The sequence below is a fragment of the Arachis hypogaea genome, chromosome 15, assembly GCF_003086295.3.
Source record: "Arachis hypogaea cultivar Tifrunner chromosome 15, arahy.Tifrunner.gnm2.J5K5, whole genome shotgun sequence".
Classification (NCBI taxonomy): domain Eukaryota; kingdom Viridiplantae; phylum Streptophyta; class Magnoliopsida; order Fabales; family Fabaceae; genus Arachis; species Arachis hypogaea.
This window is the reverse complement of record NC_092050.1, coordinates 35430056-35502144: the sequence shown is the minus strand read 5'-3', so window position 1 is coordinate 35502144 and position 72089 is coordinate 35430056. Positions and strand designations below refer to the sequence as shown.

The following is a 72089-nucleotide window of genomic DNA, read 5'->3' as shown; positions in this document are numbered from 1 at the left end:
TGTGATGTGTTTGATCTTGTTGATGTAGCCAGTAGCTATTAGGCCTTGTTTCTTTATTGTCTTCAATTGATTCTTAAATTACTTAATCCAAAATTTTGTAGATTTGGCAAAGTAATCTTGAATATTTGTCCAAATTTCATGAGCAAATGCACAAGAAACCATCTTGGGTTTGAATTCTGAATTCATGGAGGCAAACATCCATGATATTCGATTTTGATAATCTTGACACCATTGCTTGTAAGTAGTTATGTTTGTGGAGGATCCTTGTGTTGCTGTTGATGAATTTTGGGATGGAACTCGATCTACATACAGATGTTCTTTTAAATATTATTCTCTAATAGCAACTAGAGCTTGCTTCAACCAGGTTTTATGATTGTTTTCACCCAACTTATTAGAAATTGGTGTGAAGGGTCATTGATTGATGAAAAATGGTTATTGAGAAGAATATCTAGCATTGTTGCCTTGAAGATCATTGTTGATTGAGGAGATTTCATCTACGAAACCCATGGTCAAGAGAGAAGAAAAGAAATTCTAGGCTCTATATACTGTAATAGGAATCTGAAATATTCTGAAGTAATTGTTTTGTGTAACACCCTCACCACCAGAGTGCCACGCTTTCGACTGCGCCACTCTGATAACGAGAATATTATAATGACTTTTATATATAACCATACATAGTAGGAGCTTTTACTTGAAATCCTTATTGACTTTTCTTTGAAGAATTGAAAATATTTTTCTTTTATATGTACAAACATGCATACATATATATATACAGATGTATCTCATCACACTTTATAGTCACAGAATGACTTATTCAAGAATAATTACACAAGTAATATACAAATATATATCATAAAATAACAATTCCTATCCCTCTTTACAAAAATACAAATAATGATAACAAGGCAAGAAAATATCTAAGATAATAAACAAATAAAGTACAACCAAATACTTAGTAAAATATTCATAGGCTTTCCATCCATTTTCTGAAAAAGATAGGGTTGTAGGGGGTGAGAACCTAACCACATGGTCTCAGTAGAGAGGTTTCAGAATTGTTATAAAAGGATGTATATATAAAGCAAATTCATTTAACACTAGTGATTATTGCTCGTCCTATCGTCATATGGGTCTTGTCTCTAATCATTTGTCTCATTCTTAACCCCATCTAGTTCTTTAATCATTAATTCACCAAGCAATAATATTTTCCCTAATACTATGCAACATACTAATCAAACATACGACCTAGCAATAGGCCACCTAAGTTCCCACATGTCAAACCAACCACAATATCCACCCCCAAATTCAATCATGGGCATTTCTCATACAAGCTCCAATTTCATCAATCATATTATAACACATTAATACATATCAATTTTCACCAAACTTACCAAGGGGTGTAACTCACCAATCATGGCCTCTGTCCCAAAATACACCACAACACATCAAGAGATATAACTCAATCAATTACGGCATCCGGCCCAAAACTTCATCCAGCATTCAAACCATCATAAAGTCAATCTCTTACAAGCCACCACACTCCACCATAATCCAAACCAACAAATCACAACCACAAGTAGTCAAAAGACAATCAAACAATCACACATAGAAAATAATTATGACAAGTAGTACAATTAGCAGTTAATAGAATATCAATTAGGCAAACTAAGTAATTATGCAGACCCAAACAATTTCAAACAAATTTAATATGATACATGTCTGTCCTACTGACCATGAACTCATGTGTCAGTTATACTACCAGACTCGACACATCCAGTACCTAACCCATATATCGTCTCTCTGTTGCGTATCCCAAGAGGAAAAATATCTGGGCTTATCCCAAGTCAGTCTTAAAAGGAGAACGCCCTGTCACTGGAGGTATCATTCTGTCTCAGAGAGAGAGTTCTCTGTCACCTGTCTCAGAGGGAGAGTTCCCTATCACCTTACAATCAGAGAAAAACGTGGGCAGAACAACCCACCAAATCCCCAAAAGGAACTTTCCAAGCTTATCACAAGCTGGTTTTAGAGGCAGAGTGCCCTGTCACGTGTCTCAGAGGGAGAGTGCACTGTCATTTGTCTTAGAGGGAGAATGTTCTGTCACTTGTCTTAGAGGTAGAGTGCCCTGTCACTTGTCTCAATCACAATTATGCAAGCGAGACAAAACCCACGTTCTTGCCAATCAATAATAACAATTATAATCGTATTCAATCATGATTCACAATCTTAACCAATTTAGTAATTTATAAATCCTCAATCTATAAGCGGGACTAAGTCACCGTCCTCACTGTAAGCGGGACGAACTACCATCCCACAACATTAATCATAATCATTATCATCTTCAGCAAATTCATCATTATCATAATCATGATCATCATTAATTTTATCATCAATAGCCAACCTCAAAATTCTTCTCATTTAATCTCATATGTCATTCTTTAATTAATTATTTTGAGGGTTAACTAAACCCAACTTTCAAGCTTTTCATCTCAGAATTCTTGGAAAATCACAACATAATCACAAAAGCCTCAATTATCTCTTTTTCCTTCAACTCCTATTTTTAGCTCCATTACATTAAATTCATTAAAGAAATTTTCAAAGCGTAATCCCTTTAATTAGAATTAATCAAATAAAACTCATTTTGTTTAACCAAGTTCCCAAAACTAATTTCAACTTATTTTTCAAGCTCAACTTTTTCTCAAGGACTCAAAATCATTTTTATTTCCCAATCATAATCTTAATTGAAACAAACATCATTTATTCCTAAATAATCATTTTTGTTACTTTAAATTCCGCTAAAGCGCCCCAAAAATATAATTCTTTTCATAATTAATCAAACCAAAATAAGTTAATTCTTCAATCCACTTTTATTACTTTAGATTCACTAAAATCCTGGAAAACATAATTCTTTAGTTTGAAGTAATCAAGTTCAACATCAAAATAGAGTCTCTACTCTTTATGAAAATAGTACCAGTTTCCATTATTCTTAACAATTAATTTCATTGAATCTCTTATAAAATTTTTGGTAGAGCTTTTCATAAAACTCAAACTTTCCCACCATTCAAAAGTTCCATTAAACTTTCATTAACTACTACCACAATGATGAGCGGATAATTTATACGCTTTTTGGCATTGTTTTTAGGTAGTTTTTAATATGTTTTACTATGAGTTTGTGTATTTTTTTGTAATTTCAGGTATTTTCTAGCTGAAATTGAGGGAGCTGAGCAAAAATCTGATTCAGGCTGAAAAAGGACTGCAGATGCTGTTGGATTCTGACCTCCCTGCACTCGGAATGGATTTTCTGGAGTTACAGGAGTTCAAATGGCGCGCTATCAATTGCGTTGGAAAGTAGACATCCAGGGCTTTCCAGCAATATATAATAGTGCATACTTTGCTCAAGGATAAACGACGTAAACTGGCGTTCAACGCCAGTTCCATGCTGCATTCTGGCGTTAAACGCCAGAAACAGGTTACAAGTTGGAGTTAAACGCCCAAAATAGGTTACAACCTGACGTTTAACTCCAGAAACAGCCTAGGCACGTGTAAACTCAAGTCTCAGCCCCAGCACATACCAAGTGGGCCCCATAAGTGGATTTCTGCACTATCTATCATAGCTTATTCATTTTCTGTAAACCTAGGTTACTAGTTTAGTATTTAAACAACTTTTAGAGATTTATTTGGCATCTCATGAAATTTTTAGATCTGAACTTTGTATTCCTTGACAGCATGAGTCTCTAAACTCCATTGTCGGGGATGAGGAGCTCTGCTGTGTCTCGATGAATTAATGCAATTATTTCTATTTTCTATTCAAACACGCTTGTTTCTATCTAAGATGTTCATTCGCACTTCAATATGATGGATGTGATGATCCGTGACACTCATCACCATTCTCAACCTATGAACGTGTGCCTGAAAACCACCTCCGTTCTACCTTCGATTGAATGAGTATCTCTTGGATTCCTTAATCAGAATATTCGTGGTATAAGCTAGAATCCATTGGCAGCATTCTTGAGAATCCAGAAAGTCTAAACCTTGTCTGTGGTGTTCCGAGTAGGATTCAGGGATTGAATGACTGTGACGAGCTTTAAACTCACAAGGGTTGGGCGTAGTGACAGACGCAAAAGGATCAATGGATCCTATTCCAGCATGAGTGAAAACCGACAGATGATTAGCCATGCGGTGACAGCGCACCTGGACCATTTTCACTTAGAGGATGGATGGTAGCCATTGATAACGGTGATCCACCAACACACAGCTTGCCATAGGAGGAACCTTGTGTGCGTGAAGAAGAAGACAGGGGGAAAGCAGAGATTCAGAAGACAAAGCATCTCTAAAACTCCAACATATTCTCCATTACTGCATAACAAGTATTTAATTCATGCTCTTTTATTTTTCGCAATCCAAACTGATAATTATAATTGATATCCTGACTAAAAATTACAAGATAACCATAGATTGCTTTAAGCCAACAATCTCCGTAGGATTCGACCCTTACTCACGTAAGGTATTACTTGGACGACCTAGTGCACTTGCTGGTTAGTGGTACGAGTTGTGAAAAGTGTGATTTACAATTCATGCACCAAGTTTTTGGTGCCGTTGCTGGGGGTTGTTCGAGTTTGGACAACTGACGGTTTATTTTGTTGCTTAGATTAGGAAAAAAATTTTCTTTTTGGTTTAGAGTCTTCTATTATTATTTTTGGTTGAAATTTCTTTTTTTTAAATCCTTATTTTTTCTTTTTTAAATTTTTCAAAAATTTTATAAACTGATAATTGAGTTTTTCTGTTTGAGTTTAGTTTCATATTTTAAGTTTGGTGTCAATTGCATTTTTTTATTTTCTTTTAAATTCTCGAATTTGTGTTCATTGTTCTTTCTTAATCTTCAAGTTGTTCTTGTTTATTTTCCTTGTTTGATCTTTGGTTTGTCTTGTTTTGTGTCTTTTCTTGTTTTTCTTATGCTTTTTCAAATTTTTAGTTTCAAAAAAAAATTTTATTTATTAAATACCTTGTTAAAACACGTTAAATTTATAGCTCAATTGGCTAGATCGTTGTGCTTATGTTCTTGGTAATTGACTATCTTCTTTTTAAAACTTTTTCAAAAATAATTTTTCTTTGAAAAAATCTTGTGCCAAACTTTAAGTTTGGTGTTCTCCTGTTAACTTTTCTTTAGTTTTCAAAAATTTTATTTTGGTTTTCTAAAAATTTTAAGTTTGGTGTTCTTTCTTCATGTTCTTGTTGTTCTTGTGAGTCTTCAAAGTGTTCTTGAGTTTTCCTTGTGTTTTGATCTTAAAATTTTTAAGTTTGGTGTTCCTTGGTGTTTTCCCTCCAAAATTTTCAAAAACAAGGAGCATTAGATCTAAAAATTTTAAGTTGTGTGTCTTTTGTGTGTTTTTCTTTTTCATCATAAAATTCAAAAATTAAAAAAAAAAGATCTTTTCTAACTATTTTTGAGCAAATATTTCGAAATTTTTTCAAAATAAATTTAGATTTTTATTTTAAAATTTCTATTTTATCTTATCTTATTTCAAATTTCAAATTTCAACTTCCAAAATTGCAAAATTCAAATTTCAAAATTTAAAAATTCAAAATTCAATTTTCAAATTTCAACTTTCAAATTTCAATTTTCAAAATTTCAAATTTCAAAACTTTTTAATTTAAATTCCTTATCTTCTCTTACCTAACTTATCTTATCTTTTCTAATCTCAAATCTTAAAATCAAATCTTTTTCATATCTTTTCTTTTTTTTTTATTTTATTTTCTTACAAGTATCTTTAATTTTAAAATATATCTTTTTCAAAACTTCCTAACCAATTTCTCTCTCTTCATTTTTTTCGAAAATCCTCACCCACATCTTTTTCAAATCTTTTTAATTAATTAATTTAGTTTTCAATTTTCTTTTATTTCTTTTTCTTCTAATTTTCGAAATTATAGTCAATTTCCATTTATTTTATTTTATTTTATTTTAATTTCAGTTTTAAAAAAAAAATAATAATATTTTATTTTCAATCCGCATCATCTCTCTTTCTCTATCATGGACCTAAGTGGAAATGAACAGTCCAGAAAGACTCTGGGATCATATGCTAATCCCACTACTGCTGCATATGGGAGTAGTATCTATATACCCTCCATCAAAGCAGGCAGTTTTGAGCTAAATCCTCAGCTTATTGTCATGGTGAAGTAAAACTGCCAGTATTCCGGTCTTCCACAGGAAGAACCTACTGAGTTTTTGGTACAATTCTTGCAAATTGCTGACACAGTGCGTGACAAGGAGGTAGATCAGGATGTATACAGGTTGTTACTGTTTCTGTTTGCTGTAAAAGATCAAGCTAAGAGGTGGTTAAATAACTAACCCACAGCAAGCATAAGGACATGGAAACAGTTATCAGACAAATTCCTGAATCAATATTTCCCTCCAAAAAAGATGACACAGCTAAAGCTGGATATCCAAGGCTTTAAACAAGAGGATGATGAATCCCTTTATAATGCCTGGGAGAGATACAGAGGGATGCTAAGGAAATGCCCCTCTGAAATGTTTTCAGAATGGGTGTAATTAGACATCTTCTACTATGGGCTTACAGAAGGAGCTCAGATGTCCCTAGATCACTCAGCTGGTGGATCTATACACATGAGGAAAACTATTGAAGAGGCTCAAGAGCTTATTGATATAGTTGCTAGAAACCAGCATCTGTACATAAGTAATGGATCCTCCAGAATAAGTTGCTGAACTCAATCAACAATTGTGCTTTCTAACAAAATAGCTAGCAGAATTCAAAGAGATGCTATAAGACACTAAAAATGCTAATAAAAATATAGAGGCATAATTGAATCAGACAAAACAGCAGTTATCAAAGCAGATAACAGAAGAGTGCCAGGCAGTTCAATTAAGAAGTGGAAAAATATTAAATACCTCACTTTAGAGCAGCAGAAAGCCAAGGAAAGAACAACTGACTGAGGATGAGCAAAATATCATCCAAAATCCCTCTGAGGACAGTAAGAGCCCAGAGAGGAACAATTCTGGCGTTCAAACGCCAGGAACAGACAAGGAGCTGGCGTCAAACACCCAATGGAAGCTCAGTTCTGGCGTTCAAACGCCAGAAACAGGTAGGAAGTTGGTGTCCAACGCCAATCAAGCTTCCAACCATGGCATTCAAACGCCAGTGAGGGATCAGACACACACAAGTGCTGATAACAATCCCTCTAAAAAGGCTTCTCCAACCACTTCTGTAGGAAATAAACCTGGAGCAACCAAGGTTGAGAAATACAAAGCCAAGATGCCTTATCCTCAAAAACTCCGCCAAAAGGAGCAGGATAAACAATTTGCTCGCTTTGCAGACTACCTCAGGACTCTTGAAATAAAGATTCCATTTGCAGAGGCACTTGAGCAAATACCCTCTTATGCCAAGTTCATGAAAGAGATCTTGAGTCATAAGAAGGATTGGAGAGAAACTGAAAGAGTTTTCCTCACTGAGGAATGCAATGCAGTCATTCTGAAAAGCTTCCCAGAAAAGCTTAAAGATCTCGGGAGCTTTATGATACCATGCATATTAGAGGGTGATTGCACCAAGACAGCTTTATGTGATCTTGGGGCAAGCATCAACCTAATACCTGCATCCACTATCAGAAAGCTTGGTTTAACTGAAGAAGTCAAACCAACTCGGATATGTCTCCAACTTGCTGATGGATCCATTAAATACCCATCAGGCGTGATTGAAGACATGATTGTCAGGGTTGGGCCATTCGCCTTTCCCACTGACTTTGTAGTGCTGGAAATGGAGGAGCACAAGAGTGCTACTCTCTTTCTAGGAAGACCTATCCTAGCAACTGGACGAACTCTCATTGATGTCCAAAAGGGGGAAGTAACCCTGAGAGTCAATGAGGATGAGTTTAAGTTGAATGCTGTCAAAGCCATGCAGCATCTAGACACACCAAAAGACTGCATAAAAGTTAATCTTATTGACTTTTTGGTAGAGGAGATCAACATGGCTAAGAGTCTCGAATCAGAGCTAGAAGACATCTTTAAAGATGATCAGCCTGATTTGGAGGATTCAGAGGAAATAAAAGAGCCTCTGAAAATTCCTCAAGAAGAGGAAAAACCTCCTAAACCTGAGCTCAAACAATTACCACCATCCCTGAAATATGTATTTCTGGGGGAAGGTAACACTTTTCCAGTGATCATAAGCTCTGCTTTAAATCCACAGGAAGAGGAAGCACTATTTCAAGTGCTAAGGACACATAAGACAGCTCTTGGGTGGTCCATAAGTGACCTTAAGGGCATAAGCCCAGCTAGATGCATGCACAAGATCCTATTGGAGGATGATACTAAGCCAGTGGTTCAACCACAGAGGCGACTAAATCCAGCCATGAAGGAGGTGGTGCAGAAAGAGGTCACCAAGTTACTGGAGACTGGGATTATTTATCCCATTTCTGACAGGCCCTGCGTGAGCCCTGTCCAAGTTATCCCCAAAAAGGGAGGCATGACAGTGGTTCATAATGAAAAAAATGAACTGGTTCCTACAAGAACAGTTACAGGGTGGCGCATGTGTATTGACTACAGAAGGCTCAATACAGCCACCAGAAAGGATCATTTTCCTTTACCATTCATAGACCATATGCTAGAAAGACTAGCAGGTCATGATTATTACTGCTTTTTGGATGGCTATTCAGGCTACAACCAAATTGCAGTAGATCCCCAGGATCAAGAGAAAACAGCATTCACATGTCCATTTGCTTACAGAAGGATGCCATTTGGGCTGTGTAATGCGCCTGCAACCTTTCAGAGATGCATGCTCTCTATTTTCTCTGATATGGTGGAAAAATTTTTGGAAGTCTTCATGCATGACTTCTCAGTATATGGAGACTCATTCAGCTCCTGTCTTGATCACCTGACACTGGTTCTAAAAAGATGCCAAGAGACTAACCTGGTTTTAAACTGGGAAAAATGTCACTTTATGGTGACTGAAGGGATTGTCCTTGGGCACAAGATTTCGAACAAGGGAATAGAGGTGGATCAAGCTAAGGTAGAGGTAATTGAAAAATTACCACCACCTGTCAATGTTAAGGCAATCAGAAGCTTTCTGGGGCATGCAGGATTCTATAGGAGGTTTATAAAGGATTTTTCAAAATTTGCAAAACCTCTGAGCAATCTGCTAGCTGCTGACACGCCATTTGTGTTTGACACAGAGTGTCTGCAGGCGTTTAAAACTCTGAAAGCTAAGCTGGTCACAACACCAGTTATTTCTGCACCAGACTGAACATTACCATTTGAACTAATGTCTGATGCCAGTGACCATGCCATTGGTGCAGTACTGGGACAGAGGCATAACAAGCTTCTACATGTCATTTATTATGCTAGTCGCATTTTAAATGATGCCCAAAAAAATTACACAACCACAGAAAAAGAATTGCTTGCAGTGGTTTATGCCATTGACAAGTTTAGATCATACTTAGTAGGATCAAAAGTGATTGTGTACACTGACCATGCTGCTCTTAAATATCTACTCACAAAGCAGGATTCAAAACCCAGGCTCATAAGATGGGTGTTGCTTCTGCAAGAGTTTGATATAGAAATAAGAGACAAAAAAGGAACAAAGAACCAAGTGGCTGATCATCTGTCCCGGATAGAGCCAGTAGAAGGGACGTCCTTCCCCTCTATTGAGATCTCTGAAACTTTTCCGGATGAGCAACTATTTGCCATCCAGGAAACACCATGGTTTGCAGACATTGCAAACTATAAAGCTGCAAGATTCATACCCAAGGAGTACAGCAAGCAACAAAAGAAAATATTAATTGTTGATGCAAAGTACTACCTGTGGGATGAACCATATCTCTTTAAGAGATGTGCAGACGGAATAATCTGTAGGTGTGTGCCTAGAGAAGAAGCACAGAAGATCCTATGGCATTGTCATGGATCACAATATGGAGGACATTTCGGAGGTGAGCGAACAGCCACAAAAGTCTTCCAATGTGGCTTCTACTGGCCCACTCTCTATAAAGACTCCCGAGAGTTTGTGCGTAACTGTGACAGCTGCCAGAGAGCTAGTAATCTGCCTCATAGTTATGCCATGCCTCAGCAAGGAATCTTAGAGATTGAGTTATTTGATGTATGGGGTATTGACTTCATGGAGCCTTTCCCACCATCATACTCAAATACTTATATTCTGGTGGCAGTCGACTATGTATCCAAATTAGTAGAGGCCATTGCCACACCCACTAATGATACTAAGACAGTGCTGAAGTTCCTCCAGAAACATATCTTCAGCAGGTTTGGTGTCCCTAGAGCACTAATTAGTGATTGGGGCACTCACTTCTGCAACAAACAGCTTTACTCTGCTATAGTCCGGTATGGAATTAGTCATAAGGTGGAAACTCCGTATCATCCATAGACAAATGGGCAAGCTGAAGTCTCTAATAGAGAAATAAAAAGAATCCTGGAATGGACTGTAAGTACCCGTAGAAAGGATTGGGCGAGAAGCTTGGATGATGCTCTGTGGGCTTACAGAACAGCATTCAAGACTCCTATAGGGACCTCTCCATACCAGCTTGTGTATGGTAAGGCCTGTCATCTTCCCGTGGAATTGGAGCATAAGGCCTACTGGGCAACCAGATTCCTAAACTTTGATGCCAATTTAGCTGGAGAAAAAAGATTGCTCCAGCTGAATGAGCTAGAGGAATTCAGACTCACTGCTTTCGAAAATGCCAAGCTTTACAAAGAGAAAGCAAAAAGGTGGCATGACAGAAAGCTGTCATCTAGAGTCTTTAAACCAGGACAGAAAGTTCTGTTTTTTAACTCTAGGCTCAGGCTATTCCCTGGGAAATTAAAATCCTGGTGGAGGGGACCATATGTGATTACAAGTGTGTCACCATATGGCTATGTGGAGCTTCAAGACATTGATTCTGATAAGAAGTTCATTGTTAATGGACAGAGAATCAAGCATTATCTTGAAGGCAATATTGAGCAAGAGTGCTCAAGGCTGAGGCTAGATTAAAAGCTCAGCAAGGTCCAGCTAAAGACAATAAAGAAGCGCTTATTGGGAGGCAACCCAATTTTTCCTTATCTATGTTAATTTTCTGTTTTCTATTTTTATTTTATGTTTTCTTTAGGATGATGATCATGTGAAGTCACAGAAATCAAAGCAAAGTCAAAAACAGCATTAAAACAGCTCACCCTAGAGGAAGAACTTACTGGCGTTTAAACGCCAGTAAGAAGCATCAGATTGGCGTTTAACGCCAGAAAGAAGCATCAAGCTGGCGTTAAACGCCAGAAACAAGCACCAAGTTGGCGTTCAACACCAAGAAAGGGGAAAAGTTGGCGTTTAACGCCAGAAACAAGCAGCAGTCTGGCGTTAAACGCCAGGATGGCACACTAAGGGCGTTTTGCTGCCTCAATGGAGCAGGGATGCTAAGTCCTTGACCCCTCGGGATCTGTGGACCCCACAGGATCTCCACCTACCTCACAATTCCAATCCAAACCATTCCCCTCCCAAACCCACCCATTCACACACCTTCTTCTCCTCCACTTCTCATTCTACTCCCTTCTATCTTCTTTTGCTCGAGGACGAGCAAACCTTTTAAGTTTGGTGTGAAAAAAAAAAGCGTTGCTTTTTGTTTTTCCATAACCATTTATGGCACCTAAGGCTGGAGAAACCTCTAGAAAGAGGAAAAGGAAGGCAGTTGCTTCCACCCCCGAGTAATGAGAGATGGGGAGGTTCATCTCAAGGGTCCATAGTTCAGTGGTAGAGCATTTGACTGCAGATCAAAGAGCCATGAGGGAGGAGCAATAAAGGCAAGAAAGAGACATAGAGGAGCTCAAGAGCACCATTGGCTCTTCAAGAGGAAGAAGATACCACCCTCACTAAGGTGGACCCGTTCCTTAATCTCCTTGTCTATTTATTTTTCTGTTTTTCGATTTACATGCTTTATGTTTTATCTATGTTTGTATCTTTATTACATGATCATTAGTGTCTAGTGTCTATGTCTTAAAGATATGAATGTCCTATGAATCCATCACCTTTCTTAAATGAAAAATATTTTTTGAAAAAGAAAAAGAAGTGCATGAATTTCGAATTTTAAAATAGTTTAATTATTTTGATGTGGTGGCAATACTTTTTGTTTTCTGAATGAATGCTTGAACAGTGCATATGTCTTTTGATATTGTGGTTTATGAATATTAAATATGTTGGCTCTTGAAGAATAAGGAAAAAGGAGAAATGTTATTTGATGATCTGAAAAATTATAAAAATGATTCTTGAAGCAAGAAAAAGCAGTGAATACAAAAGCTTACGGAAAAAAAGAGAGAAAAGAAAAATGGCGAAAAAACAACAAAAAAAAGAGAGAAAAAGAAAAAGCAAGCAGAAAAAGCCAAAATCTCTTTAAACCAAAAGGCAAGAGCAAAAGGCCAATAGCCCTTAAAACCAAAAGGCAAGGGTAATAAAAAGGATCCAAGGCTTTGAGCATCAGTGGATAGGAGGGCCTAAAGGAATAAAATCCTGGCCTAAGCTGCTAAACCAAGCTGTCCCTAACCATGTGCTTGTGGCGTGAAGGTGTCAAGTGAAAACTTGAGACTGAGTGGTTAAAGTCGAGGTCCAAAGCAAAAATAGAGTGTGCTTAAGAACCCTGGACACCTCTAATTGGGGACTTTAGCAAAGCTGAGTCACAATCTGAAAAGGTTCACCCAGTTATGTGTCTGTGGCATGTATGTATCTGGTGGTAATACTGGAAAACAGAGTGCTTAGGGCCACGGCCAAGACTCATAAAGTAGCTGTGTTCAAGAATCAACATACTGAACTAGGAGAATCAATAACACTATCTGAATTCTGAGTTCCTATGGATGCCAATCATTCTGAACTTCAAAGGATAAAGTGAGATGCCAAAACTGTTCAGAAGCAAAAAGCTAATAGCCCCGCTCATCTAATTAAGACTGATCTTCATAGATGTTTTTGGAATTCATTATATATTCTCTTCTTTTTATCCTATTTGATTTTCAGTTGCTTGGGGACAAGTAACAATTTAAGTTTGGTGTTGTGATGAGCGGATAATTTATACGCTTTTTGGCATTGTTTTTAGGTAGTTTTTAATATGTTTTAGTCACTTTTTATTATATTTTTATTAGTTTTTAAATAAAAGTCACATTTCTAGACTTTACTATGAGTTTGTATGTTTTTCTGTGATTTCAAGTATTTTCTGGCTGAAATTGAGGGAGCTGAGCAAAAATCTGATTCAAGCTGAAAAAGGACTGTAGATGTTGTTGGATTCTGACCTCCCTGCACTCGGAATGAATTTTCTGGAGCTACATGAGTCCACATGGCGTGCTATCAATTGCGTTGGAAAGTAGACATGCAGGGCTTTCCAGCAATATAGAATAGTCCATACTTTGCTCAAGGATAAATGACGTAAACTGGCGTTCAATGCCAGTTCCATGCTGCATTCTGGCTTTAAACGCCAGAAACAGGTTACAAGTTGGAGTTAAACGCCCAAAACAGGTTACAACCTGGCGTTTAACTCCACAAACAACCTAGGCACATGTAAAGCTCAAGTCTCAGCCCCAGCACACACCAAGTGGGCCCCAGAAGTGGATTTCTGCACTATCTATTATAGCTTATTCATTTTCTGTAAACCTAGGTTACTAGTTTAGTATTTAAACAACTTTTAGAGATTTATTTGGCATCTCATGACATTTTTAGATCTGAACTTTGTATTCCTTGACAGCATGAGTCTCTAAACTCCATTGTTGGGGTTGAGGAGCTCTGCTGTGTCTCGATGAATTAATGCAATTATTTCTGTTTTCTATTCAAACACGCTTGTTTCTATCTAAGATGTTCATTCGCACTTCAATATGATGGATATGATAATCCGTGATACTCATCACCATTCTCAACCTATGAACGTGTGCCTGACAACCACCTCTGTTCTACCTTCGATTGAATGAGTATCTCTTGGATTCCTTAATCAGAATCTTCGTGGTACAAGCTAGAATCCATTGGCAGCAATCTTGAGAATCCGAAAAGTCTAAACCTTGTCTGTGGTATTCCGAGTAGGATTCAGGGATTGAATGACTGTGACGAGCTTCAAACTCACAAGGGTTGGGCGTAGTGACAGACGCAAAAGGATCAATGGATCCTATTCCACCATGAGTGAGAATCGACAGATGATTAGCCGTGCGGTGACAGCGCACCTGGACCATTTTCACTGAGAGGACGGATGGTAGCCATTGACAATGGTGATCCACCAACACACAGCTTGCCATAGGAGGAACCTTGCATGCGTGAAGAAGAAGACAGGGGAAAGCAGAGATTCAGAAGACAAAGCATCTCTAAAACTCCAACATATTCTCCATTACTGCATAACAAGTATTTAATTCATGCTCTTTTATTTTTCGCAATCCAAACTGATAATTATAATTGATATCCTGACTAAGAATTACAAGATAACCATAGATTGCTTGAAGCTAACAATCTCCGTGGGATTCGACCTTTACTCACGTAAGGTATTACTTGGACGACCCAGTGCACTTGCTGGTTAGTGGTACGAGTTGTGAAAAGTGTGATTTACAATTCGTGCACCACACAACAACACCAACTCAACTAGAAAAAATAAAAAAAAATCCAGAATTCATCAATTAACCAATCATTCACAGTTCATAACCACGGACAATTCAACTTCACCAATTAATCACACAATGCACCACATTCTATTTAAGCATTTATTCAATCACATTTATCCAGCACAGTCCAATTTAGTCCATAAGACTCACACAATCACAAAAAAAAGTATATTTTTCACATTGATGTCGATTTACAACAATTTTTTGAAATAAAAATAGGTTTTAAGAAAAGCCCCTACCTCAATTTGCTGAAACTCGATAAATAAACACAACAAACCCTTTTATTCCTTATTTTGCAGCAACGACATCAATTCCGACTGTTCCCGCAGCTGCAACGGCCATAAATGCAGCATGCAAATACCATAACTTAACCCTAAGACATTAACATCGAAAAATCTTCAAAAATATATGACAGAACAATGACTATAAGGGTTCAGAACAAGAAGTCACTATATCAAAGGGGAACAAAAAGATGGAGCAGTAGCAATTCCAACGGCCCTTACCAACAAGGATAGAACCTAACAGAAACCATGACGGGCTAGGGTGAGGCAGAACAACAATGGTGACTGCTTCGCTTAGCACCTACGGTGGTGCAACGACTTGGAGACATTGTAATAGCTCAGCATCGGGCTCTAGTCGACGGCAGCACGATGACAGAGCACGATGACAGCAAGATGATGAGCGGATATTTTATATGCTTTTTGCCATCATTTTCATATAGTTTTTAGTATGTTTGTTTAAGCTTTATTAAGTTTTCATAGGTTTTAGTGTAAAATTCACATTCTTGGATTCTACTTTGAGTTTGTGTGTTTTTATGCAATTTCAGGTATTTTCTGGCTGAAATTGAGGAGCTGGAGCAAAAGTCTGATTCAGAGGCAGAGAAAGCACTGCAAATGCTGTCAGGATCTGACCTCCGTGCACTCGAAAGGGCTTATGGAGGTACAGAAGTCCAAATGGAGCATTCTCAACGACTATGGAAAGCTAACATCCAGAGCTTTCTAGCAATGTATAATACTCCATAGTTTGCTTCAGAATTAAAGGCCAAAAACTGGTGTTCAACGCCAGCCATCTGCCCTATTCTAGCATCCAACGCCCAAAGGAGAAGAGACCAGCGTCCAACGCCCAAAAAGGACCCCCTAGCCAGTGTTCAACGCCCTAGAGGCCTCCTAGCACGTGGATCTCAATCAAGCTCAGCCCAAATACTCACCAAGTGGTCCCCGGAAGTTGATTTTAGCATTAAAAGACTATTTTATCAATCTTAGGTAATCCTTAGTCATTAGTCTAGTATTTATTTGAGAACTTTTACACTTTTCAAGAGACCTAAAGACTCTTTACAGGTTTCCATTGTATTTTCTATAAACCCCTAGGTTGAGGGGAGGAGCTCTGCTGAGTTTTATGGATCAATAAAGAATTACTGTTTTATCTTAAATCCGAGTTTGATTCTCTATTCTAAGATGTATCTTTGTTCTTCATCGCATAAGGTTATCTCATTCTACATGGGTTCAGAGTGAGTCTTTCATCGAACAATGATGAACCACTAGATTGACTATACATCTCTTAGACGGCTAATCCACGAATTCGTTGGAGATTTCTCGAGACACTAGTTCAGCCAAGGTATGGGGAGATTAGGGTCTTTGTGGTAAAGGCTAGAACCAAAGGCGCACCATTCTCTGATCCGGAAGATTCGACCTTGTCTGTGGCATTTTAAGTAGGATCACTAAGGAGAATGGACTGCAGGAGCTTCACCCTTAATCAGACTGGATCCGCACTAACCCTGGGATTCAAATCTGGAGGAGCATTGGCGACCTCTCAACAAAGGTGTTGATCGCATATAGCCTACCATAGAAGAAATCATTCACAGTTGGAGGACACAGTGATGCCAGGGCATTTTGGCCAGTTTCACTAACCTTTTTCTTTATGGTTTTAAGGTAGTTTCATGCATTTTCTTAGGAAATAAGTAAGTTTTCGGTAAATAATCACTTACATCTTGATTCAAGCAAACATTGTGAATTTTACATGATTTCATGAGAATTATGCATGAATTAAAGGACAAATTGAATGATGCATGTCTCATAACTTGGATTAGAGCTTTGATGCACTTTATTGCTTGATTTCAGGATAAAGGAAGCAAGGAAGAACCACGTTCGTAGCCACGTTAGTCTAGCTAATGTGACTACTAACGTGGAATGAAGGCTAGCTTGCAACGTTAATGAGAAAAGTGATTGCCAATAATGCCTTCGTGAGCCATCATAGCCCACGTCAGTTGCCATGTTAACTATGTTAACATGGAAGCTAACGTGGAAGAGAAGTAGAACTCCAACGTTAGTGGTAAAAGTAAGTGCCACTAACGTTCCAAAAGGGGCAATTGGCTACGTTAAGAGCCACGTTAACTTAGTTAACGTGAGCTCTAACGTGAAAGAAGAAGATGATGCCAAGTTAGTGACACTCACCTTTGTCACTAACGTTGGACTAAGCCCATATTAGCTACGTTAAAAGCCACGTTAACCTAGTTAACGTGGACTCTAACGTGGAGGCAGCAAGAATCACCAACGTTAGTGACACTCACCTTTGTCACTAACGTTGGATTGAGCCACTATGAGCCACGTTAGTTGCCACGTTAATTACATTAACGTGGAAGCTAACGTGGAGAAGAGGGATGATGAGCCAACGTTAGTGACACTCACCTGTGTCACTAACGTTGGAGATGGCTATCAATACCACGTTAGAAGTCACGTTAACCTAGTTAACGTGAACTCTAACATGGGAAGTAGGGGCGTTCTGAAGCGTTAGTGACAAAGGTAAGTGTCACTAACGCTCTCGAAGATTTGGCAAGCCTACGTTAAAGGCCACGTTAACTATTCTAACATGAACTCTAACGTAGGGAGAAAGGGGTACTCTCAATATTATTGAAAAAGGTAAACCCCAGTAACGTTTGCGAAGGGCCAAGGGTCAACGTTAGTGGTCACGTTAGTGCCACTAACGTTGAAGTTAACGTGGACCACTTTGGGTTAGGAACATTAGTGAAAAAGGTGATTGTCACTAACGTTCTCAACCCCACATTTTCACCTAATGTTAACACCACTAACGCCCTAAGCTAAAGTCCCTGCCTACTTCACACTTTCTCTACAAGTAAAGCTGAGCCCACTGAAGAAGATAACTGCTTCAACTCAAGATCCAAAGGCCCATATCCAAGACTTGAAGAGCCAACTAGGAGATCAGAAGAATAGTATAAATAGGGAGAGCTTTGAACTAGAAAGGAGCTTTTGGCATTATTAGAATTACTCTCTGTATTTTACTTTCTCTGTATTTCTAGTTTAACTTTCAGAATGTACTCTCCATCTTTGCTTTCCATTCCCAGAGCTATGAACAACTAAACCCCTTTCATTGGGTTAGGGAGCTCTGTTGTAATTTGATGGATCAATAATAGTTTTCATTATTCTTCTTCTTTCTTTTCTCTTGATTTTACTAGAAAGATTTCAATCTTCATCCAATCGAGTAGTTATCTTGGAAAAGAAGCTATTCATACTTGGATCTCTTCTGAACCTTGGAAAAGGGATGAAGAGATCATGCTAGAAATGTTTTCTCATGTTGGACCAAATTGGAGTTTGCGCGGATATGGTGACATATTATTCTCCCAATACTTTGATTTGGAAATACATGTGGTATAATCAGTGACCACACTTCATCTCTTCTCATGAGCAATTAGACCAAGGAATTGGCTATTGATCTGATTTGAGAGATTGAATTACCAAGGAATTGGAATTCAATCACTTAAGATTGCCAAGGAGATCAATGAATGCATTGATTGAGGAAGAGATAAAAATGAACTTGATCCGGAGAATGCAACATCTCCTAAGCCCAATGAATTCCCCATTTCTGATCTTACCCATTCTCTTTACTTTATGCCATTTACTTTCATGCTAAACTTCCCTTCCCCATTTAAGATTCTGCAATTTACTTTCCGTCATTTATTTTCTGCTATTTACTTTTTCGCCTTTTAATTTCCTACAATTCTCAGCTCACTTTCTGCTTAGCTCAACTAGAACATTCTTCCAATTAAAGTTGCTTGACCAATCAATCCCTGTGGGATTCGACCTCACTCTACTGTGACTTTTTACTTGACGACAATTCGGTATACTTGCCGAGGAAGATTTGTTAAGGGACAAGTTTCCGTGCATCAAGTTTATGGTACCGTTGCCGTGGATTGATTTTGTATCAACAATAATTAAATTAGTGGATAACTAGATTGAGTATTTGTTTTTATTTTGTTTGTTTAAGTTCATTTGAGTAATTTACTTTCTGTTTAGCTATTTTCTTCCCTTTCTCCTACCCATTTTCTTAGTTGTTTACAATTCAGTCACTAACCCACTAACTGTTTGATATATTGCATCACTCACGCTAACAGCATTTCTGTAGAAATTACTGTCTGCATCTATCTTTCTTGCTTTTGCCTTGTTGGTTGTATGACAGGTAGAAGAAGCGGGGCTTCAACTTCCTTTGATTCTGAACCTGAGAGGACCTTCCTAAGATTAAGGAGGGAAGCAAGAGGAAAGAGAGTAGTTGGTGCTGAGTAAGAGGAAGAGTACCTTGAACCAGACATGAAGGAGAATATGGAAAACCATCATAAAGAAGAGGCTCACAACCATGGCAGAGAAGGTCCAGCGCATCAGGCTGGACAAGAGAGAAGAGTTCTGGGTTCTTACATCAACCCAAACCCAGGAAACTGTAGAAGTAGCATCCAAAGGCCAACCATACATGCCAACAACTTTGAACTAAAGCCACAGCTCATCACCCTTGTTCAGAACAATTGTTCATTTGGAGGAAGTGTCCAAGAAGATCCCAATCAACATCTAACCACCTTCTTGAGGATATGCGATACTGTGAAGTATAACGGTGTTCATCCTGATACCTATAGACTACTTCTGTTTCCCTTCTCACTCAAGGACAAAGCATCTAAATGGCTGGAATCCTTTCCAAAGGAGAGTTTAGCAACCTGGGAAGATGTGGTGAACAAGTTCTTGGCAAGATTCTATCCTCCTCAACGGATCAACAGGTTGAGAGCTGAGGTACAAACATTCAGGCAGCAGAATGGTGAGACTCTATATGAAGCATGGGAGAGGTTTAAGGACCTGACAAGAAGATGCCCGCCAAATATGTTCAATGAATGGGTGCAGTTGCACATTTTCTATGAAGGCCTTTCGTATGAATCAAAGAAGGCAGTAGACCACTCATCAGGGAATCTCTAAACAAAAAGAAGACCATTGAAGAAGCCATAGATGTCATTGAGACTATAGCAGAGAATGACTACTTCTATGCTTCTGAAAGAGGCAACACTAGAGGAGTGATGGAGCTGAATAATGTGGATGCACTGGTAGCTCAAAACAAGATGATTACCAAGCAATTAACTGACCTCACCAAGAAGATGGAGAGGAATCAAGTAGTAGCAATCACCACTTCAGCAACAACTCAAGAAGGAGTGAATGAAGAAGCAGAGGGTAGTCAGGAGCAAGCCAACTACATTGGGAATTCACCTAGGCAGAATCATGACCCATACTCCAAAACGTATAATCCTGGTTGGAGGAACCACCTAAACTTTGGGTGGGAAAATCAACAAGACCAAGGCCAAGATCAGAGACGTCATAACCCCAACAACAATGCAACTCACCAACACTCCACACAGAGGTCATACCAACACTCACCCAACAATACTTCTCAACATCCATACCAAAGTCAAAATGGCCCTTCTCATCCTTCCAATCTCAACTCTTCATCATCGGAAGAAAGATTATCAAGGATTGAGACTCTACTTGAAGGCATATGCAAGGAGATTCAAGATAACAAGGTGTTCAAAGAGGAGGTGCGAGCCAATATCAAGAATCAGGGAGACACCATCAAGAGGCTGGAATTTCAAGTGGGATACCTATCTGAGAAGATTCCCAAACCTACTGATAGCTTCCCAAGTGACACAGAGAAAAATCCGAGAGGTGAAGTAAAGAAAGTCAGATGGGAAGATTGCAAGATGGTTACTATAAGTGACAAGGAGACTGAGGAAGAGCCGAACAAACCATTAGAACAACCTGAAGATACATCAGTAGGAAAGCAGGAAGAGAATCATCAAGAAACCACAATTACACAGAAGGAGCTGCTGAGACTCTATGCACCCTTTCCCCAATTACTCAATGGTGGTGTAGAGAAGAGAATATACTCAAGGTTTCTTGACATATTTGCATCTCTCCATGTAAACATACCATTCATCAAGGCCCTCCAACAAATGCCCTCATACATTAAGTACATGAAGGAGCTGTTGACCAGGAAAAGCTCACTCAAGGGAGGACAAACCATAGTGATGAATAAGGAGTGCAGTGCTCTCATTCAACCAGAGCTGCCTACAAAAAGGAAGGACCCGGGGAGTTTTCATATCCCCTGTGCCATAGGAGAAACAATGTTTGATAAAGGACTCTGTGATCTGGGAGCAAGCATCAACTTAATGCCTTTATCCCTTATGAAGAGGCTGCAAATCAATGAGCTAATGCCCACAGACGTAGTCATCAGGCTGGCGGACAAAACTCAAAAACAAGCAATAGGAGTGGTTGAAAACGTGCTGGTAAAGGTTGGGAACTACTTCCTTCCCACAGAATTTGTCTTACTGGAAATGGAAGAAAGTCATCTTCACCCAATCATATTGGGAAGACCATTCTTAGCTACAGCCAGAGCGCTCATAGATGTGGAGCGAGAAGAGCTAATACTGAGGGTACATGACAAACAACTCACCTTTAATATCTTCAAACCCTCACAAGAAGCAAGTCAGGAAGGCAAGGAACTAAGGACAGAGCATGACAGAGCAATGGTGGGGGAAACAAGCATTGAGGCACAAGCTGTACACTCAGGAATTCCTTTGGGTGATGAACAAAATAATCAGCAGCTGTCACAGCTAACGAAAACTCAAGTGGAGCCAAAACCACCAGAATCATATGGGACCAGCAACAAAATCACCTTAGGAAAAGAGACCACAAAGAGCAGGATAACAGCAAAAGAAACAAAGAAGAAGATACCAAGGAGATGGAGGAACAAAAAGATCCCTACAGAAGATTTCTCTCCAGGGGATAAAGTGATCTCAACTTACTCCCTAGATATCCCACCTCATCTCCCCACCATCCCATCTCAGTTACCTAAGGTTTTCACCATCAACAAAGTTCTCTCCCTAGAACATGTAGAGATCATTGATGAAGCTAATGGATATAGGTTTACTGCAAGAGAGGAAGATTTGAAGCATTACCAACCACCCTGACAAAGGAAGAACATCAAGCTAGTGACGCTAAAGAAGCGCTTCATGGGAGGCAACCCATGTTTTACATGCTTTTAAAGTAGTTAATAAAGCAAGGTTTATGGATCGCAAATCAACTTTGACATATTCTTGAATAAATCCTTTTATGCAACATATAGTGAAGAACAAGTTTGGTGTTCAAGGCACACTAAGAGGACATGAATGCAACTCATAGCATGTCACTCTTAGCACCTTGAACAAATCATCTTACACCACATTGCCACAAACTAAGTTTGGTGTCACCAAGGTTGCATACATAGAAATTTAATTAGTCAGTTGGTTTGCATTTGTGAATAGCACTTAGTAGTTAACAACAAAAATTTTAAAAAGTAGTTACTCTTTCTTGTCTTTTAAATTTTGCCGCCACTTCCCACAATTTTATTTTTTCTTTTATTTTGTAGGAGGATTGATGGGGCAATTGAAGGGTTCGGCTACCACAAAAGGAGAGGACTGTACACGTGTCTCAAAGAGGATTGCATCGGGAATTTTTGCCATGAAACATTGGAAGAAGTTGATTGGAAAAAGCAAGGGAAGTGGGAGTGCAAGCACTCAAGAAAAACACAAGGAGGACAAACAGGAGGGAGAGCATGAACAACCCCATGAGTAAAAGGTGGTGGAGTTCCCTCATTGTTCTATCTTTCTTTTTCAAGTCTTTTAAATAAGGAAAATCAAGTATGAAATAGAACATGCTTCCATGGTAGTTTAGGAATTTTCAATTCTGTCTTTAAGTTTGCTTTTGCCTAGGTCTATGCTTGTTAGTCAAATTGCCTGCCTTCATTTTTATCTTGCTTATTGTATGCTTGTGCTTTTAAGCTAAACAAAAAAAAGAGATGTTATGAAAGACCAGAGTGGAGTTCAATTTGTGGAGTAAGTTCTTAGATTTGTGGTGTAGTAATCACTTAGCTAAGTTGGTTCACCAACAAGGTGGGAAGGCAACTATCTGTCCTGGATCATATGCTTGAAAACACACCCCATGAGACTAGCTAAATAATAAGATCCTAATAAGAAAAAGGAAAAGAACAATAAGAGGTGAAAAAGAAAGAAAAGTAATAAAGAATAAGGCTAGGCACTAAGGGCTTGAATCTTGAGGGATGTGTCTGTGGTGCTCTTGTACCAAGGATCTTCTTGGATGAATAAGTTCTTAGGAGTGCTTCATCACTTGGTAACTTGGGTTAACTAACCCGGGATTATCAACTGAAAATCCACTATCAAGAGCAACTTTGCTACAGAACATTTAGTAACCCAAAGAGGTGCTGGACACCAAGAACTCAAGGAAAGAAAATAACAAACCATGTGCCTGTGGTGTGCATGTATGGGGGAGAGAGACTTGAGGGAGTAAGTCCTTAGGGGTGTTTCAACACCCAGCACCTTGAACCAACTGGTTCGGGAATGCTGGCTGAAAGCTTATCTTAAAGAGTCGCCCCCTCACAGAACACTTAGCCTAAGGATGAAATAAACCTAGGAAAGACAAAGGGATCAATAAATAAAAGTCTCAAAGGGTGTAATCAAGTGAGTATTCCAAGGCATGATAAAGGTCTGAAAGCCAGTAAGGAATGAACTTAAGTTGCTATGCATGAAACCCCATAAAACCAAGAACATGACTTCCACAATAATGATTCATTCATCTTGTCATTTCATTCATCATTCTCTTGTTCCAGTACTTGCTTAGGGACAAGCAAGCTTTAAGTTTGGTGTTGTGATGCCAGGGCATTTTGGCCAGTTTTACTGACCTTTTTCTTTATGGTTTTAAGGTAGTTTCATGCATTTTCTTAGGAAATAAGCAAGTTCTGGATAAATAATCACTTACATCTTGATTCAAGTAAACATTGTGAATTTTACATGATTTCATGAGAATTATGCATGAATTAGAGGACAAATTGAATGATGCATGTCTCATAACTTGGATTAGAGCTTTGATGCACTTTATTGCTTGATTTCAGGATAAAGGAAGCAAGGAAGAACCACGTTAGTAGCCACGTTAGTCTAGCTAACGTGACCACTAACATGGAATGAAGGCTAGCTTGCAACGTTAATGAGAAAAGTGCTTGCCAATAACGCCTTCGTGAGCCATCATAGCCCACGTCAGTTGCCACGTTAACTATGTTAACGTGAAAGCTAACGTGGAAGAGAAGTAGAACTCCAATGTTAGTGGTAAAAGTAAGTGCCACTAACGTTCCAAAAGGGGAAATTGGCCACGTTATGAACCACGTTAACTTAGTTAACGTGAGCTCTAACGTGGAAGAAGAAGATGATGCCAATGTTAGTGACACTCACCTTTGTCACTAACGTTGGACTAAGCCCATATTGGCTACGTTAAAAGCCACGTTAACCTAGTTAACATGGACTCTAACGTGGAGGGAGCAAGAATCACCAACGTTAGTGACACTCACCTTTGTCACTAACGTTGAATTGAGCCACTATGAGCCACATTAGTTGCCACGTTAATTACATTAACGTGGAAGCTAACGTGGAGAAGAGAGATGATGAGCCAACGTTAGTGACACTCACCTGTGTCACTAACGTTGGAGATGGCTATCAATACCACGTTAGAAGTCACATTAACCTAGTTAACGTGAACTCTAACGTGGGAAGTAGGGGCGTTCTGAAGCGTTAGTGACAAAGGTAAGTGTCACTAACGCTCTCGAAGATTTGGCAAGCCTATGTTAAAAGCCATGTTAACTATTCTAACATGAACTCTAACGTAGGGAGAAAGGGGTACTCTCAATGTTATTGAAAAAGGTAAACCCCAGTAACGTTTGCGAAGGGCCAAGGGTCAACGTTGAAGTTAACGTGGACCACTTTGGGTTAGGAACGTTAGTGAAAAAGTTGATTGTCACTAACGTTCTCAACCCCACATTTTTACTTAACGTTAACACCACTAACGCCCTAAGCTAAAGTCCCTGCCTACTTCACACTTTCTCTGCAAGTAAAGCTGAGCCCACTGAAGAAGATAACTGCTTCAACTCAAGATCCAAAGGCCCATATCCAAGACTTGAAGAGCCAACTAGGAGATCAGAAGAATAGTATAAGTAGGGAGAGCTTTGAACTAGAAAGGAGCTTTTGGCATTATTAGAATTACTCTCTGTATTTTACTTTCTCTGTACTTCTAGTTTAACTTTCAGAATGTACTCTCCATCTTTGCTTTCCATTCCCAGAGCTATGGACAACTAAACCCCTTTCATTGGGTTAGGGAGCTCTGTTGTAATTTGATGGATCAATAATAGTTTTCATTATTCTTCTTCTTTCTTTTCTCTTGATTTTACTAGAAAGCTTTCAATCTTCATCCAATTGAGTAGTTATCTTGGAAAAGAAGCTATTCATACTTGGATCTCTTCTGAACCTTGGAAAAGGGATGAAGAGATCATGCTAGAAATGTTTTCTCATGTTGGACCAAATTGGGGTTTGGGCGGATATGGTGACATATAATTCTCCCAATACTTTGATTTGGAAATACATGTGGTATAATCAGTGACCACACTTCATCTCTTCTCATGAGCAATTAGACCAAGAAATTGGCTATTGATCTGATTTGAGAGATTGAATTACCAAGGAATTGGAATTCAATCACTTAAGATTGCCAAGGAGATCAATGAATACATTGATTGAGGAAGAGATGAAAATGAACATGATCCGGAGAATGCAACATCTCCTAAGCCCAATGAATTCCCCATTTCTGATCTTACCCATTCTCTTTACTTTATGCCATTTACTTTCATGCTAAACTTCCCTTCCCCATTTAAGATTCTGCAATTTACTTCCCGTCATTTATTTTTTGCTATTTACTTTCCCGCCATTTAATTTTCTGCAATTCTCAACTCACTTTCTTCTTCGCTCAACTAGAACATTCTTCCAATTAAAGTTGCTTGACCAATCAATCCCTGTGGGATTTGACCTCACTCTACTGTGAGTTTTTACTTGACGACAATTCAGTATACTTGCCGAGGGAGATTTGTTAAGGGACAAGTTTCCGTGCATCACACAGTAAAACCGAATTGATCCAGAAGAACAAAGCATCTCCGGAGCCTTAACCATCTTCTTATCATTGCTTTCATTATCAATTGAGTAACGTTTTCTTTATTTTCCTTTTATGCGTTTTAAATAACCAACCAACTTTTCTATCCGCCTGACTAAGATTTACAAGATAACCATAGCTTGCTTCAAATCACAATCCTCGTGGGATCGATCCTGACTCACTTAGGTATTACTTGGATGACCTAGTGCACTTGCTGGTTCAGTTGTGCAAAGTTTAATTCTGCGCACCAAGCTTTTGGCGCCGTTGCTGGGGATTGTTCGAGTTTGGATAACTAACGGATTGTCTTATTGCTTAGATTAGGTATTGTTCTTAATTTTGTTTGAGTCTTTTGTTCTTGTTAAGTTCGAAATTTCTTGAGTTTTTTTATCAATAAACATTTTCAAAAATAGTGTCTTTTGTTTGAATCTTTTGTCAATCTTTAAGTTTGGTATCCTTTTGTGTCTTTTCTTTAAAATTTTCGAAATTGGTGTCTTTGATTTTCAAAATTTTTAAGTTTGGTGTCCTTTGCATGTTCTTTTTTCTTTGAATTCTTTAAAGTTTCGCTCTTGGTGTTCTTCTTGATCTTCAAACTGTTCTTGTTTTTCTTCTTATTTAGATCTTAAAATTTTTAAGTTTGGTGTTTCTTTGTGTTTTTTTTTGTAATTTTCGAATTCTAGGTGTCTAAGATCTAAAAAATTTTAAGTTTGGTGTCTTTTTGTTGTTTTTATCTTTCTTCATTAAATTCAAAAAATAAAATATCTTTTTTATCTTACTTTTTGAAAATCAACAAAAATTTCAAAATTTAATTTCAAAATCATTATCTTATCTTATCTTAGTTTTTAAATTTCAAATTCAAATCTTTTCAAAAATCATATCTTTTTCAAATTACTATCTTATCTTTCTATCTTTCTTTAAAATTCAAAAATTTTATCTTATCTTATTTCAAATTCAAATTTTAAAATTCAATTTCAAAATTTAAAATTTAAAATTTCAAATTTTAAATTTCAAATTTCAAAATCAAAACATTTTCAAAAATCAAGTTTCAAATCTTATCCTTTTCAAATCTTTTTAATTTCTTATCTTATCTTTTCTAATTTCAAATTTTAAAATCTAATATTTTTCAAAACTTTTCAATTTGTTATCTTATCTTTTCAAATTTTAAATTCAAATCTTTTCTAATCTTCTATCTTATCTTGTTTTCAAATCTTTCTTAATTAGTTACTTGTTTTTTCTTTCTTCTTTTTCAAAACTTCCTAACTAATTCTTCTCTCTTCTAATTTTCAAAAATATGTTCTCTCTTTCTCTCTCTTCTTTTTCGAAAATTCATCATTTAATTCTCAAATCTTTTTAGTTAATTAGCTTTAACTTTCGAATTTAATTAATAAATAAAATAAAAACAAAAATATTTCTCTTTTTACTTTTTAATTTTTGAATTCTTTTACTCTTCATAGCTGAATTCTTCCTCTCTTCCCTCTATCTTCATTCTTCTTTTCTTTCTTCTTCACATCTCACAGGGAGTTCTCTGTTCTTGAACATAAGAGCTCCTATTCTTCTTCTTTCTTGTCTTCTTTTTCTTGTTGATAACCAGGAACAGAGATAAAGAGCCTCTCTTTAAACTTGATCCTGAACCTGAGAAAACTTTAAGGAGGTGTTTACAACAAGTTAAAAACACAACACTCCAGAAGAAACCTGTCAGAAAATTTCGAACAAGAAGCTGAAGACATGGCAGACAATGCTAATAATGGAGGAGATGCAAGAAAGGTTCTTGGTGACTACACCATACCAACCTCTGATTTCTATGGAAGAAGTATCTCCATACCTTCCATCAGAGCTAACAACTTTGAGCTTAAGCCTCAGTTAGTCTCTCTTCTGCAACAGAATTACAAGTTCCATGGACTTCCACTGGAAGATCCACACCAATTCCTGTCAGAATTCTTGTAAATCTGTGACACTGTCAAGACCAATAGAGGTCTACAGACTTATATTCTTTCCCTTTACTGTTAGAGACAGAGCTAAAATATGGTTGGATTCTCAACCTAAAGAAAGCTTAGACTCTTGAGAAAAGTTGGTCAATGCTTTATTGGCCAAGTTCTTTCCTCCCCAGAAGATGAGAAAAATCAGAGTGGAAGTTAAAGCCTTCAGACAAAAAGAAGGTGAATCCCTCTATGAAGCTTGGGAAAGATACAAGCAACTAATCAGGAGATGTCCTTTTGATATGCTCTCATAATGGTCTATCTTAGGCATCTTCTATGATGGTCTATCTGAGATGTCCAAAATATCATTGGACAGCTCTACAGGTAGATCACTCCACTTGAAGAAAATGCCTACAGAAGCAAGATAACTCGTTGAGATGGTTGCAAACAACCAATTCATGTACACTTCTGAGAGAAACCCTGTGAACAATGGGGTCCCTTAGAAGAAAGGGGTTCTTGAAGTAGACACTTTGAATGTCAGATTGGCTCAGAACAAGATCTTGACCCAGCAGGTCAATATGATCTTTCAACATTTGACTGGAATGCAAGTTGCAGCTGGCAGCACTCAAGAAGCTTCCTCTGAAGGAGAAGCTTATGATCTTGACCAACCCACCATGGAAGAGGTGAATTACATGGGAGAACCCTATGGAAACACCTACAACCCCTCATGGAGGAACCATCCTTACCTCTCATGGAAGGATCAACAGAAGCCTTAGCATGGCTTCAATAATAATCAAGGTCGAAGAACCCAGAATAGGTTCAAGAACAAGCCATCATTACTATCTTCTCAAGGGAATACGGAGACTCCTAAGCAAAGCCTTTCTGACTTAGTCGCTATAGTCTCTAACCTCTCTAAGACCACTCATAGTTTCATAACTGAAATAAGATCATCCATTAGAAATTTGGAGGTACAAGTTGGTCAACTGAGCAAGAGAATCTCTGAGACTCCTCCTGACACTCTTCCTAGTAACACTGAAATAAACCCAAGAGAAGAGTGCAAGGCCATCACCACAGAGGATGAGGCCGAACCTGGAGAAACTCAAATGGCATTAAACACCAGTGAGGAAGACCTCACTGGGCGTTCAACGCCCAAGCTAGCACAGAAGCTGGCGTTGAACGCTAGTGAGGAAGCCCTCATTGGGCATTCAACGCCCAAACTGGCAGGGAATCTAGCGTTGAAGGCCAGTAAGGAAGGTCTTATTGGGTGTTCAACACCCAACTTGGCAAAGGAATTAGCGTTGATACCAGTGAAGGGATGCATGAAGGGCATTCAACGCCCAAAGAACCACCAGAACTGGCATTGAATGCCAGTACCTACTGAGTGTTCAGCACCCACTGAAGTCCCTATCCATGAATTAAAGGAAGCCAAGGCTCATGTAGAGACAATAGAGGTTCCCTTGCATGCACTCCTGCAGTGTATGAGTTCTGATGAATACTCATCCTCTGATGAGGATGAGGACACTAGGGAAGAGCAAGTTGCTCAGTACCTAGAAGCTCTCATAAAGTTGAATACTAAGTTATTTAGTACAAAACCTTTGGAGGAAGAACCTCTAGTGCTTACCAAAAAACTCAGTGCTTTGGTACACCAGAAGCTACCTTAAAAGCTTTCGGATCCTGGACGCTTCCTAATTTCTTGCACCACAGGCACCATGACCTTTGAGAAGGCTCTGTGTGACCTAGGCTCAAGTATAAACCTCATGCCACTCTCCGTGATGGAGAAGTTGGGAATCTTTGAGGTACAAGCTACAAATTTCTCACTGGAGATAACAGATAAATCAATGAAGAAAGTATATGGCTTAGTAGAGGATGTGTTGGTAAAGGTTGAAGACCTTTACATCCCTGCAAACTTTATAATCTTAGATACTGGAGAAGATGAGGATGAATCCATCATCCTTGGAAGACCTTTCCTAGCCACTGCCAATGCTATCATTGATGTAGCTAAGGGAGAACTGATTCTACAACTAGAAGAGGATCACATATTTTTCAAGATGCCTCGCCCCAACTCCCTCTCTGAAAAAAGAGAGATAACTATGCAACACTTAGTATTCCAACCATCTCTTTCAGTGCAAAGCTTTACTGAGCCCCTAAACATCAAATCTAAGTTCGGTGTTGGGCGGCCACCAACAAGCACTGAGAACAAAGGTACTAAGAAGAAAGTACCTAAAGGCTAGAAGGACAAGAAAGTCCCCACTAAAGGCCTCTCACCTGGTATGAGAGTTGTCTTCACCAAAAAACCAGTCATACCACATACAGTGAGTCGTGTCCTTTCTCTAGAGCATGTGGAGCTCATTCATGAGAAGATAGGAAGAAAGTTTACTGTAAGGAAAAAATTCTGAGCCCATATCACTCTCCGTGAGGAGCTAACCGTCAAGCTAGTGACGTTAAAAAAGTGCTTGTTGGGAGGCAACCCAACCTTATTTAGTTATTTCTATTTCCTCTAATTTCTTAAGTTTATTTTTTCTTTAGGTTCATGATCATGTGAAGTAGTCAGAATAGAGACAGAAAGGTTCATCAATGAAAACAGAACACTCTGGATAGAGTGTCTTGCTGGTGTTGAATGCCAGCCAGGAAGCATTGGCTGGGCATTCAACGCCCAAATTGGCAGGCTTGCTGGCATTGAACGCCAGCCAGAGGTAGAGACAAGGCGTTTAACACCCCAATTGATAGCATAGCTGGCGTTGAACGCCAGCCAAGAGCATAGTGTTGGGCATTCAATGCCCATGAAGAAAGGCAGGAAATCTAAATTCCCTAGCCTCTTAGGACTAATGGGTCCCACAGCATCTTTACCTACCCCACTTCTTTCCTCTTCTTTTTCACACTTTCCCATACACTTTTTTCTATAAACCCTAGCCCAATCACATCCATATCAGTTCCCCAAAACCATCATAACTCCCACAAATCCCACCCACTTCAAAAATCAAATTTCCCTCCCATTTACCCCACCCATGACCGAACCCTAACATAGCCCACTCCTATAAATACCCCCTCTTACTAACCCTTCATAAACACACTTCACACACTCTAAAGCCCCTTGGCCGAATTCCTTTTGTCCATCCACTCCATCTATTTTCTTCTTCTTCTTCTACTCCATTCTTCTCTTTTATTTATTTTTGCTCGAGGATGAGCAAAGCTTTTAAGTTTGGTGTGGGAAAAATGTTGCTTTTTGCTTTCCATTACCACTTATGGCATCCAAGGTTGGAGAACCCTCTAGAAAGAAGAAAGGAAAGGTCGTAGCCGCCACCTCTGAATCTTGGGAGATGGAGAGATTCATCACCAAATTCCACCAAGACCACTTCTCTGAAGTAGTAGAAGAGAAGAAGGTGATCCCTGAGGTCCCTTTTAGGCTTAAGAAGAATGAGTATCCGAAAATCCGAAGAGAGATCCAAAGAAGAGGTTGGGAAGTCCTAACCAATCCCATCCAAGAGGTTGGGATTTTAATGGTGTAAGAGTTCTATGCTAATGCATGGGTCATAAAAAATCATGACATTAGTGTGAACCCAAATCCCAAGAATTGGAGCACCATGGAGAGAATCTTGGACTTTAGTCCGGAAAGTGTGAGGTTGGCGTTCAACTTGCCTTTGATGCAAGGAGACCCACATCCTCACACTAGAAGAGTCAACTTTGATCAAAGACTGGATCAAGTGCTCTCAGGCATCTGTGTGGAAGGAGCACAGTGGAAAAGGGATTCCCAAGGCAAACCCATTCAACTAAGAAGGCTTGACCTCAAGCCCTTAGCTAGAGGATGGTTGGAATTCATCCAACGTTCTATCATCCCTACTAGCAATTGGTTAGAAGTGACCATTGACAGAGCCATCATGATTCATTGCATCATGATTGGGAGTGAGATGAAAGTACATGAGGTGATACCTCAAGAATTGTACAAGATAGTTAAAAAGTCTTCCACCAAAGCAAAGTTAACTTTCCCGTACCTCATTTGTCACCTATGCAATTCAGCTGGAATTGTCATAGAAGGAGAAAATTTCATTGAGGAGGACAAGCCCATCACTAAGAAGAGGATGGAACAAACTAGAGAGCATGCATATGAGCTTGTATGTGCAATTGCATTAGCAAGAAATCCCTGGGTCTCAAGGCTATTGGGATCAATTGCATAATTCTCTTGGAGAATTGAACACTAATATGGAGCAATTGAGATTGGAGCATCAAGAGCATTCCACCATCCTTAATGAAGTAAGAGAAGATCAAAGGGCTATAAGGGAAGAACAACAGAGACAAGGGCGTGACATTGAAGAGATCAAGCACTACATTGGATCCTCAAGAAGGAGTAGTGGCCACCATCACTAAAGTGGATTCGTTCTCTTAATCCCCTTTTCTTATGTTATTTTCCTTTTTTCTATTATCTTTTATTATCTGTTCTCTTGTTCTTATTGCATGATCATTTCTATCTATGTCTTAAAGTTATAAAATGTTTCATATATCTCTCACCTCACTTAAAAGAAAATTTTATTTGAAAAGAATTGAGAACTACATAAATTTTGAGTTTATCATAAGAATAGTTCAATTATCTTGATGTGGTGGCATTGCTTTTATTTTCTGAATGTATGAATGAACAGTGCATATATGAAATTGAAATTAAGAAAGTTGGCTCTTGAAAGAATGATGATAAAAGTGAAGTATTATTGGTAATCTGAAAAATCCAAAAATTGATTCTTGAAGCAAGAAAAAGCAGCAAAAAAGCAATAAAAGATATATATATATATATATATGAAAAAAATGAAATAAAAAGCAGAAAAAGCCAATAGCTCTTAATACCAAAAAGCAAGAGCAAAAAGTCAATAACCCTTTAAACCAAAAGGCAAGGGTAAAAAGATCCAAGGCTTTGAGCATCAATGGATATGAGGGCCTAAAAGGAGTAAAATCTTGGCCTAAGCACTTCAATTGAGAAGTGTCCCTAACTATATGCTTGTGGTGTGAAGGTGTCAAGTAAAGCTTGAGACTGAGCAGTTAAAGTCGTGATCCAAAGCAAAAAGAGTGTGCTTAAGAACTCTGGACACCTCTATCTGGAGATTCTAGAAAAGCTGAATCACAATCCGAAAGGGTTTACCCAGTTAAAGTGTCTGTGGCATTTATGTATCCGGTGGTAATATTGGAAAACAAAGTGCTTAGGGCTACGGCCAAGACTTTAAAAAGCTGTGTTCAAGAATAAAAAAGAACTGAACTAAGAGAGTCAATAATATCATCTGGATAATAAGTTCCTCAGAATGCCAACACTTCTGAGTTTCAATGGATAGTGAGATGCCAAAACTATTCTGAAGCAAAAACCTACTAAGTCCCGCTCATCTAATTGACACTGAGCTTCATTGAAAAATCTGAGATTTATTGTATCTTACTCTTCTTGTTATCCTATTTTGTTTTTAGTTGCTTGGGGACAAGCAATAATTTAAGTTTGGTGTTGTGATGAGCAGATATTTTATATGCTTTTTGCCATCATTTTCATATAGTTTTTAGTATGTTTGTTTAAGTTTTATTGAGTTTTCGTAGGTTTTAGTGAAAAATTCACATTTTTGGATTCTACTTTGAGTTTGTGTGTTTTTATACAATTTCAGGTATTTTCTGGCTGAAATTGAGGAGCTAGAGCAAAAGTCTGATTCAGAGGCAGAGAAAGCACTGCAGATGATGTCAGGATCTGACCTCCGTGCACTCGAAAGAGCTTTGCTGGAGCTACAGAAGTTTAATTGGAGTGTTCTCAACGGCTTTGGAAAGATGACATCTAGGGCTTTCCAGCAATGTATAATAGTCCATATTTTTCTTCAAAATTTAAGGCCCAAAAATGGTGTTCAACGCCAGCCATCTGCCCTATTCTAGCGTCCAACACCCAAAGGAGAAGAGACCAGCGTCTAGTGCCCAGAAAGGACCCCCTAGCCAGCGTTCAACACCCTAGAGGCCTCCTAGCACGTGGATCTCAATCAAGCTCAGTCCAAACACTTACCAGTTGGGCCTCGGAAGTGGATTTTAGCACTAAATGACTATTTTACCCCTCTTATGTAATCCTTACTCATTAGTCTAGTATTTATTTGAGAAATTTTACACTTTTTGAGAGACCTGAAGACACTTTACACGTTTCCATTGTATTTTCTATCTGTATGAGTTTCTAAACCTCCTAGGTTGAGGGGAGGAGCTCTGCTAAGTTTTATTGATTAATAAAGTATTACTGTTTTATCTTCAATCCGTGTTTGATTCTCTATTCTAAGATGTATCTTCGTTCTTCATCCTTATGAATGCGTTGAACTGGCATAAGGTTATCTCATTCTACATGGGTTCAGAGTGAGTCTTTCATCGGACAATGATGAACCACTAGCTTGACTATACATCTCTTAGACAGCTAATCCACGACTTTGTTGGGGACTTCTCGAGACACCAGTTCAGCCGAGGTATAGGGAGATTAGGGTCTTTGTGGTAAAGGCTAGAACCAAAGGCGCAGCATTCTCTGATTCGAAAGATTCGACCTTATCTGTAGCGTTTTGAGTAGAATCACTAACGAGAATGGACTGCAGGAGCTTCACCCTCAATCAGACTGAATCCACACTAACCCTGGGGTTCAGATGTGGAGGAGCATTGGCGACCTCTCAAAAAAGGCGTTGATCACATACAGCCTGCCATAGAAGAAATCATTCACAGTTGGAGGAGACAGTAAAACTGAATTGATCCAGAAGAACAAAGCATCTCCGAAGCCTTAACCATCTTCTTATCATTGCTTTTACCATCAATTGAGTAACGTTTTCTTTATTTTTTTATGCGTTTTAAACAACCAACTAACTTTTCTATCCGCCTGACTAAGATCTACAAGATAACCATAGCTTGCTTCAAATCACAATCCTTGTGGGATCGACTCTGACTCACTCAGGTATTACTTGGACGGCTCAGTGCACTTGCTGGTTCAGTTGTGTGAAGTTTAATTCCGCGCACCACACCCTCTTTTTTTCCCTTTGAGCTCCTTAACAGTGGCACAGTAGCCCGACAGAGGTAGAACGATGACGGTAGCAAGCTCTTGCAACGGCGGTTAAGCTTCAGCGGCGATGAAGCACCCTCTTCTCCTCTCTTCTCGAGCTCTCTCTCTCACTAGTACTCGATGACGGCACGGTGTGGCTGGTTTCAACGGTGACGGCTAAGGCTCTTTCTCCTCTTCTCCGTGCGTCGCGTCTCTCCCTCTCGTGACAGCAACAACGACGGCGCTCCTTGTCGGCACCGCGTTGTCCTCTCCTTTCTCTCTTTTTCTGATCCACGTGTGTGTGTGTTGGTGCAGTGCGTTGTGTGTGAGTGAAGAGGAGTGAGGGTGGCAGCTGGGGTGGGTTAGTGTTAAGGGGTGTGAGTGTGAGTTTTAGGGTTAAGGTTTTTAGGATTAGTTAAAAAGAATAGTATAGAGTAATAATTAAAAATTAAATATAGTTTAACATAATTACTTTTGAGAATACTATTTATTTAAAAACTTGTCAATTAATTTTAAATAGCTACTCTAATTTTTAAATTAGAGATAATATAATTAATTTTTAAATTTATAAAAATTAATTTAAATACCTTCAATAAAATAACTTTCATAATAAAAGGTTCAATTTAATAAAATAAAATATAACTTATTTATAATTAAATTTTTTAAAAATAATGGGTGTTATATTTTGTATAGCAAAAAAAAGTAAAACTGAACAATTGAGAGAAGATACTCTATTATATACTTAGAGTGAATAGCTAGAACTTAACTTTTCACTAATGAACCAACTTATATATAACAAGACACATACACCTAACTGCAGCTCTTAGTTTAGCAAACAGTTAGAAAAACAGAAAACCAATAAAAATAGAAAATCTGTTCTGCAATTGACTAGTGAAGTTCTTGAATTTTGCTTTTTTGGTTTTTTTGCTGTGTAGTCTTAATAATTTTTATTTTTATTTTATTTTTCAGTAAAAAAGATTACTAGTTCGTTAGATCTTGTTTATATTGATATAATAATTTATTTTATGTAGATAATATTATTAGTGAGTTAGTTAATTTTATTAAACAGAGATAATATATTTTAGTGTGTTAAAATTAATTTGATTAAACAAATACCGTAAAATAAAATTAGAAAAAAAATCTGCTTTTGGGTATATTGAATGTTATTTAGTATATAATAATGAAAATTAGATTTATATTTTTGATAGATATTTTTAAATTTTAATAGTTATTGTTAGAAGCTAATTATAATTTGGTGTTTTTAAATAATGTTATTTATAGTGAAAATGAGATTTAGTACTTGGATAATTATTGTAATAATATTAATTATATGTTGATAAAAATTAGATATTTTTGAATTTTATTTATTATTTTAGTTTGTGAGTATAAATTAGAATTCTTTTGGAGTAAAATTATTATTAAATATATTTGTTAGTCTGTGATAGGAATTATAGTTTTCCATTTTTGTATTAGTAATAATATTAGTATATGTTAATGATTATTAAAATTATCAATTACGTAGTTTTTTTAATGTTATTAGTCGTTGTTGGAAACTAAAACGAATTAAATCGATTTAATAATTAAATTGATGGAAATTATAATTTTTAGGTTTTATGGATAATTTTATTAATTGTATTATTTTGTGTTTTTATTTGTATGTATGTATTTATTTACTTTTTGGTTAAATTTATTTATTAATTATATTTGTTGGTATGTATGTGTTGTTAGAAATATATTAGAATTAACTTTTTTAGATATTCTTAATAATGAAATTAAATGAAATGAGTTACTGATGGTAGTTATGTTATTTTCTTGTAAGTTGTAAACTTAACATTAATATTAGTATTTAAATTTAATGTTATTATTAGTATGTAAGTTTAAATTTAATATTAACACTAATATTAATTTTTTTGTAAATTTAATATTAATATCAAACTTTGTGTAAATTTAAGGTTAATAATTAATATTTTGTTTATATTTATTTTATTTTAGATACTTGTGTTAATATTTGTCTATGTTTTATAGGGTTCATGAGTGTTGATGTGTGACCATCTACTTCCACCAGATCCATACAACCCTATTGCCGAGCCTCTTTTATGTGATACTGGTGCGCGAAAAGAGATTTCGCACAGCTTAATCGGCAAGTGCATCGGGTCATCCAAGTAATACTTTAGATGAGTGAGGGTTGATCCCACGAGGATTATCGGATTGATCAAACAATGGTTGTCAGGTTGGTTTAGTTAGGCGAATTAAAAAGGGGTTTGAAGGTTGAAATTTGCATAAAACAATAAATGAGCAAATAAATAAAACAAATAGGGGTTTGGTGTCAAAACAGTATGAGAAAACAGTTAAGGCTTCGGAGATGTTTATCTTTTCGAATTAAAAGTTCTTACCAACTCTTTTAACAATGTATGATTCATTCCATAGCAAACTGTAAATGTCTAAACCCTAATCTCTTAGTGATTTAGCATCCTCTAACCTTCATTAACCACCACTCTTGTGGTCACTTAATGCCAATTAGAGGGTTAAGTTCAAAAATTAGTTTATGGCCACAAAACCCTAATTACCGAAAGCTAACAGGATTATATGTCACGTATCCCAATTAGTTCATGTAAATAGTGATTTAGGAGAAATTTGTTTTCAAGTTGTAGTTCAAGTGAGATAACTCCCTCGAGAATCACAACTCATGTAGAAAAGGGTCATACTCTCGTTCCACCCAAATTCATAAGATCAAGAACGAAAATAATCCTTAGAATTGAAACAATATATTAATTAAAATCGAAGAATAATAGTTCTAACCCATAGAAATAAACAGAGCTCCTAACCTTAACCAAGAGGTTTAGTTGCTCATGACTTATAAAGAAACTAGGATTCTGAAAACGTGCTGTTCGATCCGATATGCTCTCTAAAAGGTGGATCTTATTCCTTATATACTAACCTAATTTTATTTGATACTAAAATAAAATAATAATGTCTGGGCCTAAAAGATTTTGTTTGTAATTAAAAGTAATTAAAATAAGATAAAAGATAGCTATTAAAAGCTAAATCCCACTAAAGATACTCCCTTGGGTGAGTTTGATCGGTATTTGGCATATTTCTGGCATTTTTTCTGGCGTTTAGCACCTGCAAGGGGAAGTTCTGGCACTGGTTCTGTCCTCTTTGGGCGCTAAACGCCAGGCTCAGCGTTTAGTGCTAGATTTGGCAGTGATTCCAGAAAAAAAGTATAATCTATTATATATCATTAGAAAGATCTAGAAGTTGGCTTTCCCACGCCATTGGAACCACGTGAATTGGACCTTTGTAGCTCAAGTAATGCTTATTGGAATGCAAGGAGGTCAGGATTGACAACATCTACTTTCTTCCTTTGTTTTTGCACAAAACTCTGCTAAATTCGCCCAAATTTCTCCTGAAATAATAAAAACACCAAAACAACTCAAAGCAGCATCCAAAGAGGATTTTTGCACTAAAATATAATAAAACTTAATAAAATCCAATGAAAAAAAACTAGAAATGGTAAGAAAAAATGGTATAAGATGCTCACGCATCACAACACCAAACTTAAACTGTTGATTGTCCTCAAGCAACCAAAAATAATATTGGACCAAGAAAAGAAAATGTCTGACACTTGAGTTGTTATTTACGCTCAGGTCTAGTTACTGAATAGGGCTTATGATACTCTAATTTTGATTAGGTTCGGCATCTCACTATCTTTTGAAGCTCAAAAACATCAGTGTCCTTCAGAACTAGAACTCGGATGATATTATAGATTCTCTTCTTTAGGCTTTAATTGATTCTTGAACATAGCTTTTTCTTTCTTTTCTTTGGTGCTTTGCACCTTGAGTCTAGCCGTGACTCTGAGTGTTTTGTCTTTAAGATTAACTTGAAACAAGAACATCACAAGCACTTAACTGGGGAACTCCTTGAGATCTAATTTTTCCTTTTACTTCTCCCAGACAGTGGTGCTCAGAGCCTTATGCATACTCTTGTAACAGCAATTAGTCACGACTTTAAGTGTTCAGTCTCAAGGGTTACTTGATACTTTCACACTGCAAGCATATGGTTAGGGAAAACCACTCTTCTAAGCTTTAGATTAGTTTTGACCTTCCTAACCATTGATTAGAGAGAGAAAATTAGTTAGGTGATTTTGAAAAAGATATGATTGAAATAGAAAACTTTTAAAATCAAACAAAAAGTCAGGTAGTTAATTGAAAAAGATTTGAAAATCAATTTGAAAAAGATAAGAAGTTAGAAAAGATTTTGAAATTGATTTTGAAAAAGATATGATTGAAATTTAATTTGAAAAGGATTTGAAAAAGGAAATTAAAAAGATTTGATTTTTTGAAATTAAAGTTGATTACTTGACTAACAAGAAACTAAAAGATATGATTTTAAAATTCAAAGATTGAACCTTTCTTATTAGGCAAGTAACAACTTGAAAAATTTTTGAATTAAAACATTAAATGTTAGTGAGATTTTCAAAAATATGAAGTAAGAATGAGAAAAAGATTTTGAAAATCAATTTAGAAAAAATTTCGAAAATATGTAAAAATAAATGAAAAAGGTTTAATTTTTGAAAAAGATTTGAAAAGATAGAATTTTGAAATTAAAATTTATGAGTAAAACAAGGAAAGATATATTTTTTATTTTTTATTTTTAATGAGGAGAGAGAAAAACATAAAAATGATGCAAAACATAAAAATTCAAGATCAAAACACATGATGCATGCAAGAACACTTTGAATGTCAAGATGAACAGCAAGAACACTTTGAATGTCAAGATGAACACCAAGAACTTATTTTTGAAAATTTTTAAGAAAAGAAAAACATGCAAGACACCAAACTTAGAAATTTCAAACTTTAGACACTAACAAATTGAAAATGCATATGAAAAACAAGAAAAGACACAAAACATGAAAATGCAAAGATCAAACAAAGAAGATCATCAAGAACAACTTGAAGATTATGAAGAACATCATGCATGAGTTTTCGAAAACTTTTAAGAAAAATTAAAAAGATGCAATTGACACCAAACTTAAAAATTGATACTAGACTCAAACAAGAAACATCGAATTTTTGGTTTTTATGATTTTAAAAATTTTTTTGGTATTTTTCAAAAATTAATTGGAAAAAGAAAAATAAGGATTTCAAAATTTTTAATAAGAATTCTAGGAATCATGAAATGTTAGCCTAAAACTCCGGTCCAGGAATTAGACATGCCTTACTAGCCAGCCAAACTTTCAGTGAAAGCTCCGGTCCAAAATACTAGACATGGCCAATGGCCAGCCAAGCTTTAGCAGATCATTACATTCAACAGCAAGATTGATAGAAATCAACAAGCTCTTGTGATGATAAGTTGAAACCTCGGTCCAAAAGATTAGACATAGCTTCACAGCCAGACAGACTTCAACGGATCATCATGAAACTCTAGAATTCATTCTTAAAAATTCTGAAGTCATAGAATAATTTATTATTTTTTTTGAAAATTTTTCAAAAATAAAAATAATAAAAACAAAAAGCTTAAAATTAAAATAAAATTACCTAATCTGAGCAACAAGATGAACCGTCAGTTGTCCAAACTCGAACAATCCCCGGCAACGGCGCCAAAAACTTGGTTGCACGGGGATTGTTTGTTCCCCAGCAACGGCGCCAAAAACTTGGTGCACAAAATTGTGATCTCAACGGCACCAAAAACTTGGTATGCACGTTCATAATCTCAATTCTTTTTCATAACTCCGCACAACTAACCAGCAAGTGCACTGGGTCATCCAAATAATAAACCTTACGTGAGTAAGGGTCGATCCCACGGAGATTGTCGGCTTGAAGCAAGCTATGGTCATCTTGTAAATCTCAGTCAGGCAGATTCAAATGGTTATGAGGTTTTGATAATTAAAATATAAATAAAATATAAAATAAGATAGAGATACTTATGTAATTCATTGGTGAGAATTTCAGATAAGCGTATGGAGATGCTTTGCTCATTCTGAATCTCTGCTTTCCTACTGCCTTTATTCAATCATTCATACTCCTTTCCATGGCAAGCTGTATGTTGGGGGATCACCGTTGTCAATGGCTACCGTCCGTCCTCTTAGTGAAAATTGTCCAAGTGCGCTGTCACCACACGGCTAATCAGCTGTCGGTTCTCGATCATGTTGGAATAGGATCCATTGATCCTTTTGCGTTTGTCACTACGCCCAACACTCGCGAGTTTGAAGCTCGTCACAGTCATCCCTTCCTAGATCCTACTCGGAATACCACAGACAAGGTTTAGACTTTCCGAATCTCAGGAATGGGCGACAATTGATTCTAGCTTATACCACGAAGACTCCGATCTTTCGGAATGGAGGCTAAGAGATACACGCTCAAGCTATTGCAGATAGAACGGAAGTGGTTGTCAGGCACGCGTTCATAGGTGAGAATGATGATGAGTGTCACGGATCATCACATTCATCAGGTTGAAGTGCGAGTGAATATCTTGGAATAAGAATAAGCTTGAATTGAATAGAAAAACAATAGTACTTTGCATTAACTCATGAGGAACAGCAGAGCTTCACACCTTAATCTATGGGGTGTAGAAACTCCACCGTTGAAAATACATAAGTGATAATGGTGTTCATTGGCTTCGGCCCCAGAGGGGGAACCAGAATAACCAAGACATCGAATACAATAGTAAAAAGTCCTGTTTATACTAAACTAGTTACTAGGGTTTACAGAGATAAGTAAATGATGCAGAAATCCACTTCTGGGGCCCACTTGGTGTGTGCTTGGGCTGAGCATTGAGCTTTACATGTGTAGAAACTTCTCTTGGAGTTAAACGCCAGGTTGCAGCCTGTTTGTGGCGTTTAACTCTGGTTTGTAACCTGTTTCTGTTGTTTAACTTCAAAATAGAGCAGGAAGTTGGCGTTTGAACGCCAGTTTGCGTCGTCAAAAATCGGGCAAAGTATGGACTATTATATATTTCTGGAAAGCCCTGGATGTCTATGGTGCGGTTATTTTACAACCACACTTACTAACCGGCAAGTGCACCGGGTCGTACCAAGTAATACCTTACGTGAGTAAGGGTCGATCCCACGAGGATTAATGGACTAAGCAACAATAGTGTTTGATAGGCTTAGTTAGACAAACAAAAATTGGTGTTGAGATGCAGTATAAAAGAGATTAAACAATATAAAAAATATTGAGGAAGGGCAAGTAATTAAGTTGGGAATAATATACGGAGAAGGCAGTTAAGGCTTCAGAGTTATCTATTTTCTGGATTGACTTTTCTTATTAACTATTTAAATTATGCAAGATTTAATTCATGGCAAACTATTTATGACTAGACCCTAATTCCTTAGACCTTCCTAGTCTCCTCTAAAATTCATCAATTGCCAATTCCTTGGTCAATTAATTCCAATTAGAGGGTGATGATCGAATCCTAGTTTATATGCCACAAGAATCCTAATTATTCAAAGATAAAGGGATTATATGTCACGTATCCCATTAAATACAAACAATTAGAAATTCAGGATAATATGTTTTCAAGCTATTGTTCAAGTAAAGAGCTTTTCCAAGTTTTACAAGAACTCAAATAGAACATGGGTTATACTTCCGTTCCACCCAAATTCATAAAATAAAGAACGAAAACAATTATTGAAATATAAATCAAAACATGAATTAAAATAGAAAAATAATATTATCAATCCATACAATAGACAGAGCTCCTAACCTTAATAGTGGAGGTTTAGTTGCTCATGGAAAAGAGAAAATAAGGATTCAGGCCAAAATGTACCGAGAGCCCATCTGATGGCATCAGATCCCTTTTTATAACTAATCCTAATAAATTTAAAATCTAATATTTAAAATTAAACTTAAAATAATATCTTTTCCTAATTTAAGATTTGAATTTAAATTCGAATTAATTAACAAGTCTTCTACTGATGGGTGGGGACCACTTGATTTGTCCATTCTACAGCTTCTAATATGTGATTTCTGGGCTAATAACTGGGTTAAAACGGCCCAGAAATCGCCCCCAGCGTTTTTCTATATTTTCTGCACGTGGCGCATGTGATGTGTCTGCGTCGTCCACGCGTTTGCGTCATTTATGCAGATTCCAGTCCACGCGTTCGCGTCAGGCACGCGATCGCGTCATTGTGATTTCCTCCATTTCGCGCGGTCGCGTGAGCCATGCATCCGCGTCGGTATTCGCAGGTCATCTTCTTGGCTTCTTCTCTTTTTCTGCAGAAACTTCATCAAATCCATCCGAATGCTACCTAAAATAATTAAAATTGTACAAAACTCAAAATAGCATCCATAGTGGCTAAAATATAATTAATTCTTAATTAAACTTAACAAATTATATTCAAATTCACTAGGAAAAGATAGGAAAGATGCTCACGCATCACAACACCAAACTTAAACTGTTGCTTGTCCTCAAGCAACCAAAACTAATATAAGCTTAGGATGTGAATTTGCATGAGTGAGAGTTCGATTAAGCCCATGTCTTCTCTTATAGTGGGGTTTACAACTGCAATTCTAAATAGTTTTGACATCTCACTTTATCCTTTGAAGTTCAGAATGATTGGCATCCATAGGAACTCAGAATTCAGATAGTCTTATTGATTCTCCTAGTTCAGTATATTGATTCTTGAACACAGCTATTTTATGAGTCTTGGCTATGATCCTAAGCATTTTGTTTTCCAGTATTACCACCGGATACATAAATGCCACAGACACATAGCTGGGTGAACCTTTTCAGATTGTGACTCAGCTTTGCTAGAGTCCCCAGTTAGAGGTGCCCAGAGTTCTTAAGCACACTCTTTTTGCTTTGGATCACGACTTTAACAGCTCAGTCTCAAGCTTTTCACTTGACACCTTCACGCCACAAGCACATGGTTAGGGACAGCTTGATTTAGCCGCTTAGGCCAGGATTTTATTCCTTAGGGCCCTCCTAATAGATCCTTTTTACCCTTTGCCTTTTAGTTTAAAGGGTTATTTGCTTTTTCTGCTTGTTGTTTTTTTTTTTTATAATTTTTTTCGCAAGCCTTGTGTTTTCACTGCTTTTTCTTGCTTCGAAAATCAATTTTATGATTTTTCAGATTATCAATAACATTCTTCTTTTTCATCATTCTATCAAAAACTATGCACTGTTCATGTATGCATTCAAAATCACAAAAAATACCACCACATTTAAGTAAATTAGACTATTTTTAAAATTAACTCAATTTCTCATGCAATACATCACTTCTTTTTCTTTTATTTTTAGATTCAAGTTCAGTGAGTGGTACATGAAACATCTTTTCAGCATTAAAGCAATTAAATGAAAACTAAACTAGTCCTAGGATTCTAATTAATAAAGGATCATGCAACAAACAAAGAAAAATAACAGGAAACTAGAATATAATATAGAAAAGAGGGAAGGAATAAAAATGAAAGGAACTCAACCACCTTAATTATCCTAGCGGTCGTTTTATTCTTCAGGTTGTGTTCCTCTGTGAAGATGATTCGCCTCCCTTTTGTACTATAGGAGTCAACAGAAAACCTTTAAGCGAAGCGTCAACACCAAACTTAAAGGTTTGCTTGTCCTCAAGCAAACAAGAACTGAAAATAGAAGAGACAAATATTTAAATGAAAGAAAAAAAATAAAAGGATAAGAGAATAAAAGAGAATTAGGATTGGGAGAGAGAGAAAACTGGGCAGCGCAAGCGACGCGGCCGCGTGGGGCATGCGGTCGCGCGCCTTGCTCTTATACGGATTGATGCGATTGCGTCGGTCAAGCGGTCGCGTGACCCAGTTTGTGCTTCTGGCGCGAGTGCAGCCTCGCGCCAGCACAACTCTCTGTTCAAATTGATATGATTGCCAAAATTGGGGTGACGCGATCGCATGGGGCAAGCGATCGCGCGAGTGGGCAGTTAATGGGGTACGACGCGGCCGCGTGGGGCATGCGGTCGCGTGAAGGGAATTGCGCGTCCAGCGCCAGTTCAGCACCACTCTAGCACAACTTTCAGCTGTGCACCTGTTTTACGTCGAAAATCAGGGCACGCGGCCGCGTGGGTCACGCGGTTGCGTGGGAGGCCATTACGCCCATACGACGCAGACGCGTCGGCGACGCGGTCACGTGGGACGAATTGTTCCATTGGCACGCCTCTAGCCACGCTCCAGCGTGACTCTCTGTTCGTTTTTATTTTTCTCTCCTCTCCTTGCGACGCGGACGCGTCGCAGAGGCGGTCGCGTTGCGTAGCATTCTCTTTTTTTTTTTAGCTTGAGGTGGTCGGTTCCTGGAAGAACATAGCTGCATGATCAGAGAATTAGTAAGAACTCAATAAAAACAAAATAACTAAGAAAAACTACTACGAAAAATGGTGAAGGATACGAAATTATCGGGTTGCCTCCCGACAAGCGCTTCTTTAACGTCACTAGCTTGAGGGTCAGTTCTGCTAGTTCAGCAGATGAGTGGACCTCTGGCGGTCAATCTCGCCTCCAAGATAGTGCTTCAACCTCTGGCCATTCACTGTAAATTTCCTGTCAGAATTTTCTTCCTGTATTTCCACATGACCATATGGTGAGGCTCTGGTAACCACAAACGGTCCTGACCACCGAGATTTCAGCTTCCCGAGGAAGAATTTGAGCCTTGAATTATACAGAAGCACAAGTGACAGTGGAGCTGGAGCACAAGGCTTATTGGGCAATCAGGTACCTGAATCTTGATTCAGAAGCTGCAGGAATTAAGCGGTTGCTTCAGTTGAATGAGCTTGATGAATTCAGATATTCAGCCTATGAGAATGCCAAGCTCTATAAGGAGAGAACCAAGCTACTGCATGATAAGAAGATTGCCATCAGAATCTTTGAGCCTTGAATTATACAGAAGCACTCTTTGTCCTGGCTCAAAGATTCTGATGGCAATCTTCTTATCATGCAGTAGCTTGGTTCTCTCCTTATAGAGCTTGGCATTCTCATAGACTGAATATCTGAATTCATCAAGCTCATTCAACTGAAGCATCCGCTTAATTCCTGCAGCTTCTGAATCAAGATTCAGGTACCTGATTGCCCAATAAGCCTTGTGCTCCAGCTCCACTGGCAAGTGACAGGCTTTGCCATAGACCAACTGATATGGGGACATGCCAATTGGAGTCTTGTATGCTGTCCGGTATGCCCAGAGAGCATCATCAAGCTTCCTAGACCAGTCCTTTCTTGAAACACTGACGGTCTTCTCCAGAATCCTCTTAAGCTCCCTGTTGGAAACTTCAACCTGTCCACTTTTCTGAGGGTGATAGGGGGTTGCCACCTTATGACGGACTCCATATCTATGCAGAAGAGAGTCCAACTATCTGTTACAGAAGTGACTTCCCCCATCACTAATGAGTGTCCTTGGGATGCCAAACCGGCTAAAGATATACCTCTAAAGAAAGCTCATTACCACCTTGGCATCATTGGTGGGCAAAGCCACAGCTTCCACCCATTTGGACACATAGTCGACTGCCACTAGGATATAGTTGTTTGAATGTTAGGGTGGGAAAGGTCCCATGAAATCAATACCCCACACATCAAATAGCTCAACCTCAAGAAGTCCCTGCTGTGGCATTTCATGGTTGGCAGGAAGATTCATTGCTTTTTCACATCTGTCACAGTGCTTTACAAATGCTCTTGAGTTTCTGAAGAGAGTCAGCCAGTAAAACCCACTCTGAAGGACCTTTGTAGCTGTCCTTTCACCACCAAAGTGGCCTCCATACTCAGAACCATGACAGTCCCAGAGAATCTGCTATTTTTCTTCATCTGGGACACACCTCCGGATAATTCCATCCGAACACCTTTTAAAAAGGTATGGTTCCTCCCAAATGTAGTACTTTACATCAGTCAATAGCTTCTTCACTTGTTGCCTACTGTACTTTCTTGGGATAAAATTCATGGCCTTATAATTTGCAATGTCTGCAAACCATGGAGCCTGCTGAATGAGGAACAATTGCTCATCCGAAAATGTCTCAGTTACCGCTGTGGGTGGTTGCATTCCTGCTTCAGGCTCAATTCTGGAGAGATGGTCAGCTACTTGATTTTCTGACCCTTTCCTGTCTTTTATTTTAATATCAAACTCCTGAAGGAGAAACACCCATCTGATAAATCTTGGTTTAGAATCCTGCTTGGTTAGAAGGTACTTCAAAGCAGCATGGTCAGTATAAATAATAACCTTAGAACCAAGTAAATAGGACCTAAACTTATCAACAGCATACACAACAGCTAATAATTCCTTTTTTGTAGTTGTGTAATTCTTTTGAGCATCATTTAACACACGACTGGCATAATAAATGACATGTACAAGCTTACCATGCCTTTGTCCTAAAACAGCTCCTATAGCAAAATCACTAGCATCACACATTAATTCAAATGGTAAATTCCAGTCAGGGGGAGCTATAATGGGAGCAGAGGTAATGTTTGCTTTCAGAGTTTCAAAAGCATGCAAACAATCAGAATCAAAGACAAAAGGAACATCAACAACCAACAGGTTGCTCAATGGTTTAGCAATTTTAGAAAAATCCTTTATAAATCTTCTATAAAATCCTGCATGACCCAAGAAACTCCTAATTGGCTTAACATTAGTTGGTGGTGGTAATTTTCAATTACCTCCACCTTTGCTCTGTCAAACTCAATTTCCTTGCTTGAAATCCGGTGCCCAAGAACAATGCCTTCGGTGACCATAAAATGGCATTTTTCCCAATTTAAAACAAGGTTTGATTCTTGACACCGTTTCAAGACAAGAGATAGATGTTTAAGGCAGGATTCAAAAGAATTACCAAAAATAGAAAAGTCATCCATAAATATCTCAATAAACTTTTCAACCATATCAGAAAAAATTGAAAGCATACACCTCTGAAAAGTTGCTGGAGCATTGCAAAGTCCAAATGGCATTCTCATGTAGGCAAATACTCCAAAGGGGCATGTGAATGCTGTCTTCTCTTGATCTTGAGGGTCCACTGCAATTTGATTATATCCAGAATATCCATCTAGAAAACAATAAAAAGCATGACCAGCTAACCTCTCAAGCATCTGATCAATGAAGGGGAGGGCGAAATGATCCTTCCTTATAGCAGTGTTGAGCCTCCTGTAATCTATGCACATTCTCCATCCTGTGACTATTCTTGTAGGAATAAGCTCATTCTTTTCATTCTGGATCACTGTCATCCGTCTTTTTTTGGGAACTACCTGCACAGGACTTACCCAAGGGCTGTCAGAAATAGGGTAAATAATACCTGCTTCCCATAATTTCATTACCTCTTTTTGGACCACCTCTTTCATAGTTGGATTGAGTCTCCTTTGTGGTTGCACGACTGGTTTAGCATCATCTTCAAGAAGGATCTTGTGCATACACCTGGTTGGACTAATCCCTTTCAAGTCACTAATGGTCCACCCAAGAGCTGTTTTATGGCTCTTGAGCATTGAAACAAGTGCCTCTTCTTCTTCAGGTTTCAGAGAAGAGCTAATAATCACTGGGTATGAATCATTTCCACCCAAGAACACATATTTCAGAGAAGGAGGTAAAGGTTTGAGCTCAAGCTTGGGGGCTTCCTTCTCCTTTATAGGCGTGTTCATCAGCTCCTTTTGGGGTGGTGAATCATCAACTTCAACTAATTCACACTCAGAAATAGGATCCAGAACATCATCAAGTACCTCAGTTTCCAGTACTTCTTGAACAAGTGATTCAATAACATCTATTTTCATACACCCCTCAGAATCATTGGGGTGTTTGAGGGCTTCAAAAACATTTAGGACCACCTGTTCTTCATTGACCCTCAGGGTTAATTCACCCTTTTGCACATCAATCAGGGCTCTACCTGTAGCTAAAAATGGTCTACCAAGTATAATAGAGGGTTTTACCTCCTCTTCCATGTCTAATATCACAAAATCAACAGGGAAAATAAATGGTCCTACTTTAACAAGTAAATCTTCAACCACACCTACAGGTAATTTAATAGAAAGATCAACAAGTTGAAGAGAAATACGAGTGGGTTTTACCTCCTCAATTTGAAGCTTTTTCATTACTGAAAGTGGCATGAGGTTGATGCTAGCTCCAAGATCACATAAAGCTCTCTGAATGCCGACTTCTCTAATGGTGCAAGGAATGACAAAGCTCCCTGGGTCTGGCATCTTCTCAGGAAGGGTGTGTTGAATAATATCACTGCATTCCTTGGTTAACACCACGGTTTCTTGCTCCTTCCAATTTCTCTTGTGTGTCAACAACTCTTTCATAAATTTAGCATAGAGAGGCATTTGCTCCAGGGCCTCTGCAAAAGGGATGTTGATCTGCAGCTTCTTGAAGACATCTAAAAATTTAGAGAATTGCTTTTCTTTGGATGCCTTCTGAAGCCTCTGAGGATATGGCATTTTCGGCTTGTATTCAGGGGCCTTTGGTAAGGTGGGATAAGTGTCAAGAGAGTCAGGAAACGGGTTGTCTGCACGTTTAGGTGGGGCGTGCTCTATCTCTTCCTTCTTCTCCTCTGGAGCTTCCTTTTCAACTGGATCTTTATTGACCTTATTCTCAGAACCAGCTACCTTACCACTTCTCAATTGAATAGCCTTGCAATCTTCTCTTGGGTTCACCACTGTATCACCAGGGAATGTATTTGAAGACCTTTTAGGTAATTGCTTGCTCATTTGACCCATTTGCACCTCCAAGTTTCTAATGGAGGCTCTGGTTTCTTGTATGAAACTCATCATCATCTCCCATTTAGAATCTTTTTGGGATTTAGAATTGCCTGCTGAGGTGGTTGTTGCTGAGACTGAGATTGGCAGTTATTATAGTTGTTCTGTTGAAAACCGCCCTGAGAACTATTGTTGAAGTTCTGAGGTCTCCGAGGTTGATCTCTCCACCCAAAATTTGGGTGATTTCTCCACCCCTGATTGTATGTCTTAGAATATGGATCATTGTTGGGATTTCTAGAACCACTCCCCATGTAATTCACCTGTTCAGAAGAGGGTTGAGCATAATCATAATTATCATTTTGCATGAAGTTACCTGTCATGTCATAGGAGGTCTCTTGGGGCGGATTTTGAGTGTTGATAGCTGAGACTTGCATGCCACCCATTTGTTGAGTAAGTAGATTTATCTGCTGAGACAAAAGCTTGTTCTGAGCAAGAAGAGCATTAACAGCTTCTACTTCCAACACGCCTCTCTTCTGAGAGGTCTCAGAGTTCACAGGATTCCTGTTAGATGAATATAAATATTGGTTGCTTGCCACTAATTCAATCAGCTCAATAGTCTCCTCCGGTGTCTTTTTCTTGTGCAGTGAACCGCCTGCAGAAGTGTCTAGGCTCATCTTTGACATCTCTCCTAAGCCTTCATAAAAGATATCCAGTTGGGTCCACTTGGAGAACATGTCCGGAGGGTATTGCCTAGTCAGCAGCTTGTATCTCTCCCAAGCTTCATAAAGAGTTTCACCCTCCTTCTATCTGAAAGTCTGAACCTCCAACCTAAGCTTAGTCAGCTTCTTTGGTGGGAAAAATTTAGTGAAAGATTCTGTAACAACCTTTTCCCAAGTATTCAAACTCTCTTTTAGTTGGGAATCTAGCCATAGCTTTGCTTTATCCCTCAGAGCAAATGGGAATAGCATGAGTTTGTACACCTCTGGGTTTACTCCATTTGTCTTCACAGTATCACATATCTGCAGAAAATCAGAAATAAATTGATTTGGATTTTCATGAGGAAATCCATGATATTGGCAGTTTTGTTGCACCAGGGTGACCAATTGTGGCTTCAACTCAAAGTTGTTTGTAGTTATAGGAGGCACCACAATACTTTTTCCATAAAGATCCGCAGTAGGGGCAGAATAAGAGCCAAGCACTCTCCTCTGTTGATCATCCTCATTCGGATTTACCACATTGGCATTAGCATTATTATTTGCCATAGTGGATTCTACAGCCTTGCAAAGTCTTGCTTGTTGTAAACGTCACCTGAAAGTTCTTTCAGGTTCAGGATCAAAGTCTAAGAGATGTTCTTTGTCTCTATTCCTACGCATACACAAGCAGAAAACAAGAAAAAAATGGGACTCTCTACGTCAGAGTGTAGAGAAGTCCTTGTGAGGTAACCTGTATAAAATAATAAAATAAAAAAATACTAAATAAATAAATAAATATTTTGAAATTTTTTTTAATAAAAAGAAAGAACAAAAAAAATGAAACAGGGGAGGGGGGATATAAACAAAAGGAAAAGAAAGTTAATAACGTAAAGGAAAAAAAATAACGTAGAAGAAAAGAAAAAATTAACGTAAAAAAAATGCAAAATAAAAATTAATAATAAAAAAATTTAATAATAAAGAAAAATTATCTAATCTAAGCAATCAAACAACGAATAGTTCTTAATCACAGTCAATCCCCGACAACGGCGCCAAAAACTTGGTGCGGTTATTTTACAACCACACTTACTAACCGGCAAGTGCACCGGGTCGTACCAAGTAATACCTTACGTGAGTAAGGGTCGATCCCACGAGGATTGATGGACTAAGCAACAATAGTGTTTGATAGGCTTAGTTAGACAAACAAAAATTGGTGTTGAGATGCAGTATAAAAGAGATTAAACAATATAAAAAATATTGAAGAAGGGCAAGTAATTAAGTTGGGAATAATATATGGAGAAGGCAGTTAAGGCTTCAGAGTTATCTATTTTCTGGATTGACTTTTCTTATTAACTATTTTAATTATGCAAGATTTAATTCATGGCAAACTATTTATGACTAGACCCTAATTCCTTAGACCTTCCTAGTCTCCTCTAAAATTCATCAACTGCCAATTCCTTGGTCAATTAATTCCAATTAGAGGGTGATGATCGAATCCTAGTTTATATGCCACAAGAATCCTAATTATTCAAAGATAAAGGGATTATATGTCATGTATCCCGTTAAATACAAACAATTAGAAATTCAGGATAATATGTTTTCAAGCTATTGTTCAAGTAAAGAGCTTTTCCAAGTTTTACAAGAACTCAAATAGAACATGGGTCATACTTCCGTTCCACCCAAATTCATAAAATAAAGAACGAAAAAAATTATTGAAATATAAATCAAAACATGAATTAAAATAGAAAAATAATATTATCAATCCAAACAATAGACAGAGCTCCTAACCTTAACAGTGGAGGTTTAGTTGCTCATGGAAAAGAGAAAATAAGGATTTAGGTCAAAATGTACCGAGAGCCCATCTGATGGCATTAGATCCCTTTTTATAACTAATCCTAATAAATTTAAAATCTAATATTTAAAATTAAACTTAAAATAATATCTTTTCCTAATTTAAGATTTGAATTTAAATTCGAATTAATTAACAAGTCTTCTACTGATGGGTGGGGACCACTTGATTTGTCCATTCTACAGCTTCTAATCTGTGATTTCTGGGCTAAGAACTGGGTTAAAATGGCCCAGAAATCGCCCCCAGCGTTTTTCTATATTTTCTGCAGATGGCGCATGTGACGCGTCCGCGTCATCCATGCGTTCGCGTCATTTATGCAGATTCCAGTCCACGCGTTCGCGTCAAGCACGCGATCGCATCATTGTGATTTCCTCCATTCCGCGCGGTCGCGTGAGCCATGCGTCCGCATCGGTATTCGCTGGTCATCTTCTTGGCTTTTTCTCTTTCTCTGCAGAAACTTCATCAAATCCATCCGAATGCTACCTAAAATAATTAAAATTGCATAAAACTCAAAATAGCATCCATAGTGACTAAAATATAATTAATTCTTAATTAAACTCAACAAATTAGATGCAAATTCACTAGGAAAAGATAGGAAAGATGCTCACGCATCAGTCTACTTTCCAACGCAATTGAGAGCATGCTAATTGGGTTTCTGTAGCTCCAGAAAATCCATTTCGAGTGCAGGGAGGTCAGAATCCAACAACATCTGCAGTCCTTTTTCATCCTCTGAATCAGATTTTTGCTCAAGTCCCTCAATTTCAGCCAGAAAATACCTGAAATCACAGAAAAATACACAAATTCATAGTAAAGTCCAGAAATTTGAATTTTGCATAAAAACTAATAAAAACATAGTAAAAACTAATTAAATCATACTAAAAACTACCTAAAAATAATGCCAAAAAGCGTATGAATTATCCGCTCATCACAACACCAAACTTAAATTGTTGCTTGTCCCCAAGCAACTGAAAATTAAATAGGATAAAAAGAAGAGAATATACTATAAATTTCAAAATATCAATGAAACTTAGCTCCAATTAGATGAGCGGGACTAGTAGCTTTTTGCCTCTGAACAGTTTTGGCATCTCACTTTATCCTTTGAAGTTCAGAATGATTGGCATCTATATGAACTCAGAATTTAGATAGTATTATTGATTCTCCTAGTTCAGTATGTTGATTCTTGAACACAGCTACTTTATGAGTCTTGGCCGTGGCCCTAAGCACTTTGTTTTTCAGTATTACCACCGGATACATAAATGCCACAGACACATAACTGGGTGAACCTTTTCAGATTGTGACTCAGCTTTGCTAGAGTCCCCAATTAGAGGTGTCTAGGGTTCTTAAGCACACTCTTTTTGCTTTGGATCACGACTTTAACCGTTGAGTCTCAAGCTTTTCACTTGACACCTTCACACCACAAGCACATGGTTAGGGACAGCTTGGTTTAGCCGCTTAGGTCAGGGTTTTATTCCTTTAGGCCCTCCTATCTATTAATGCTCAAAGCCTTGGATCCTTTTTACCCTTGCCTTTTAGTTTAAAGGGTTGCTGGCTTTTTGCTCTTGCCTTTTTGTTTAAATAGCTCTTAGCTTTTTCTGCTTGCTTTTTCTTTTTCTTTCTTTTTCTTCTATTTTCGCCATTTTTTTCGCAAGCTTTTGATTTTTCACTGCTTTTTCTTGCTTCAAAAATCAATTTTATGATTTTTCAGATTATCAATAACATTTTTCCTTTTTCATCATTCTTTCAAGAGCTAACAATTTTAACATTCATAAACAACAAATTCAAAAAATATGCATTGTTTAAGCATTCATTCAGAAAACAAAAAGTATTGTCATCACATCAAAATAATTAAACTAATTTCAAGGAAGAATTCAAAACCAAGTACTTCTTGTTCTTTTGTAATTAAAACATTTTTCATTTAAGAAAGATGATGGATTCATAGGACATTCATAGCTTTAAAACATAGACACTTAGACACTAGTGATCATGTAATAAAACACAAACATAAATAAACATAAAGCATAGTAGATGAAAAACAAAAAAAATAAAGAACAAAGAAATTAAAGAACGGGTCCACCTTGGTGATGGTGGCTAGTTCTTCCTCTTGAAGATCTTATGGAGTGCTTTAGCTCCTCAATGTCTCTTCCTTGCCTTTGTTGCTCCTCCCTCATAGCTCTTTGGTCTTCTCTAATTTCATGGAAGAGGATGGAATGCTCTTGGTACTCCACCCTTAGTTGTCACATGTTGGAACTCAATTCTCCTAGGGAGGTGTTAATTTTCTCCCAATAGTTTTGTGGAGGAAAGTGCATCCCTTGAGACATCTCAGGGATTTCATGATGAAGAATTTCCTCATGCTCTTGTTGAGGTCCACGAGTGGGCTCTCTTGTTTGCTCCATCCTCTTTTTAGTGATGGGCTTGTCCTCTTGGCCACAACTTCATAGAAGTGGTCTTGATGGACCCTTGAGATGAATCTCTCCATCTCTATGACTCAGAGGTGGAAGCTTTTGCCTTCCCTTTCCTCTTTCTAGAGGTTTCTCTGACCTTAGGTGCCATAAATAGTTATGAAAAAATAAAAAGCAATGCTTTTACCACACCAAACTTAAAGTGTTTGCTCGTCCTCGAGCAAAGAAGAAAGAATGGAGGAGAAGAAGAAGAAAATGGAGGAGATGGAAGGTGAAGGTGAATTTGGCCAAGGGGGTATAAGGTGTTTGTGATGTGTGAAATTGAAGGAGGGATGAGGGGTATATATAGGAGTAGGGGGAAGAGATATGGAGGTGATTGGTGAAGGGTATTTGGGGAAGAGTGTTACGAAAAGGTGTGAAGAAGAGAGAGAGAGTGAGTTGAGGTTGGTGGGGATCCTGTGGGGTCTACAGATCCTGAGGGGTCAAGGACTTAGCATCCCTACTCCATTTAGGCGTGTAAATGCCCTTAGAGTGCAATCCTGGCGTTTAACGCCAGATGGCTACTTGTTTCTAGCGTTTAACGCCAGTCTGGTGCTTGTTTCTGGCATTAAACACCAGACTGTAGCCTGTTTCTGGCATTTAATGCCAGACTGATGCTTCTTTCTGGCGTTAAATGCCAGTTTGATGCTTCTTACTTATCCTCCAGGGTGTGCTGTTTTTAATGCTGTTTTTTATTATGTTTTTGATTTTTCAATTGTTTTTGTGGCTTCACATGATTATCAACCTTCAGAAAACATAAAATAACAATGAAAAATAAATAGATATAATTAAATAACATTGGGTTGCCTCCCAATAAGCACTTCTTTAATGTCAATAGCTTGACAGTGAGCTCTCATGGAGCCTCACAGATAATCAGAGCAGGGTTAGGGCCTCTCAACACCAAATTTAGAGTTTGGTTGTGGCCTCCCAACACCAAACTTAGAGTTTGAATGTGGGGGTTTTATTTGACTCTGTATTGAGAAAAGCTTTTCATGCTTCCTCTCCATGGTTATAGAATGAGAACCTTGAGTTTTGAATACAAGGTAGTCCTCATTCAACTTAAGGACCAACTCTCCTCTGTCAACATCAATCACAGCTTTTGCTGTGGCTAGGAAGGGTCTGCCAAGGATGATGGATTCATCCTCATCCTTCCCAGTGTCTAGGATTATGAAATCAGCAGGGATGTAAAGGCCTTCAACCTTCACTAGCATGTCCTCTAGTAGTCCATAAGCTTGTTTCATTGATTTGTCTGCCATCTCTAGTGAGATTCTTGCAACTTGTACCTCAAAGACTCCCAGTTTCTTCATTACAGAGAGTGGCATAAGGTTTATCCCTGACCCCAGGTCACACAAAGCCTTCTCAAAGGTCATGGTGCCTATGGTACAAGGTATGAAGAATTTTCTGGGATCCGGTTTCTTCTGAGGTAATGTCTGCCTTATTAATGCATTCAATTCATTGGTGAACAAGGGGGTTCATCCTCCCAAGTCTCAGAACCAAATAACTTGGCATTCAGCTTCATGATTTCTCCTAGATATTTAGTAACTTGCTCTTCAGTGATGTCTTCATCCTCTTTAGAGGAAGAATATTCATCAAAGCTCATGAATGGCAGAAAAAAGTTTAGTGGAATCTCTATGGTCTCTATATGAGCCTCATATTTCTTTGGTTCCTCAAAGGAAAACTCCTTTCTGTCCAGAGGACGTCCCATGAGGCTTTTCTCACTGGGACTAACGTCCTCCTCACTCTCTCCAGGTTTGGCCATGTTGGTCATGGTTATAGCCTTGCACTCTCTTTTGGAATTTTCTTCTGTATTGCTTGGGAGAGTACTGAGAGGAGTTTCAATAATCTTCTTACTCAGCTGACCCACCTGTGCCTCCAAATTTCTAATGGAGGACCTTGTTTCATTCATGAAACTTAGTGTGGTCTTGGATAGATCAGAGACTATGGTTGCTAGGCAAGAATGGCTCTGTTCAGAATTCTCTGTCTGTTGCTGAGAAGATGATGGAAAAGGCTTGCTATTGCTAAACCTATTTCTTCCACCATTATTATTGAAGCTTTGTTGAGGCTTCTGTTGGTCCTTCCATGAGAAATTTGGATGATTTCTCCATGAAGGATTATAGGTGTTTCCATAGGGTTCTCCCATGTAATTCACCTTTGCCATTGCAGGGTTCTCAGGATCATAAGCTTCTTCTTTAGAAGATGCTTCTTTAGTACTATTGGATGCAGCTTGCAATCCATTCAGACTCTGAGAAATCATATTGACTTGCTGAGTCAATATTTTGTTCTGAGCCAATATGGCATTCAAAGTATCAATTTCAAAAACTTCCTTTTTTTGAGGCGTCCCATTGTTCACAGGACTCCTTTAAGAGGTGTACATGAACTGGTTATTTACAACTATTTCAATGAGTTCCTGAGCTTCTGCAGGGGTTTTCAGATGAAGAGATCCTCCTACAGAATGGTCCAGTGACATTTTTGACAACTCAGACAGACCATCATAGAATATACATATGATGCTCCATTCTTGAAGCATGTCATTAGGACACCTTTTGATCAATTGCTTATATCTTTCCCAAGCTTCATAGAGGGACTCACCTTCCTTCTGTTTGAAGGTTTGGATTTCCACTCTAAGCTTGCTCATCTTTTGAGGTGGAAAGAATTTGACCAGGAAAGCACTGACCAGCTTTTCCTAAGAGTTCAGGCTTTCCTTAGGTTGTGAATCCAACCATGTTCTAGCTCTGTCTCTTACAGCAAAAGGGAAAAGCATAAGCCTGTAGACCTCAGGATCAACTCCATTGGTCTTGACAGTGTCATAGATTTGCAAAAATTCAGCTAAGAACTGATGAGGATCTTCCAATGGAAGTCCATGAAACTTGCAATTCTGTTGCATTAGAGAAACTAATTGAGGCTTAAGCTCAAAGTTGTTTGCTCCAATGGTAGGAATTGAGATGCTTCTTTCATAGAAGTTAGAAGAGGGTGCAATAAAGTCACCAAGCATCTTCCTTGCATCTCCACCATTGTTATTGGGTTTGGCCATGTCTCCTTCTTTTTTCAAAAATTTCTGTCAGGTCCTCTCTAGAGGGTTGTACTTTAGCTTCTCTTAGTTTCCTCTTAAGAGTCCTTTCAGGTTCAGGATTAGCTTCAATAAGAATGTCTTTATCCCTGTTCCTACTCATATGAAAAAGAAGAGAACAGAAAAGAAGATGAAACCTCTATGTCAAAGTATAGAGATTCCTTTATGTGAGTAGAAGAAGAGAAGAATAGAAGAAGGAGAAGAGGAAAATTCGAACACAGAGAAGAAGAGGGGGTTTGAATTTTGAGTGGAAGAGAAGTGTTAGTAGATAAATAAATAAATAGAAAGAGATGAGAGAGAGAATTTCGAATTTAAAAAGAATAAAAGGAAAATATTTTTGTTTTTATTTTAATTATTAGTTAGAATTTGAAAATTAAAAAGAGAAATAAAATTAAATTAAAATTTAAAATAATTAGTTAATTAAAATGAATTTTGAAAAAGTGGGGAGGAGTTTTCGAAAATTAGAGAGAGAAAATTAGTTAGGTGGTTTTGAAAAAGATATGATTGAAATAGAAAACTTTTAAAATCAAACAAAAAGTCAAGTAGTTAATTGAAAAAGATTTGAAAATCAATTTGGAAAAGATAAGAAGTTAGAAAAGATTTTGAAATTGATTTTGAAAAAGATATGATTGAAATTTAATTTGAAAAGCATTTGAAAAAGGAAATTAAAAAGATTTGATTTTTTGAAATTAAAGTTGATTACTTCACTAACAAGAAACTAAAAGATATGATTTTAAAATTCAAAAATTGAACCTTTCTTAATAGGCAAATAACAACTTGAAAAATTTTTGAATTAAAACATTAAATGTTAGTGAGATTTTCGAAAATATGAAGTAAGAATGAGAAAAAGATTTTGAAAATCAATTTAGAAAAAATTTTGAAAATATGTAAAAATAAATGAAAAAGGTTTAATTTTTGAAAAAGATTTGAAAAGATAGAATTTTGAAATTGAAATTTATGAGTAAAACAAGGAAAGATATATTTTTTATTTTTGATTTTTAATGAGGAGAGAGAAAAACATAAAAAAGATGCAAAACATGAAAATTCAAGATCAAAACACATGATGCATGCAAGAACACTTTGAATGTCAAGATGAACACCAAGAACACTTTGAATGTCAAGATGAACACCAAGAACTTATTTTTGAAAATTTTTAAGAAAAGAAAAACATGCAAGACACCAAACTTAGAAATTTCAAACTTTAGACACTAACAAATTGAAAATGCATATGAAAAAACTTTAGTGTTATTTAGGAGCAACACTAAACATGCCTTGAAGTGGTATGAAAGTAGTTAGTTGAAAAATAAAAAGTTAGAAAGTCAAAAGTGTTTAAGAGTTAAAAATGAAGTTAAAGTCAGTGGCATGGTGTTGTGGTTCCCAATAACTAAAATTGCACAAATTTGAAAACAAGTAACTCAAATTCAAGTAAAAAGTGCAAATTACTGATGATTAATCATGGAAAAGAATTGTAAATTCAAAGTAAAATCATCAATAATATGATTTAATCAAATAAGAGAATCAGAAAGAATGAGAAAGCTTGCCCGTGCATTCATGAATTGCTCTGGTTAAAACCATTTAGTGCAAAATTAGAAAGTTCCAAAACTAATTCATGAATGGTAGTAGAGTGAAATAATGTGTTGAAAAATTGGGCAGCATTTCGTCTAAAAATTGGACATTCCCAGGTAATAAACAACAGCAAAAACCAGTTCATATGATAATAAAATAGTGCAGGAAAGAGTAACAAGTAATAATTCACAGGAATTCAAAATAAACAACTCAATCTGCATCAAAGTAGCATATGAACAGCAGTAACATCACAGCAATATTCAAATTGCAAAACAGATTAAAATAGGTAACAAGAACGGTGCAATTATCAGGCCAAAATCCACTAACCCCATCCTAGCTACCTAACCACCTAAAATTCACTACGATCATGCATCTCTAACTATCCGAATTTGAACATAATTCGAAAAACTAACTAACTAACGGAAAGAGGAATCGCAGTTTGGCAGAACCTGGTGGGCAGAGGAACGGAATTAGGGCTCAGAGAGATGGTGTTGGGTTGGGTGGTTGACACGGCTGCGCTGGGGTTTCGCGGTGGCGGCAGGGCTGCGATGCGGCAGTCCTTGGCGGCAGTGGGGTTGGCTGAGAGAGAGGGGAGAAGAGGGGCGAGTTTGGTTAGGGTAATGGGGGTGGTGGTGGTTGGCTGGAGGTTCTGGGAGGTGGCGGCGGCGCTGGGTGGCTCAGTGACGGGGCGGCACGGCAGTGGGGTCGGGGTCGTGGAGGGGAGGAGGAAAGGGGAAGATGGGAAGGGGGTGGTTCCGGCAAGGGTGGCGCGGCGGTTTTGGTCGGCGATTGTGGGGTGGCTCGGTGAGGGATGGTGGTGGTGATATGGTGGTTGGGGGGGAAAGAGAAGAGAGAGTGCAGAGGGGTTTGGGGTGGGTTTGGGGGACGCGAAAGGGGTAGGGTTTCGCGTGGGTTGGGGTTAGGGTATTTGAATCCATGCAAATGCATGGGGCACGCGATCGCGTGTTTAGGGCGAAAAGGGAATGACGCGAACGCGTCATTAACGCGATCGCGTGATTGAGGGATAAAGAAGGTGACGCGTATGCGTGGGGGACGCGTACGCATTGCTAAGAATTGTGCTAAACGCACAATTTCAGCGTTGTTTTGGCGCAACTCTCTATTTCCAATCAAGGGGCAATAAGTTCCATGCGACCCGTACGTGTCGCCCACGCTTTCGCGTGGTGTGTGTGAAGTGAAAGTGACGCGTTCGCGTCACTGACGCGATCGCATGGGTGAGATATAATGAAGGTGACGCGTTCGCGTCACCGACATGATTGCGTGGCCCAAATTGTGCCTAACGTACCATAGCCGCACGATTCCAGCCCAACTTTCTGGGCGTTGGATTTGTGACGTCGATTCCGCGCTGACGCCCACGCGTGGCCCATACGCAAGCGTGGGGTGCCATTTTTTTTTTTGAACAATATGCAGGATGCAAAATACAATGCTAATGTGGGTGCTGTGAACAATTCCAGGTTCAATGAAAATAGAATAAAATAAAACTCAAAAATAAACAAAACGAAATAAAATCAAAATTGAAGAAGAGGAACGATCATATCACGGTGGGTTGTCTCCCACCTAGCACTTTTAGTTAAAGTCCTTAAGTTGGACATTTGATGAGCTTCCTGCTATGGTGGCTTGTGCTTGAATTCATCCAAAAATCTCCACCACTGTTTGGAATGCCAACAGCCTCTGGGGTCCCAAACTAGGCATGTGAAGCCCTTGAGCATATTCAAACAGGTTTTTAGGCTCCCGGGGTGCTGAATATCCGAATAGATTCCAGGATCCCAAACCTTGCTTTTATATCCGTCTTTGTCTCGATCTATATTTTTCCAGCTGGGCGGTTTGGAAGTTGTATTCTCACCAAGATGACCAAACATCTTCCGAGACCCATTCAATCGAACTCGAAGCCAATCCTTACACTTTAAAGTGAAGCGTGGAACCTCATTGAATCTTGCATACCAGCCTTGAGCACGAACCATTTCCCTTTTACTTTTAAAGCCGCAAAGAGCTCTAAGCTGGCCATCTGTTTCAAGCAAAGCATATTCAAGTGGAAAAGTAAAGATAAAGGCTAAGAATTTTACCCACTTGAAATTTGTATTGGATGGTAATGGCCTTGAAAAAGGTATTTTCAGTGGTTTTGCAAGCTCTACTCCCTTGTGTTCTTCTGTGAATTCCTCCACTTCCTTGCAAACTTCTTCAACTGCGACCATGTCTTGATCAAAGTCTTCGATATCTTCCTCATCACTCAAGTCATAATTTGGAGGTTGAGAAAAGTCTACCTCAGCATCATCTTTGTATTCATTTGGGAAAGATTCTTCCATCTCAAAGAATTCACTTGCAGGTGCAAGTTCATTACTAGGATAACTTGACTCGTGATTATCATTATCAAGGAAACTCGCTTCTTGAGTTGTTCCGTCCAGTTCTTCATAAGATGCCTGCCTTGGGGGCTGTGCACTATCCTTCTTAGCATCAATTGCAAATTTCTTGACGGAATTCTCCACAATTCTGGATTCCCATGGAGGTTCAGCATCTCCTAAATCTTCAACGAATTCTTTTTTTCGATAATTTCAGCTTCCTCCACTTGTTCCAGTACAAAGTCATGCTCCTTACTGTCCATTGGATTTTCTAGTATCTCTTTCATTCTGCGTTTTTCATTAGATTGCCCACATGAAGCCATGGGGGTTCCTTGAATGTCTGAACGTCGGGAAGATAATCGATTAATCGCTTGCTCCAGTTGGTGAAGGGTTGCATGAAATTTTTCCACTGTTTCCTTGAGTTGCTCCCTTGATTCTTAGGTTGATGGATATGGACATGGTGCATAAAGACGTGGTGGTTCTTGGGAGTAATTGGATTGGAATTGGGGTGGGTATGGGTTAGGGTCATACGGAGGTGAATGGTGGTAGGGAGCTTGTGAGTATGATGGTTCAAAGTTTTGTTGAGGAGGTGGTTCATAGGTATATGATGGTGCTTGTTCGTAACTACGAGGGGGTCCACCATATCTATCATCTTGGTACGCACCTCATAATGGCTCTTGACCATAGTAATTTGGTGGGTGTTGGTTGTCACGAAAGGGTCCACCATAACCATTGTCTCGGCATTCATTGTTGAATGGTCGTTGTCCATGGTACGTTAGAAGGTGTTATTGCCTAAAGGGTTGATTAGATCCTCGTGGCTCCGTCCATCTCTGATTGTTTTGACCTTGATGCATGTTTCTGTTATAGCTTCCATTCCTTTCAAAAATATTAGAACCAAACTCAAAGCGACGGGGGTGAGAACTCATAGTAACTAATAAAAATTAAAAACAAAAAATAAAAACAAATAAACATGTAAAAGGAAATATTTACAATAACCAACAATAAGGCACACATTTGCAATTTCCCGACAACGGCGCCATTTTGAACGATCAGATTTTCTATCGGTAAAGAATTTTTATAAAAATATAATCGCATTGCAAGTATAGTTTCTTAATCAACAGAGAATCCTTTCGTACAAAAGCTTGGTTGTCACAAGTAACAAATACCAATAAAATTTATAACCGAAGTATTTGAACCTCGGGTCGTCTCTCAAGGAATTGCAGGGCAGTATGATTTATTATTGGTTATGGGAAATTGTATATTTTTGGGTTTTTGGAATAATGAACAAGTAATTTAAATGGCAAGAAAAATAAATTAATAATTATAAAGTAAACTCTTACCCTTGTTTGTTTATAGTCTTGGTTTTTTGCATTTTTTCTTGTCTTGGTTAGCCTAGGATTGGTTTAATTTTAAGCTTAGATAGTTTGATTTTGATATGGATCATAATTTTGTGAAGTTATGAATGTTTGGGGTTGAATTTTGGATGAGAAAAGGTGCAATGCCTTAGATTTTGAAAGAAATTTTTTTTTGGGGAAAAACAGGGCATGTGCGTGCGCACACCACTGTGCGCACGCACACAACAACGAAATTTTGCAATCTGTGCGCACGCACCACTCTATGCGTACATACACCATCCTGCACAGCCCTTGTTTGGAGCGCTCGCATGCCTTGTGCGTGGGCATCCCTTTGCATTTTGCGTTCTGTGCGTGCGCACCAGCTTGTGCGCACACATGTAACCCCAATTTTTGCGTTCTGTGCGCACGCACCTCCCTGTGCGTGCGCACGCTAGCTTATACCCATCCTGTTCGCAGCGCTCGTACATCATGTGAGTCCGCATCCCCTTCTTTTTTCCCTTTTGCGTGCGAACGGACCTGTGTGCGCACGTGAACGATCGTATTTTCTATCGGTAAAGAATTTTTATAAAAATATAATCGCGTTGCAAGTATAGTTTCTAAACCAACAGAGAATCCTTTCGTACAAAAACTTGGTTGTCACAAGTAACAAAACCCAATAAAATTTATAACCGAAGTATTCGAACCTCGGGTCGTCTCTCAAGGAATTTCAGGGCAGTATGATTTATTATTGGTTATGGGAAATTGTATATTTTTGGTTTTTTGGAATAATGAACAGGTAATTTAAATAGCAAGAAAAATAAATTAATAATTATAAAGTAAACTCTTGGCAAGGTATGAGAATTGGGAATCCTATCCTAGTTATCCTTATCAGGCGTGATGAGAATTAGATTTTTGCTCCCACTTAGTTAACCCTTACTGAATAAAGGAAAGTTAAGTGGACTAATTAATTTGATTCCTTAGTCCTAGTCAACTCCTATGGAAAGACTAGCTTTGGAGGGGTGCAAATCAATCCGCAATCCTAATTTCTAATCAACTGCTGAGTTTGATAACTTAAGTGTTACCAATTACTCTACCAAAACTAAAAGGGAAGAAAATCTACTCGAATGAAAATAATTTGAATTAATTAGAAGCATCAATAACATTAAAGAAACCAATCATAAGTCTGAAATACCTCGAACTATATTAAATAGAATATTCAAATCTAACATGGAAAGGTTCATAAGCTAAATTGGAACATTAACAAGTAAAAGCATTGGAATAAATAAAAGTAGAAGAGAAACATAAATTAAAAGAAATATTGAACCTGGCATTGAAGTAATAATCATAAAATAAAAGGAATCCTAATCCTAAAACCTAAGAGAGAGGAGAGAACCTCTCTCTCTAAAAAGCTACATCTAAAACCTAAAATTGTGTATATTGAATGTTGTAAAAAAAATGTCTCTCTTGATTCCTCCATTTTCTGGCTTATATTCTATGTTTCTGGCTTGAATCTGGGCCAAAAAGGGGCCCAGAAATCGCTAAGGGCGTTTTCTGCAGATTCCAGCACGTGGCGTCTGTCACGCGTACGCGTGGGTTACGCGTTCGCGTGGTCTGGAGTTTTTTCTTGTCACGCGTACGCGCCGGTCACGCGTCCGCGTCTGTCATGCATTCGCGTCGATGCCGTTTCGCGCTAGGCACACGTCCGCGTCATCCATGCGTTCGGGTCACTGCTTTTTCTTCAAAACTCCATTTTTTGCTTTCCTTCCATTTTTTTATGTTTCCTTTCTATCCTTTAAGCCATTCCTGCCCTATGAAGTCTGAAAATACTTAACACACAAATCACGGCATCGAATGGTGATAAAGGATAATTAAATTTAATATTTTAAAGCATAGAAAACATGTTTTTCACATATATCATAAAATAAGGAAGGGAAAGTAAAACCATGAAATTCATATGAATAAGTGGGTGAAGAATTGATAAAAACACTCAAATTGAGCACAAGACGAATCATAAAATAGGGATTTATCAGCACGCACACATGATTCTTCCCTTTTTTAAAAAAAGAGTCTTCTGTGCGTACACATACGCTTGTACGTACGCACACTTCTTAATCCCCTCTCTATTCTGAGCATTCGCACACCTTATGTGAATGCACACCTTCCCTGTTTCACCTTTTGTGCGTGTGCACACATGCTTGTGCGTACGCACAGATCTGATAAACCGCTATTTTACGATTTATTTTGTATTGAATTGAGCGGATTTTATCCATTATTCTCATACTTATGCATATAATTCGCCTGTTTTACATTTTCCTTCCTAATATTGTGCTATGATTGAAAATATGTTTCTTTGACCTTAAATTTGCTAATTTTTAATCCTCTCTTATTACCATTCGATGCCGTGATACGTGTGTTAATTGTTTTTACCTTTTATAGGGCAGGAAAGGCTTAGAGGATGGAAAGGAAGCATGCAAAAGTGGAAGGAACACAAGAAATTGGAGTTTTGAGAAGCTGGCAGTGACGCATACGCATGGCTGACGCCTACGCGTGGCCAGGTGAAAATTCCATCGATGCGTATACGCGATGAGCGTCGCGTGCTGCAATTTACATAAAATACTGGGGGCGATTTCTGGGCTGCTTTGGACCCAGTTTCAGGCCCGAAAATACTGATTAGAGACTGCAGAGTTTAGCTGGAAAGGGGAATCAATCATTCACACTTTCATTCACATTAGTTAGGTTTAGATATAGTTTTCTAGAGAGAGAGGCTCTCTCCTCTCTTTAGGTTTTAGGGTTTTTTAGGTTTAGCTTATCTCAATTTCAGATTTCTACCTTGCTGTTATTTAGTGTTCTTCTACTTTCATTTGTTCTAGTACTTTGGTTTGTCTAGTTCTATCATTGATTTCCTTATATTGCCAATTTAGTTTATGAACTCTTATGTTACGTTTCCTTTGATCCATATTAATGCAATTTATGTTTCCATATTTATGATTGCTTTCTTTAATTTTTGTTATTGATGCTTGTAATTGGTTGTTTAATTTTAATATTCCTTGTTACTTTTCTATGTTTTTTATGTTATTCCTTCCAAGTGTTTGATAAAATGCCTGGTTGGATTTTAAATTAGATTTTTATATTCTTAGCTTGGATTGATCAATTAGAGACTCTTGAGTTATCAAAATTCCTTTGTTGATTAGTGATTGAGATTTGCTAGTTGGCTTAGGCTTGATTAGGACTTGTGAACTTAAGTTGATTTTGCTCACTTGAATTTCCTTCATCGTTAGAGGTTGACTAAGTGAAAGAAAAAGGCGATTATGATAAACCCATATTTTATGATATATTTTGTGCTTAATCTGAGTGATTTATTCAATCCTTCACCCACTTATTCATATTAATTGCATGGTTTTACTTTCCCTTCCTTATTATGTGATGTATGTGAAAAACATGTTTCCTATGCTTTAAAATTAATTATTTTAATTACCTTTATTTCCATTCGATGCCGTAATTAGTGTGTTGAGTAGTTTCAGATCTTCTAAGGCAGGAATGACTCAAAGGATGGAAAGGAAACATACAAAAATGGAAGGAAAGCATAAAACGGAGTTTTTAAAGACTGGCAGCCACGCGATCGCATGGGCGACGCGGCTGCATGCCAAGCGCGAAGAAGCAGCGACGCGGCCGCATGACTGACGCGACCGCGCGTGATGAGCGGATAATTTATACGCTTTTTGGCATTATTTTTAGTATGTTTTTAGTAGGATCTAGTTACTTTTAGGGATGTTTTTATTAGTTTTTATGTTAAATTTACATTTCTGGACTTCACTATGAGTTTGTGTGTTTTTCTTGATTTCAGGTATTTTCTGGCTGAAATTGAGGGACTTGAGCAAAAATCAGATTCAGAGGTTGAAGAAGGACTGCTGATGCTGTTGGATTCTGACCTCCCTGCACTCAAAGTGGATTTTCTGGAGCTACAGAACTCAAAATGGCGCGCTTCTAATTGCGTGGGAAAGTAGACATCCAGGGCTTTCCAGAAATATATAATAGTTCATACTTTGGCCGAGTTTAGATGACGTAAAAGGGCATTGAACGCCAGTTCTACGCTGCTGTCTGGACTTAAACGCCAGAAACACGTTACAAGCCAGAGTTGAATGCCAGAAATACGATACAAACTGGCGTTCAACTCCAAGAATGACCTCTCCACGTGAAAACTTCAACCTCAGCCCAAGCACACACCAAGTGGGCCCCGGAAGTGGATTTATGCATCAATTACTTACTTCTGTAAACCCTAGTAACTAGTTTAGTATAAATAGGACTTTTTACTATTGTATTTGACATCCTGGATTGTATTTTTGATCCTGTGATCACATTTTGGGGGCTGGCCCTTCGGCCATGCCTGAACCTTTCACTTATGTATTTTCAACGGTAGAGTTTCTACACTCCATAGATTAAGGTGTGGAGCTCTGCTGTTCCTCATGAATCAATGCAAAGTACTACTGTTTTTCTATTCAATTCAACTTATTCCGCTTCTAAGATATTCATTCACACTTCAACATGAATGTGATGAACATGACAATCATCATCATTCCCTATGAACGCGTGCCTGACAACCACTTCCGTTCTACCTTAGATTGAATCAGTATCTCTTGGATCTCTTAATCAGAATCTTCGTGGTATAAGCTAGATTGATGGCGGCATTCATAAGAGTCCGGAAAGTCTAAACCTTGTCTGTGGTATTCTGAGTAAGACTCTGGGATTGAATGACTGTGACGAACTTCAAACTCGCGAGTGCTGGGCGTAGTGACAGACGCAAAAGGAGGGTGAATCCTATTCCAGTATGATCGAGAACCTCAGATGATTAGCCGTGCTGTGACAGAGCATTTGGACCATTTTCACAAGAGGATAGGATGCAGCCATTGACCACGGTGATGCCTCCAGATGATTAGCCATGCAGTGACAGCACATCGGACCATTTTCCAGAGAGGATGAAAAGTAGCCATTGATAATGGTGATGTCCTTACATAAAGCCAGCCATGGAAAGGAGTAGGATTGATTGGATGAAGACAGCAGGAAAGCAGAAGTTTAGAGGAACGAATGCATCTCTATACGCTTATCTGAAATTCTCACCAATGATTTACATAAGTATCTCTATCTTTATTTTCTGTTTATTTATTATTAATTTCGAAAACTCCATAATCAATTATTATCCACCTGACTGAGATTTACAAGGTGACCATAGCTTGTTTCAAGCCGACAATCTCCGTGGGATCGACCCTTACTCACGTAAGGTTTATTACTTGGACGACCCAGTGCACTTGCTGGTTAGTTGTATCGAAGTTGTGAATGAAAAACAATTTATTAAGACGTGCGTACAGAGTTTTTGGCGCCGTTGCCTGAGATCACAATTTCGTGCATCAAGTTTTTGGCGCCATTGTCAGGGATTGTTCGAGTTTGGTAAGTTAATTTGATAAGTAATGAGTAGTATATTTTGATGTTACATGCTAAAGCTTGACTGGCTATTAAGCCATGTCTAACCCTCAGATTGGAGCTTTAGACTAAGAATGCAAAAAAAATTTTGTGTTTCTTATTAAAAATTTTGGAATTCATATTAAAAATTTTAGAATCCTTATTTTTCTTTTTCACATTAATTTTCAAAAAATCCAAAAAAAAATCATAAAATCATAAAAAAATCAAGAATATTTTGTGTTTCTTATTTGAGTCTTGAGTCAGATTTGAAGTTTGGTGTCAATTGCATGTTCATCTTGCATTTTTTGAAAAAAATCATGCATTCATGGTGTTCTTCATGATCTTCAAGTTGTCCTTGGTAAGTCTTCTTGTTTGATCTTGATGTTTTCTTGTTTTGTGTCTTTTCTTGTTTTTCATGTGCATTTTTTCATTCATAGTGTCTGAACATGAAAGATTTCTAAGTTTGGTGTCTTGCATATTTTCTTTGCATTGAAAATTTTTTAAAAATATGTTCTTGATGTTCATCATGATCTTCAAAGTGTTCTTGGTGTTCATGTTGACATTCATAGCATTCTTGCATGCATTCATTGTTTTGATCCAAAATTTTCATGCATTAAGTCTTTTTCATGTTTTTCTCTCTCATCATTAAAAATTCAAAAATAAAAAAATATCTTTCTTTTTTTTTCACTTATAAATTTCGAAAATTAGATTTGACTTTTTCAAAAATTTTAAAAATCTAGTTGTTTTTATGAGTCAAATCAAATTTTCAATTTAAAAATCTTATCTTTTCAAAATCTTTTTCAAAAATCAAATCTTTTTCATTTTTCTTAGTTATTTTCGAAAATTTTAAAAAATATTTTTCAAAAATCTTTTTCTTATCTTTACCACATAATTTTCGAAAATAACATCATCAATTAATGTTTTGATTCAAAAATTTCAAGTTTGTTACTTACTTGTTAAGAAAGATTCAAACTTTAAGTTCTAGAATCATATCTTGTGATTTCTTGTGAATCAAGTCATTAATTGTGATTTTAAAAATCAAATCTTTTTCAAAACTAATTTCAATCATATCTTTTCAAAAATATCTTATTATCTTATCTTTTTCAAAATCATATCTTTTTCAAAAATTTGATTTTAAAATATATTTTCTAACTTCTTATCTTCTTATCTTTTCAAAATTGATTTTCAAATTTGTTTCAACTAACTAACTAACTTTTTGTTTGTCTCTTATCTTTTTCAAAACTACCTAACTAACCCTCTCTCTCTAATTTTCGAAAATATCTCCCTCTTTTTCAAAAATTCTTTTTAATTAACTAATTATTTTAAATTTTAATTTTAATTTTATTCCTAATTTTCGAAAATTACTAACCTTTTTCAAAAACTATTTTCAAAAATCACTAACCATTTTTCAAAAATAATTTTCGAAAATTCTCTTTCTCTCTCATCTCCTTCTATTTATTTATTCATCTACTAACACTTCTCTTCATCCCACATCTCTACTCTCCTCACCCTTGTGTTTCTTTTCTTACATTATATTCTTTTCTTCTTCTTTTCTTCTACTCACACAGGGACCTCTATACTATGGTAAAAATGATCCCTATTAGTATTATTTTTCTGTTCCCTCTTTTTCATATGAGCAGGAGCAAAGACAAGAATATTCTTGTTGAAGCAGATCCAGAACCTGAAAGGACTCTGAAGAGGAAACTAAGAGAAGTTAAATTACAACAATCCAGCAAGCACCTTTCAGAAATTTTCGAACAAGAAGAAGATGGCAGCCAAAAATAATAATAATGCAAGGAGGATGCTTGGTGACTTTACTGCACCTAATTCCAATTTACATGGAAGAAGCATCTCCATCCCTACCACTGGAGCAAACAATTTTGAGCTGAAACCTCAATTAGTTTCTCTGATGCAGCAGAACTGCAAGTTTTATGGACTTCCATCTGAAGATCCTTTTCAGTTCTTAACTGAATTCTTGCAGATCTGTGATACTGTTAAGACTAATGGAGTAAATTCTGAAGTCTACAGGCTGATGCTTTTCCCTTTTTCTGTAAGAGACAGAGCTAGAGTGTGGTTGGACTCTCAACCCAAAGATAGCCTGAACTCTTGGGATAAGCTGGTCACGGCTTTCTTAGCCAAGTTCTTTCCTCCTCAAAAACTGAGCAAGCTTAGAGTGGATGTTCAAACCTTCAGACAGAAAGAAGGTGAATCCCTCTATGAAGCTTGGGAGAGATACAAGCAACTGACCAAAAAGTGTCCTTCTGACATGATTTCAGAATGGACCATCCTGGATATATTCTATGATGGTTTATCTGAGCTATCAAAGATGTCATTGGATACTTCTGCAGGTGGATCCATTCACCGAAAGAAAACGCCTGCAGAAGCTCAAGAACTCATTGACATGGTTGCTAAAAACTAGTTCATGTACACTTCTGAGAGGAATCCTGTGAGTAATGGGACGCCTCAGAAGAAAAGAGTTCTTGAAATTGATACTCTGAATGCCATATTGACTCAGCAAGTCAATATGATTTCTCAGAGTCTGAATGGAATGCAAGCTGCATCCAACAGTACTCAAGAGGCATTTTCTGAAGAAGAAGCTTATGATCCTGAGAACCCTGCAATAGCAGAGGTGAATTACATGGGTGAACCATATGAAAACACCTATAATCCCTCATGGAGAAATCACCCAAATCTCTCATGGAAGGATCAACAAAAGCCTCAACAAGGCTTTAATAATGGTGGAAGAAATAGGTTTAACAATAGTAAACCTTTTCCATCATCCACCCTGCAACAGACAGAGAACTCTGAACAAAATACCTCTAATTTAGCAAACTTAGTCTCTAATCTATCTAAGACCACTGTAAGTTTCATGAATAAAACAAGGTCCTCCATTAGAAATTTGGAGGCACAAGTGGGCCAGCTGAGTAAAAGAGTCACTAAAATCCCTCCTAGTACTCTCCCAAGCAATACAGAAGAAAATCCAAAAGGGGAGTGCAAGGCCATTGAAATGACCATCATGGCCGAAACCACAAAAGAGGAGGAGGATGTGAATCCCAAGGAGGAAGACCTCCTGGGACGTCCAGTGATCAATAAGGAGTTTCCCTTTGAGGAACCAAAGGAATCTGAGGCTCATTTAGAGACCATAGAGATTCCATTAAACCTCCTTATGCCATTCATGAGCTCTGATGAGTATTCCTCTTCTAAAGAGAATGAGGATATTACTAAGGAGCAAGTTACCAAGTACCTTGGTGCAATCATGAAGTTGAATGCCAAATTATTTGGTATTGAGACTTGGGAAGATGAACCTCCCTTGTTCACCAATGAACTAAGTGATCTGGATCAACTGACATTGCCTCAGAAGAAACAGGATCCTGGAAAGTTCCTAATACCTTGTACCATAGGCACCATGATCTTTGAAAAAGCTCTGTGTGACCTTGTGTCAGGGATAAACCTCATGCCCCTCTCTGTAATAGAGAAACTGGGAATCTTTGGGGTGCAAGCTGCTAAAATCTCATTAGAGATGGCAGATAATTCAAGAAAACAGGCTTATGGACAAGTAGAGGATGTGTTAGTAAAGGTTGAAGGCCTTTACATCCCTGCTGATTTTATAGTCCTAGATACTGGAAAGGATGAGGATGAATCCATCATCCTTGGAAGACCCTTCCTAGCCACAGCAAGAGCTGTGATTGATGTTGATAGAGGCGAACTAGTCCTTCAATTGAATGAAGACTCCCTTGTGTTTAAAACTCAAGGTCATCCTTTTGTAAACATGGAAAAGAGGCACAGTAAGCTTCTCTCAAAACAGAGTCAACCAGAGCCCCCACAGTCAAACTCTAAGTTTGGTGTTGGGAGGCCACAACCAAATTCTAAGTTTGGTGTTGAACTCC

The 72089-nt window shown here is 37.9% G+C and overlaps 4 non-coding genes across 4 annotated transcripts; 1 reads left to right on the top strand and 3 right to left on the bottom strand.

The window, feature by feature from the left end:
• Positions 1-19641: 19641 nt before the first annotated feature.
• Positions 19642-19748, bottom strand: LOC112753926 (small nucleolar RNA R71). The gene has a single exon (XR_003178286.1). It is a non-coding gene; the product is annotated as a small nucleolar RNA R71 (small nucleolar RNA).
• Positions 19749-28039: 8291 nt separating this feature from the next.
• LOC112753063 (small nucleolar RNA R71) lies at positions 28040-28146 on the bottom strand. The gene has a single exon (XR_003177464.1). It is a non-coding gene; the product is annotated as a small nucleolar RNA R71 (small nucleolar RNA).
• A 28802-nt stretch (positions 28147-56948) lies between these two features.
• On the top strand, positions 56949-57056 carry LOC112753712 (small nucleolar RNA R71). The gene has a single exon (XR_003178084.1). It is a non-coding gene; the product is annotated as a small nucleolar RNA R71 (small nucleolar RNA).
• Positions 57057-70366: 13310 nt separating this feature from the next.
• Positions 70367-70475, bottom strand: LOC112752782 (small nucleolar RNA R71). The gene has a single exon (XR_003177198.1). It is a non-coding gene; the product is annotated as a small nucleolar RNA R71 (small nucleolar RNA).
• Between the last annotated feature and the right edge of the window lie 1614 nt (positions 70476-72089).